Source organism: Macrotis lagotis, chromosome X (genome assembly GCF_037893015.1).
Source record: "Macrotis lagotis isolate mMagLag1 chromosome X, bilby.v1.9.chrom.fasta, whole genome shotgun sequence".
Lineage (NCBI taxonomy): Eukaryota > Metazoa > Chordata > Mammalia > Peramelemorphia > Peramelidae > Macrotis > Macrotis lagotis.
In genome coordinates this window covers 623209429-623281517 of record NC_133666.1, presented here as the reverse complement: position 1 = coordinate 623281517, position 72089 = coordinate 623209429, and positions in this window count along the sequence as shown.

Here is a 72089-nt window from a genome sequence, read left to right as displayed (position 1 = left end):
AAGATGCTCATTCTCCTTTTTCCTGGCTTCCTTTAAGTGTCAGTTCAAATTCTTGCTTTCTACAGGAAGTTTTCTTTATTCCATTAATTCTTGTTCCCTCCCTCTGTTGAATATTTAATTCCCATTAAATTTCCCATATAATTTGCGTGTATATAATTATTTATATGTTGTCTCCCCTTAAGACTGTCAAGTCCTTGAGAACAGAAAGTGTCTTTTACCTTTCCTTGGATCCCCAGTGCTTAGCACAATGTCTAATACATAATAGGTACTTCAGAAATGTTTATTGACTGATGGGGGATCCTAGAATCTTTCCTGCTTGTGCCTGAGACTTGAGGAGAGTCCACCTAGTAGATAATTTAGAAAGGACACTCGATTGTATAAGATTCTAACACACAAGGCGATGCACTAAGAAGGTGTCAGAAGGGAGTGAAGGAAGAAAGATGGGAAGCAAGGAAAAATTTGGAGGCATTTTTGGTAGTGAGAGAATGGATTGGGCAATAAGTGACTGTCTGGAGGATAGGACAATAGCTTGGTAGGACATGCCTCAGTCTTCAGGACCCACCTTTCAAGTCCTGGGCAATGAACAAGACCAAACAGTCTTACCTGAGGTCAATGTAGGCATCTCAAGGAGGAGGAAGAAAACTGAGAAGGATGAGAAAATGAAGCCCGGTGACCTGATGGTCTCCATCATGCCTGGAGAAAACAGAAGGGAGAGGAAAAAAAGAGATATGTAATGGGAATATACAGAGTTGCTATTTGTGATGGGAGAAGGAGTGTCATTTAATGTGATGGGAACATAGGTAGGTCAATGCCTATAACAGGGAAATGGAGGCTTAGTGTTTAGGATAGGGAAGAGGGTGGAAAATTAATGACTATTGTAAGGACATTGTGGAGTAAGTGATAGTCACAGGGAATCAGTGAGTATAAGAGGGACATGGGAAGGATTGTGTCTTGTGAAAAGAACACAAGAAGTCAATATTTGTGGGTATCAATTAATAGGGCACATCTATTGCTTAGAATTCTGGGGTCAAGTAGATGCCAGTAATGACCTGGAATAACTTTTCTTGGAGACAAAAGAAGGTATTGAGAAAGGGATGGATAGAGGGGACTCTCTCTTACATGCAAATAATTGTGACTTGGGTCTGGACCAAGATCAGCTACATCCTCTGGAGAATGATGTCTGAACAGGGATCCAGTCAAAGAGCAAAGGATAGAGGGAGAAATTCTGTGAGAATTTGATAAGGAGCACTGAGCCAGGGATAAAGGAGAGGTATGTTTGAGACCTAAAGAAAACATCTCTAAACCAATTTCAGTAGCATTAATGATTATGAGTCTAGGGAGAAGACATTTGGGGAAAGTAATAGGGATACCTTTTGGGCACAGTGTATTGATACAGCTGCCTTTAGTTCCACTATGCTCAGTTCCTCAGGGTTCAGAAATAGAATGTGAAAGGATAAGACCTTATGGGGGTGGGTCAGAGAGGAAAGGAGAGAGCTGTATACTGTGGTCTTTCTGCTTGTGTTAGAGTTGGGGTGATGTCCAAGGTTTCCTCTGAAGGAAAGATATCTGAATTCCTTTTTAAGGTTTACAATAAGGTTCAGATAGGTAAATGGGTAAATATATATTATATATGTATGAATATAAATAACATAATACAAATAATATTAAAAAGTTAATAATATAAATAATATAATATAATGCAACATAATACAATATAATTAATATGATATTATATAATAAATATATGATATGATGTAATTAATATGGTATAATATGATATATGATATGAAATGTAATGTAATAGAATATAATGTAATGTAATATAATGGTATGCTATGACATGATATGATATAATATAATATGATTAATATATTATAATTAATATAATAATCTTCCTTTTAGGAGGGGGTCCCTTAGTGGCAACCTCTTTTGTATATGTGTATAGTAGGGGACTGTATTCCTCTGAGGGGGGAATGTGTCTTATATGGGGTAGCTGGATCCTTTATTCTCTCCTTCTTAGGTAAAAAAGAGTGAACTCTTTTTCCTAGAGCTATCATGGGGCAGATCTTGTGCCCAGGCACAGAAGGAACCCTTTCCCCTTCAGGCTAGGCTCTTCATATTCTGGCCTCACCCTATGGATCATGGGCGGGGTTAGAAACCAGAAGAGAATTAAGCTCAAAGCTGAAAACTACCCCACCCCAGAAGAGGGGAGATGGAAGCCCAAGAAAGGATTCCATTGCTTATGCCCTGATTCCAGTGTTTGTGTGATTATCCCATTTGTCAATAGGAGTTCAGCTTTCACACTGACTGGTCTGGCAACTGTTAATTTGCTACTGACGCTGTTTATTCCCTATTCCTTCCCCTCACATTCTCCTTCTACAGTCTCATTATCTTTCCTTCCTTTTTCTAAACACATTTTCAGGGAATGGACTGCACCTTTATATCTCTGGGTGGCAATATTGCATCATTATTTCAATTTCTCATCCCCTGAGTCAACTTAATTCCTCTAGTTCTAAAGAGCTTTTAACTTTCAAATTCCTATAGTCTAGTTTTAGTCCAGAAGCCTTTGGTCATTCTGAAACCTAGTCAGCATTCCTATTTTGTAGCCATTTGGAGGAATCTAATATTGCGTGGCCTTGGGACTCCCAAAGAGAAGAGTTTAATAGCTGGTCATTTCTCTCTAATAATAATGGTGATAAACTTTTTGTATCACAATTTAAAAACTGCAAAGCATTTTACAGACATCATTTCTATCAAATCTCATTAGGATTCTTAGAAGTAGGAACTTCTAAGTACAGGTTTTACTATCCCCAGATGAAAGAAGAGGAAACAGTATCAAAGAGTTTAAGGGACTTTTCCATACAGTTTGTGTCATCAGTAGGAGCCCAGATTTACTTGATTCTAACTCTCCTCTATGACCGGCATTCCTCCCTCAAATTTACACACACTTCCACTCCCAGGCAGACCCCACAGAGGTCAGAGAAGTAAGTAGAGCTCTATATTGAGGTCTCTCTGCTTGAGTTAAAGTTGGGGTGATGGCCAACTGAAGGAAAATCGTCTGTATTCCCTTTTAAGGTTTACAATAAAATTCAGATACCTTCAAATGGGTATAACATAATCTCTTCTTTTTTAGGAGGGGGTCCCTTAGTGACAGCCTCTTTTGTATGTGTGTATGGGAGGGTGAATGTGTCCTATATGGGGTGATTGGATACTTTATTCTCTCCTTCTTAGGTGAAAAGAGTGAATTCTTCCCAGAGTTATCATACGGTAGATCTTGTGCCCCAGTACAGGAGAAGCCCCTCCCCTCAGGTTAGTCTCTTCAGGTCCCTGCTGCGCCCTCTAGCAATATTTGATCATGGGTGGAATTAGAAACCAGAAGAGAGAATTGAGCTCAAAGGTGAAAACTACCCCACCCCAGAAGAGGGGAGATGGAAGCCCAAGAAAGGGTCCCATTGTTAGTGGCCTGCCTCCAGTCTCTGTGTGATTGCCCCAATTTGTCAACAGGAGTTCAGCTTTCACAATGACTGGTCTGGCAACTGTTAATTTGCTACAGGCCCTGATTATTCCCTAATCTTAATTCATTCTTTTTTTTTTTTTAGGTTTTTGCAAGGCAAAAGGGGTTAAGTGGCTTGCCCAAGGCCACACAGCTAGGTAATTATTAAGTGTCTAAGACCAGATTTGAACCCAGGTACTCCTGACTCCAGGGCCCGTGGCCCGTGCTTTATCCACTATGCCACCTAGCCGCCCCTAATCCTAATTCATTCTTTCCCCTCTCAGACTCCTTCCACAGTCTCATCTTTCCTTCCTTTTTCTGAACACATTTTCAGGGACTGAACTGCACCTCATAACTCCAGGGGGCACTGTTGCATTATTATATTAGTCTCTCATCTCCTGAGTCATTTTAATCATCTTATTTCTGAAGTGTTTTTAACTTTCAATTTTGTATCCATTTGGAGGAATCTAATGTGCTGTGGCCCTGGGTCCCCCCAAAACAAGAGTTTAATAGCTGGTCATTTCTCTCTAATAATAATAATGATGATAAGCTTTATGTATCACAATTTTAAAACTGCAAAAGATTTTATAGACAACATTTCTAAAAAATCTCATTAGAATGCTTGTTAGTAGGAACTTTCTAAGTACAGGTTTTACTATCCTCATTTGAAAGAAGAGGAAACTGAATATCAAAGAGTTTAAGGGACTTTTCTGTAAACCCAGAGTCAGTGTCACCAGTGGCATAGGAGCCCAGATCTACTTGATTCTAACTCCACTTTGTCACCTGCTCCACTCACTGGCACGCCTCCCTCAGATTTACACACACACACACACACAAACACACACACTTCCACTCCCAGGCAGACCCCACAGAGTTCCCAGGAATTCCTGCCTCAAGTCTTCAAGTTCTCTGGTCCTTTTACTCTGATAGAGTGTTGGGGGGAGGGGGGTGTAAGAGAGTGGGAAATCACAGTATTGTGGAGATTCCCAAAGCAACATTTCTCCCCACCCTTCCACTACATCCTAATCCACATTCACCCAATCTACACATTTTCCACAGAAAAAGTCAAAAGACAGAAGGAGACTTACTGAAGGTCACAGAAGGCATTTGTGGCTCCGATTTTCCTGTGTCTTTCATGGAAGGTCACCCAGGGAGGAACATAGATTCCAGGTCCTGCCTAAAGTGAAACTGAAATATATAGAAAGACAAGGAAGTGGCTGTGAACTGGGGGGGAGGCTCATGGGGGAGGGTGATTCAGGGGGCCGGCTCAGAGGAGCCTGGAGAGAAAGGTGACTTCATAGGGGGCTGGAGGGTGACCAGCCCTGAGGTAGAAGAGCTGAAAGTGAGGCTGGAAAGAGCAGAGCAGACATGAGAAGCAGCATTAGCACAAGCAGGGACTGGCATTGCGTCTCTGCTGCCACGGGCCATGCTCCTGGAACACAAGTTCCCTCTGGCTGGTGCCTCTTTATAGTCTTTGAGAAAGTGGCCTCTATAGAGACCCAGTCACATGGCACATAGAGTCGGGGGGATCCTCTATGGGGAGATGATTGGCCCCTTCAGAGCTTTCAGCTCCAGGAAGACTCACGTGTAGGAAGGGATTTCTGTACAAAAGGCTTGTCCTGGGCTGTCTGGAGCAGAGAGGGAACCGCGGAGTCTGGCCCAGGGCCAAAGCTTCTGATCCACAACTTTTAAACATTCTCTGGTGCATTCTGTATGTGAGTTTTTCGCTTTCTCTACTGTTTTCTCTGTTACTTTTGGATCTGAGTCTCTTTCCTAACATTCAATTTCGATCTGTGCTCATCATGGATGCAAATGGACCATCTACATCAGAGACCTGTTGGGGGAGGGAGAACAATTGTAAAACTCAAAACCTTGCAGGAAGTGATTGGTAGAAGCTACCATTGAATGTAGTGGGAAAACAAATAAAATATTTCCAAAATACAAAAGGTTTTCTTCTAAGCTATGGGAGAGATAGGTAGCCAGCTAGCTAGGTAGGATGGATGGGTAGACAGTCCAGGTAAAACCCTGTAGCACACTGAGTGTGTTAAAAACACCTGGGAGAAGTCATGCAGTGAGATGAGAATTCGGGAGAAGGGCATTTCTTTTAATCCATGGAGCAGGGAGGCATCTTGAAAGCTGTGAGGACTGAGCTGGGTCTGAGGAAGATAAAGCAAGAAAAATGATCATTCTCAGACCACAATGTTGCAAACTATGCTTTTACAGAGTCTCATGAACTTTGGAGTCATCAGGGACATTGCAAAACTTAAAATTCTATATAAAAGCAAATTATGAGAGGGGGTGAGGTTGCATTGGAGAGATAAAGTACTGGATTTAGAATCAGGAAGACAGGAATTCAACTTAGAAATTTAGCAAAAAAAGATTGACTTACACCTTAAGCTCTAAGAAACTTGAAATAGATATTTGACTTAAATATCAAAGATTATATAATTAAAAATGAGGACTATGTATCGTTCACAGCTACAGATGAGAGAGGGGAGGAAAGACATCCAGAGGACAGAGATGGAGAGAGAGAATGGTGGATTACACTGATCTGCAGAGATAAAGATAGTGACTGTTACATGAATATGAAAAGATTTGTGAGAATAAAATGAATATCACCAGGATTAGAAAGGAAGTGGACAACTGGGGAAAATTTTGCATCAGATGTCTCTCTCTTTTTTTTTTTTAGGGTTTTTTTTTTTTTTTTTTTTTGCAAGGCAAATGGAGTTAAGTGGCTTGCCTAAGACCACAAGGCTAGGTAATTATTTAGTGTCTGAGACTGGACCGACTCCAGGGCTGGTACTTTATCCACTGCACCACCTAGCCGCCCCTGTCTCTTTTTTTAAAAAAAAAAAAAGATCATTATATCCAAAATATATAGAAACTGTATGAGGCATTGTCTAATGGGTAAGTGGTTAAAGAAAATGAGTAGAGGAGTGAAATTTGATTAACTACCACGTAAATTTTCTCTAAATAAAATTTGTTCCAGCGAATTATCAAAGATGACAAAACTTAGGAATATTTACTATTACAGCAGCTGGGGAAAGACAGGCATACTGCTGAGAGATCTGCAAATGAATCCAAGTATTCTGAAAAAATCTTGCTGTGAAAATGACTAACATATCTTTGCGTTTAATCTAGAAATTGCACTGTGAGCAAATGCAATAAGAAGGGTCAAGATAGAAAAGAAAGCACATAATATCCAGATATTTATAGAAGCATTCTGGAAGAGGAAAGAAAAGGAAACAAAATAGATGATAATTGATTATGGAATGGTTAAAAAAATTGCAACATATGAACCTAAAGGAATAAGACTAGAAATCATTGATATGAAAAATATAGAGAAGTTATAGAAGACATAGAATGATGCAAAGTGAATTAAAAACTAGAAAAAACAATATATACAACAATTATAGATATAAATTGACACAATAAATGCCACCATAAAACCTTGGACTTAGTGTAATGTTATTGAAGAAAATTGGTCTAAAAAAAAGACACAATAATAGTCTTCTTTCTGTTCTCTGCTGATTCATGGTGCAGAATTTTGCATTTACAGAGAGATTCAGGTTAATGTATGGGTTAGTTTTGCTGGTGATTTTTCTTTTTTTCTTCTTCTTTCCTGCTGGGCATGTCTTGCTAGGCCAGACAAAGACATAAAATGGGAAATTAAGGTATTGTAAAAGCAACAGGTAGCTATTTCAAAAATTAATGGTGCCATTTGGCCAATATATGGTTTAGATTTGGAAACCGGGGGGCTAGGTGGCACAGTGGATAAAGCACTGACCCTGGAGTCAGGAGTACCTGAGTTCAAATCTGGCCTCAGACATTTAATAATTACCTAGCTGTGTGGCCTTGGGCAAGCCACTTAACCCCATTGTCTTGCACAAACAAACAAAAAAAAACCTGAAAAAAATTTTTTTAAAAAGGATTTGGAAACCTTGTTTTTCTTCCCTTTCCTAAAGTGATTCATGGATCCTCTTGCTTTGTTGTCTGGATTTAAAAAAATTGGCTGTATTATTTACTCTATTATGGAATTCAAGTTTTTGCTTTCCCTTGCTTCCTTTTGGGGAAGCCTTATTCTTAAGATGTCTTTGCAAATTGGGTCCACTGGATGGTACCTGAAGGGAGTGTTAGAAGGAGATAGTAATATTTGATAGCAATGTTCAACTACTTGAAGGTTTGTCATTATGATAAAGGATTCAATTTCTTCAGTAGCTGGGATCAATAGTGTACATTATTTTAATAATATTTAGGACTGACATCAAGAAAAACTTCCTACTGAAGTACCATATTAATACTTGTGTAACCTCTGTGTGAAGGGGGTCCTTGACATTCTGGGCCCCAAGAAGCTTCTCAGTTTGGGTAACACTCCTAAGTCTGGGGAAATCCTAACAGGGCTAAAACAGCTGACCCTGAGAGTCACGAGATGTACCATAAATTTTATCTGGGACTCACCTAATGTTCTTGTTAACCTAATGCTTTTGCTGTTTCTGCAATATTCCTGCTCCCTCCTAAAACTGCCTCCCTCCCCCCACCCCCACCCCTCCCCCGCCCCCTGCCCCATGAAACTGGAGCTATGAGATAGTTAACTCCATACAACCTAAGTCTCACTGGTAAGTGACTGTCCTGTACCACAGGCAGACCCTGACCCTCTCTCTGGTACATGACTGTCCTGTTCCCCAGGAAGCATGTTAGTCCCTGACCTCCTTCTGTCTTTTGTTGGCCTCTTATCTATACTATGTCACATGTGTGAAATAGTCTGAAAAGGAAATATATCTAACTGCTATTTCTGCTTCTGTACCCTACTTACTCACGATACCCTTGCCGTTCAAAATAGTATAAAAACCTTGCTGATTCTATTCTTGGGGTTGTCAATTTTGGGCTTTTACCCCTAGCAAACCTTGGGTAAATAATCTCCACTTCCAAATTTCATAGCTTGGTCTTTTCGTACAACACTACCAGTTATTGCTGTCCCAGAAAAAGATGATGTTCTTGATCTTGGTGAAATTCATTGAAAACAACATCAGAAAATGAACAAATTAAAAATTCCCAATTAAATACCAAATTGGAAATTCTGAAAAATCAAAGGAGGAATTTAAAAACTTGAAAGAAAACTATTGAACTAATAAATAAAACTAAGTTGATTTTATGAAAAAACAATAAAAATAGATAAACCTTTTGTTAAACTGATTTAAAAAATTAAACAAAAATCATTAGTATCAAAAATGAAAATGGTGACTCATCACCAAAGAGCAGGAAACTAAAGAAATAATTCAGAGCTATTTTTCCAACTATATGACAATAAATTTGATAATCTAAGTGAAATGGATGAATATTTACAAAGATATAAACTGCCTATTTCAAAAGGAAAGGAAATTAAATGCTTTAAATAATCCCATCTCAGAAAAAGAAATTGAACAGGCCATTCACGGACTCCCTAGGAAAAAATCTACAGGACCAGAAGGATTCACAAGTGAATGCCACCAAATATTCAAGGAGCAATTGCTTCCAATTCTATAGAAACTACCTGGAAAATAAGTAGAGAAAGAATACTGCCAAATTCCTTGTATGACACCAATATGATGCTGATACCTAAATCAGGAAGAGTCAAAACAGAGAATGAAAATTATAGATAAATTTTCCTAATGAATATGGATGTAAAAATTTGAAATAAAAAATTAGTAAAGTGATTACAGCAGCTTATCACTACTATAATATATTATGATAGTGTAGGATTTATACCAAGAATGCAGCTCCTAAAGGAAAAGACTGAGAAGATCTGAGAGGAACTGGCAGTCTCTCTCATGTCCATATCCACATTTTCCCACACTAAGAACTTTGTGAAACTTACCTTTGAATGACATTCAGGACTCTCTCTTGACTGACTTATTTAGCTGTCAAAGGGAAAGTTTCTTCATTCTATATCTGTCTGATATATATTCCCATATGAATAATTTTTTTGTGTTTCTAATTTGAAACTGCTTTGGGTAAAAGAATTTTCTTTGATAATTACTATGTGTATTCATTGTGGAACTGAAATTTGGACTAAAGGGGTCAAGTCTCAGTTATTAGGCTTCTCTTTCCCCTGCCCCAAATTTAAATAATAATCAGGGACAGCTAGATGGCTCAGTGGATAGAGCACTGGCCCTGGAGTCAGGAGAACCTGGGTTCAAATCCTGCTTCAGACACTAAATCCATGCTGTGTGACTTTGGGCAAGTCACTTAAACCCACTGACTGAAATTAGAAAAATAAAAAAGAGATAAGAAGTTGACTCTAACCTGAATTCCAGATTAATAATGTTTAAGGGAATAAACAGATAACATTTAGGTATAGATAGCATAATTTTCCTTTCTCTGAAAGAGAACAAAGTGAGGTCTCTCTCTGCTTCTCCTCTCAGAAGAGAATAAAGTATCTCCTGAAGAAGGGTGAGAGAAACAAAGATAGAAATGTCTACTTTGCCTCCCTTTGAGCCACACAATGACATCTCCATATAACACACTGGGGTACTGCCATGGCAATATGTAGAAGGCCTCACTGAGCTTACTATAATAAGTTCTCTGCCCTTGGCATCTATTGGCATCATTTCTTTCACACCTAAAGTGCATCATGCCAATTCAGCAGAATCTGACCTGCATCTTCTGTCCTGGCACAGGAAAAGGCATACTTTCTTAGACTTTTGGAATCTCTTCCCTAAGTAGAAGGTCAGACATAGGGGTATCCTTCCTGAGGAGAGTGGCATCCCTAGCTTCATTCCAGGAGGAGGAGGGAGATCTGACTGAGTATGTGGAGAACAGGGCCCATGGCCATACACTCTAAGCTTCCCAACCACTAGCCTCAGCCTTGGGTCTCTCTTGTTGCTACTGCTCCCTCTTCCATTCCTTACCCATATTCTTCATCCACAAATGACTCCCCTCCTACCCTAAGTAGGACAGAGCATATCTATTGAGAATAAAGTCAGGCTATACAGAGGAGGCATCAAAGAGTATATTAATGTGAGAGGCCTGAAGAGCTGCTGCTTTGTGCATCCTGGGGAGGCAATGAATCAACAATTAAATATTTATGAATTGCCTACTCTGTGTCAGGTTTGTGCTAAGTGGCAAAGGACAGTTTCTGCTCTTAAGGAGTTCATAGTCTTATGGGGGAGACAACTTGCAAAGAGCTATGTGCAGATATGCTATATTGAGAATAAACAGGAAACAGTTCTTTCCTTCCTTCCTTCCTTCCTCCTCTTTCTTTTTTCTTTCCCTTTCTTCTTACTTCCCTATGCTTCTACCCTCTCTCAGTTCTTTCCTCATTGTACCTTTCTATTTTGTTCCTTCTTTTCCTCTCTCACTCCTGCTCTTTCCACCTCCCTTCCTAACTTCTTTTTCTCCCTCCCTTCCTTCCTTCCTCCCTCCTTCCTCCCTCCCTTTTTCCCACTTTTGCATCTTTACTTCATCTTTCCCACTTTCCCTTTCTCCTTTCCTTCCTACCTTCCTTCCTCCCTTTTTTAAATTCTCTCTCCCATTCTTCTTTGATCCTTTTTCACTCTCCCTTCCTTCTTTCATTATTTCCTTCCTTCTTCCACCCTCCTTTTTCTCACCCTGTATCCTTCCTTCCCTTCCTATCCCCTTTTCTTCTTAATTTATTACCCTTTCTCTCTCTCTCTCTCTGTCCTTCTCTGCTCTTCTACCTCCCTTCTTTCATTCTTCTGTTCTTTTCTATTGCCTCAGCCAAAGGGAGACATGTTAAAGACTTTGGCTAAAAAAGTTCATGGTTGAGTGCCTAGATGGCACAGTGGATAGAGCACCCGCCCTGGAATCAGGAGTACCTGAGTTCAAATCCGACCTCAGACACTTAATAATGACCTAGCTGTGTGGCCTTGGGCAAGCCACTCAAGCCCATTGCCTTGCAAAAACCTAAAAAATAAAATTTCATCGTCTCCTACTGCTTCCAAGGGCAATATCCAGTGGTTCTGATCCATAGCGCTCCACTGAATCCAGATGACTATGTAAAAGAAAGTGAGGCTGATGAGTCTCATTAAACCAGAATTTGCACAATTCTATCTCACTTACATCCAATTCATGAAATGGCATCATCTTGCTTATAAACATAGTGTTCTTCCCGAATGAAGGAGAAACAACAGCAACAACCTTCCTTTCCCTTCAGAGGGCAGTGTTTCTTAATTTTTATAGAACTGAATTTTTTCTCACTTGATACTCAGCAATAATTCTACATGGTATATCCTGCTGCTAATCCCATTTTACAGATGAGCAAATTAAGACTGAGAAGTTAAGGGACTAGCTCAGGGTCATACAGGTAGTAAGTGTCTGAGGAAGAAAGTAAATTCAGAACTTTCTGACTCCATCTCTAAGTGTCTACTTTACCACTCAGCTGCTTCTGAACTATACTGTGCTCACTCTCCCTTAACTGTGTTCTAAAGCACCTCATGAGAAAAAGTTCGAAGGAATAATGTTTATATCAGTGATCTTTTTTCTATTAAATAGGAAAAATTAGTCATCAAAAATCATGCAAGCTTCAAATAAATTCAGTATTTTCCCACAGCAGAATAATATTATTTCCCATATCAAGATAATCTATTTTGTTGACAAATTTGCTTTCAATTTCCCACTTTGTTTCTTTAATCTCATGTTATACTTCATGTCTAATACTGATTAGAATTATTGCTTTTAAAACATAATTGAAGGACCAAAGTAATTATGCCCAAAGAGCAATAAAACTGATTATACCCTTTGACCAGGAATAACAATACTAGTCCTATATCCAGAAGAAATTTTAAAAAATGTGAAAACTTCCACATGTTCTGAAAAGTTCATAATAGCTCTTTTTTGTAGTCATAAAGAATTGGAAATTGCAGGAATCATTTAGGGAATAGCTGAACAAGTTATGGTATAAGAATGTTATGTAGTACTATTATTGTATAAGAAATTATGAATAATCGAAGTCCAGAGAAGCTTGGAAAGAATTACAGAAACTGATGCCAAGCAAAGGGAGCAAAAGCAAGAGAACACTGAACATATGAACAACCACATTGTGAACTGATAAATTTTGATAAATGCAGTTCTTCTTATAGTTCAGACAACTAGGACAACCCTGGGAGACTTGTTATGGACAATAACATCACCTCCAGATGAAGAAAGCCAAAGAAAACAAAAACTGCAGAAATTGGAAGAGCACTATGTTCACTTTTTTTGTTTTTATTTTTTGCAAGGTAATGGGGTTAAGTGACTTGCCCAAGGTCACATACCTAGTGTCAGGTGTCTGAAGCCAGATTTGAGCTCAGGTCCTCCTGACTCCAGGGCTAATGTTCTATCCACTGTGCCACCTATCTGCCTCCTTGTTCACTTTTTAAAGATTTCTCTTATGTTTTTAAGTGTAAAATGTAATCTGCTTCTAGAATGTAAAGAGGAGGTAGCTGTCTCTCATTATGATTCCCCTACTTTCCTGAGTTCCTAAATGCAACCGTAGCCTTTAATCTTACTTCCATTATGGAAATAGATTGGGTGGTGTTTCAAAGGTCTCTGTGTCGAGGCACTTAGGGCTTTTCAGGATTGCTGTGTTGCTTACTATTTGATTATGATATACAGTGAAAGTGTGTTCATTGAAAGTGAACTGGTTTAGTTGACTGACCGAAGAGACTCTAAGAGCAGATTAAGGGCTCTATAGTTGTGATGTCCAACTTTGTATATTTTGATCAAGAAGCCATGACAGTGTGCCTAATGGTGGCCATTCCACCACATTTAGCCTTGGTCTCCTGCCTTGGGGAAAGGGAATAACATTATTCCTTCAACCCAAGAGCCCCTTTCCTAACTTATTTTAGAGGACTAGACCCTAAGGGAAGGCTATGTGAACACAGGCACCAAAGTGGTACAGTGGAGAGAGATCTGAAAGGGAAAGTCTTCCAAGAAGACACAAAAATTTCTGAGTTTCAGTCTAACATTATTAGATACATTTTAGCTATGTGAACCTCTGAAAGTCACTTAGCCTCCATCAGTCTCAGTTCCTTCCACTGTAAAATGGAATTACTGATAGCATGTACTTCTAGAGTTTTTGTGAGGACCAAATGAACCATCTGCAAAGGGCTTAGCGATGTGAAGGCTGATAGTAGATCCTTAATAAATACGTATTTCTCCCCTTCCTATGGAAAATAAAAATCAACATTAACTCATTGCTCCATAGTTAAGAAACTGTCCTCTGGTCACAACTTTTCCTCATCCCAATGAATCTAAACTCCTGGTCATCATTCAGACCCCTTTCTCTCTGGCCTGACTGCCTGATCCCATATTCCCATTTCCCTCAGCCCCACCCAGGGTCCCATTCTACATTTAGTCATGCCTTCCTTTGTGCTTTCTGATATACCTACTCCAGAAATAACACACTTGCATTCTTCTTCAAATCTTTCCTTTTCCATCCCTCTTATCTTTGGACTCTCACTGAGACCTGGCTATCTCTAGATAAGAGAATCTCCCTGGGCATTTTCCAACATGGGCTGCACTTTCAGGTATTTCTCCAACTCATTGGACAGTATGGGAGAATTGCATAATTTCCCATTGCTCTCTACAGATTTTCTCTCTACTATTATCACTCAGCAACCTTTTCTCCTTTAATGTTCACTCACTTGTCTAATCTGATATTCTTTAGTTTAGAATTAAATACTTTTGATCTATATTTCAGATCAAAAATTGCTCTATCAGTCTCTAATTGAGGTCTGTAAGTTTGAAATGTTTTTGTCTGCCCCTCTGTGTCCCTAGTTATAAATCTGAAGGCAGGATCTTTCTGTGTTAAACAGTCTAATGCCCCTCTAATTGCACCTGCAAGTTTGTCAAAGCTGTGTAATCAATTAAGGACCATCCTGAAAAGGTAGGAATCTGCTCTGGTTATCTAAATGAGAACCTGAATAAATAGTACTTATGAGAATTTGGGAACAAAGAAACTCCGATGTTTTATATGTCTATATCATAGCTAATAACAACATAAAATATCATGTCAGAAGACTAGACAGTATTTCTGGGCTAATTGTATCATTGTCCATTCCAACATGGAACAAACCTTATGGATGGGTTAGAGAATGATGAAGAAATCAATGACACCTTTATATACAAATGTGTAACTTGATTGGTTGCCCACCAAAATTTATGTTCCTTTGTTAAAATTCTATAAATATTGATTATTCAGTTAGTTCTGGTATTGGCATCTGCAAGGATGCCATCTACTCATAGGTTTTCTCAATGAGAATGCGCTGGGGAGGGAGGGATGGAGAAAATTTGGAACTCAGAATTTCAAAAATAAATGTTATATGTATAAAATGCTAAATATAATAAATTAAAACACAATTAGAAGAATGAATATTATGCTAATATGACCTTGATTAGGTCACTCTTACTCCCAGACAACCCCCAGTCCTGGGTCATCTAGACAAAAGATCTGTACTTTACCCCCTCCATCCAACTCCATTCTTAATAAAAAGACAATGAAAAAATATAGAATGTTAAATTCAATCTTATTACGATGCCTATTCTCCTAATCATCAAATCTGATTAGACCTAGTTGAGAATGAGAAAATAGGAAGGAAGAAAATTCTATATATCCCCAAAGGTAGCTGGATATTAATGAGAGCCAAAATCATTTCTTGCATTTGTTTCATGAAATTACAGAATTAAATGCAGCCTTGTAAGTCTTCTAGGTCATAAAGACCTCAAAAGACAATCTTCTCCAATTGTCTGAAGACTTAGAAGCATTAAAACACTGATTTCAAATGGGTAAATCAAGAAATAGAAAGAGAAAGAAGAGACAAAGGAAGGAAATCAAGAGTAGTAACTGAGAAAGTTGTTAAATAATAAGAAATTGAATAACTTGAAAGATTATGGGGAAGAAAACTAATAGTCTCTCAGGTTTCTCTATCAACTTTCACTGATTCTTCAACTCAATTTTTAATTGTTGTTGCTGTTTGTTCTTTATTCTTGAAGGACACCATGACATCAGGAAGGTGATGTCATGCCGTGCAAGTGATTTGGAATTAAGTGAGGGGTGTACTGTGCTAAGTTAGCGGCTTCATTTTCTCCTCCAGAGCCAACTGCTCCAGTGGTCAGACGTGAATCATGATGACTAGAAATGATCCTTAGATGTGAGGCAATAGGAGTAAGTGATTTGCCCAAGGTCACAAAACTAGTAAGTATTCCAGACTGAATTTGAACTCAAGATCTTCCTGACTTCAGGGCTGTTGTTCTACCCACTATGCCAAATCAGATTAAAAAAAAGCAAGAAAAGTCTTTTTTTTATACATAGTCCAGAAAAAGAAATCAGTCTAGGGTGAAAAGATCCTCAGACCCAAACAAAAACAATTAGTATTTACATTCACTCTGAACTAATCAGCAACTGCAGTAAATGACTACAGCAATCTATTATTTGACAAACCCAAAGACATAAGCCTGGGGGTATAAGGACTCTCTATTTGACAAAAATTGTTGGGAAAACTGGATAATAGTATGGCAAAAACTAAGCATATTTTTTTTTTTTTTTATCAATTTTGGAGCAAGGAAGACCTTCTAGAAACATTGATAGAAAAACCTTCCAATGGAAGGAGTTACAGCAATTTTGGTAATTACCTATTATCATGATGATTATATGGCCTATTTAAGAAGGCCCCTTGGAAGTAAGAATGAACAGTATTATCCATTTGTTGGAAACTGGGAAACTATAATCCTGGAAGACCAACTAGTTCTAAAGAGACATTATTAGATCTATGGGACTACTGCCTACACGCATTTATTCAATGGGTTGGTCACAGAATTGTTACCTAGACTTTAGGACCTGGGCACAGGAAGGGACTTGGGGCTACGGAACCAACCCCAATTTATACCCTGATTAGATTCTAAGCTGTAGTGAAAACAATTACCAATTAGACAGCTAGAGCTCTCAACTTCCTGACTGGCTAGACAATGCAAACAAATCTGTTGATTGGAGAAGGAGTTTGTGTTAAATTGAATCAAGTTGCTGTCTAAAGGTAGATGACAATAAGCCAAAACTAAAAGGCAGCAGAAAGTTGATATGTGCTCCTGCACAAACCTGGAAAATAGGATGGGTCCGTGTCTCTGATAATGAGGAAGCAAAAATCTTGATAGAAGAAAAAGTCAATAGTTATGTCAGTAACAAGGGTTGTGATTTAAGAAAGAAATCACTACTTAGGTATGGAACAAAAATTCTTATTATAAAAGAAAAGGGGGAAATTATGAGGAATATCTGGCTGTTTGGGTTCCACAAGAATGTGAAGGGAAGATTGTTAGTTTACATTACAAAGACTGGGTTCTGCCTGTATTGTTGCCTTATGGGCAGGTCGTTAATCACTCTGATTAAAAATTTAAGATTAGGTGGGTGTGTACATTTCTAAGGTGGGTCTTGGCCTTCTTTGCACCTGCTGAATGAGATCTAGCTGTTCTTCCTCATTATAATGATGTGAGGGGGGAGCATATAGAAATCAATATATCAATTAGATTTGTAACCCCAGCCTATGATTGGCACGAGGGGCTAGGAACAAAACCTTTCAAACTGCATGAAAGAGCTTATATTTTGGGATTTCCCCGCCCTTCTCTCCCACGATGAGACAGATGTGCCATTTTGTTAAGATATCTTAATAAAGAACAATTTTAAACAAGATAAAAAAACCCAAAAAACTGGGCATAAATCCATATCTCCCACCCTATACCAAAATAAGGTCAAAATGGCTACAGGATTTTGACATAAAGAGCAATACCATAGATAAATTAGTTGATGAAAAAATATTCTATTTATCTGATCTATGGAAAAGGGATAAATTTATGAGATAAATTTAGAGCACATTGTAAACTGCAAAATAAATGATTTTGACCATATTAAATTTAAAAGGATTTGCACAAATAAAATCAGTACTGACAAAATTAGAAGAAAAGTAGAAAGCTAGGAAACAATCTTCACACCCAGGAGTCTGATGACTCATTTCTAAAATATATGGAAAATTGCATCAAATTAATAAGATCACAAGTCATCCCCCAACTGATAATTGGTCAAAGGACATGAATAGACAGTTTTCAAATCAAGAAATTAATACTAAATATAAGCATAAGAAAAAATGCTCCAAATCACTATTGATTAGAGAAATGCATATTAAAACAACAATGAGGTGTCATCTCATACCTATTAGATTAGCCAAGATGAAAACAAAAGGGAAGAAGATCAATAATGGACAGGATGTAGAAGGATTGGGACACTGATGCATTGCTGGTGGTGTTGTGAATGGATCCATCCTTTCTGGAGAGAAATATGAAACTATGCCCTAAGAATAACAAAACTGTTCACACCCTTTGACCCAGCAATTCCAATTCTCAGACTATATCCAGAAGAAATGGTAAAAAATGGAAAAAGTCCTACATGTTCCAAAATATTCATAGCAGCTCTTTGTGTAGTAGCAAAGAATTGGAAATTGGAGAGATGCCCATCAATTGAGGAATGGCTAAAGAAGCACATGAATCCTCTGGAATATTATTGTTCTATAAGAAATAATAAATGGTTGTACTCTAGAGAAGCATGAAATGACTTAAGGGACCTGATGCTGAGTGAAGGGAGTAGAGTCAAGAGAAAAATTTGCACATCAAAATGGATTATTCCCAATAAAACAATTTCAGGCTTAATATTCCTAGTGAACCCCTCTCAGGGTTAAGAAATATTAAAGAAAAAAGACACTATTATTCTTAAATTATTTCTAGAAGAAAGCCCCTTGTATTCCAAACAGGTGGCTCACTCTCCTCATTTTTGATATGACCACTTTTACTGACTACTAGAAGGATAGTAGACTTTTTCTCATGAGAAAAACCTTGCCTTCCAAAGAAGCTCATAAGACTTCTTTTGTTTGATGATAAGTAGACTGTTCTTAGACCTTGTGTTCCAAGACAAATTACATTACTTCAATAAGATAGTTATAATCCTGAAGGTTATTCTCACTACCTGGATGGTGAGGTAATATTTTATGAAAAACTTTCTTTCTTTTCTTTGTTGCTGGGGTAGATATTCAAAAGTAGAATTTAACTCCGAAGACTAACCCATGAGTAGACAGAGAGGAATGATAGGGAGGAGGAGGGGATTGCATTAGGCCACATAGTCTTGCTTGACTGTCAATTCAGGGAAACTACTTGATCTGCACTACCTTTTTGAGACTTGGACTGTGCCCTTTTCTCTAGAAAAGTCAAAATGAACTTTTTTTTTTTTGCTCACAGGAGTCTCTATATTTTTAAGTGGACTTTTTCCCACACAACATCAAAATTATAAGATGAAAAACCTTGATGGAAGCAACCCCTCTCAGCAGTTCAGAGAATTAGGACAACTATATTTGACAGATTATGGATTATATTATCCCCAACCAGAGGAAGAAAACAAAACAAAGCACAGAAGCAAACACCCCTACCGACTCTGATGAACACTTTATAAAAATGATCTCCTATGTATCTCTTTCCCTTAATCCTAAATCCTCATGCCAAAAATTACTAATTTGTAAATAGGTTTAACAAAATGTGTATGTAAAATGCTTACCTGGTGGGAAAGGAGGGTGGAAGGAAACTTTGTAACTTGGAAATATGCATGCACAAATGGATGAAAACAAATAAATTATTTAAAAAAAGAAAACTTACTTTTGGCAGAGCACCAGCAAATTTGGGAGGAAACAGTGAAAGAAAGGGAGGGGAGACAGAAAGAGAGAGAGAGAGAGAGAGAGAGAGAGAGAGAGAGAGAGAGAGAGAGAGAGAATAATCAAAGTAAGAAAGGGAAAGAAAAGAAATAAAAAGAGAGGAATAGTATAGTCTAATTATTGAGTTGGGGGCAAATCCTATGACTCACAGAGGGTGTTTTAGTTCTTCATTCTTGAAGACTACCATGATATCAGGGAGGTGGTGTCATGACATGCAAAAAAACAAACAAACAAAAAAAAAAGTAAAACTTTATCTAATCACATTCTAGGTTAGAGGTCAATGTTGGAGATCTCATGGTGGAAATAATTTAACACTTTCCTAAGAATTCTGGGGTTTGGAATTTTGCTCATTTTCCTGCCAAGGGAAATAATGGAAATAAAAAGAGGAGAATGATGCATGTGCAAAACATATCTTGAATAAGTCTTTCAGGAGTTTAAATAGGAGACAGAGAGGCAGATACTGATTCTGGCAGAGGTGGTGAAGGTGGTATTGAGTCTGACACCAGAGCAGCAAGGACTTCATATATTCCAAGAAGATGAACCCAATCATTAACATGATTTCTTCCTCACTCTAAGCTTAGAATCCAGGTGATTGAAGAAGTGACTTTTTTCCTCTTCCCACTGACTCTTCCTCTCCTCCCTTCCATCATTTTAGGCATTTAGAGTTAAATCCAAAGTTTCCAGGTTCATTTAAACTGTTCTTGAATGTTTGAATTGTTTTGTTAAGCCTGGTTTCTCTTATTAAAAGAAATTATCCTCTATTGTACCCTTGAATTTTGTATGTCCCTTTGGCCATGGGACCAATTCATCAAGCTGCTTTCATCATTTGATTGAAATTTTAGGGACTTCTGACCAAGATGTCAGAGGAAAGTCAGGAACTTTCTTAAGCTCCCCTGGGTTTTGCTGAGAAATGCCATTAATCAAGTCTCTAAACAGATTTTGGAATGACAGAACCCATAAACAGAGTACAACATCTTCCTGCAAGGTCTGATACAGAGATCATGAGTGTTCCTGGAGCAGAGAACAGAAACCCATTCCAGTGACAAGGCTGGGACCAACCTGGGAATCCTCAGTTGTAGAAAAGAGTTCCAGCAAAGGCTCTTGCAGTTTGGACTACATGGGTGAGGTTAGAAGCAGGCAGACTGGGAGAGCTACAGGATGGATATCCTGGACTCCCATTCAACCAATGTAGCTGGAATGGATGGCCCAATCCATTTGGCAAGCCCCTGGTGTTCACAGTTTGGTTGGCTAGCCCAGTAATTGGACTACCGCTGTTTCTATGGACAGCCCAGAGACAGCCCCAGTGGCCCAGGGAATGGGCAGTTGACATCCCCATCAATTGGGGAAATACTGAACAAATTGTGGTACAGGAATGTGATAGAACACTTTTATTCTATAAGAAATTATGAAGGACAGGACTTCAGAAGAACCTGAAAAGACTTGCATGAATTGATGCTGAATGAACAGTCAGGAGAACATTATACATACTAACAGCTACACTGGGTGATGATCAACTATGATGGACTTCATTTCAGCAGTACAATAATTAAAGAAAATTCTAAAGGACTTGTGATAGAAAATACAATCCATTTCCAGAAATGAGGATATGGAATTTAAATGTAGAACAAAGCTTACAATCCCCGATTTTGAAAGTTGTCTTATGTATTATATTTTTTTCTCTCTAACTTTTTTCCATTTTGGTGATTCTTTTACAGCATGGTTATGAATTTATGTTTAACATAGCTAAAAATTTATAACCTATCTTAGTTTTATTTCTATCTGAATTCAAGATCTTGCAAAAAATAATTGTTGAAAACTATCTATGTGTTTGAAAAATAAAATTTAAAAATATTAAAAAAAACACTTTAGGATTAGAACTGTGAGAGTGGAGCTTAAGTCAAGGGTTCTTTCTTCTGTTGATCAAGGCCAGGGGAAAATGAACTGGGACCAGTGCTCCCAGGAACCTGAAACATATGGAGCCCAAAATTGGACTGACTGGGACTGGTGACTATTAAACATTCCATTAGTTCCTAAAATGAAAGCGGTTGTAGCTCTCTCCCACTGTGATTCCCCAGACTTTAACCTTATTTGCTAACTAGAAATGTGGAAATAGATTGAGAGGAGCTGTGAAAAGCACTTAATTCTTTTCATTTTTGCTATGTGTAGTTAACTATAGGTCCACAGTATGTTGAGTCCTTTGAATATGAGAAACCAGTTCAATTGACTGATAGAAGATATTCTAAGAGCAGTATAGGCACTCCAGTGTTGCCATTTCCAACCTTGTATATTTGGATTAAAAAGTCGTTTCTGTGTGCTCATTAGATCCACCAGATATCCAGCCTGGTCTGTTGCCTTGAAGCAGAGTAATAAAATTAATCTTTCAGTTTAAAGCAATCTTTTGCTAACCTCTTTTAGAGGATTCCAGCCTAAGGGACTGCAAATCCCTCTGTGAATAAAGTGGTGCAGTGGAGAGATCACTGGATCTGAAGTCTTCCAAGAAAATACAGGCCTTTCAGAGTTCTAATTTGACTTTAGGTCATTAAGGCCTTTGTTTTAGTTCCTTCAACTGTAAAATGGGATAAATGACTTGACTTTCTCTGGTTGTTGGGAGGACTAACTTGAAGAAGTAACTTTTTTCTCTTTCCACTGACTCAAATGAAACAATTGCAAAATGTTTAGCAGATGGTCTGGCACAAAGGAGGTACTTAATAAATGTTTTCTTCCTCTGAAATTCTACCTAAACTCATTCCTACATAAATATCAAACTTCCTTCTGACCTTAATTCTCCAAACCAATGATTAGAAAGACCTGGTAATCATTCAACTCCATTCTCTATCCTTTATTGACTTATGATTCCTTATTCCCTTTTCCCTCCACCCTACCCAATGTCCCCTCTGCAGTTATCCATGATTTCTAGTGTGCTCTCTAACATTCCTACTCCAGAGACGACAAACTTGCTTCCATCTTCAAACATTTCTCATTCCTTCCATCTTTTGGTTCTCATTGAGCTCTTTATTGATAACAGAATCTCCATGGTCACCCTTTCCAACTTAGGATACCCTTTCACTTATTTTTCCAACTCACTTGTTGAGGTGGGAGAATTGCAATACTCTTTACTCCCCATTCAGACTTTCTCTCTGCTACTATCACTCAGTATTCTCTCCTTCAAGGTTCACTCAGTCCATATCTACCACCCAATAATTTCTGGATGTTGTGGATTACACATGTCCACACTCCTGTTCTCTACTTTATGAATTTAGTGGAGTTGGTTCACCAGTCACTCTTCAACTCCTGTCTTCACATTGGGGGACTTTATCATATATTGATAGTTCCTGATCACCAGAAAACTCCCAGTTCCTCAACTTATTCTCTCTGGATGAACAGTTACTTTTCTTCTCTAGAAAAATGATCACATACATAAGCAATTCTTTTACAATTCCCATATTAACTCACAGTGCTTCTTCCAAACCTTTTTATCCTTCTTCAAACTTTCCACGGTTACCCTTCTGTACCTGCCCAACTGACAACATTGATTCACATTTTCTGGTAAAAAAAAAAAAAAGCTGAGGTTCATCATGAATGGCTTTCATTTTATCCCTCCTATTGTCACATCACGTACATGCCTTCTACCATCTCTGCCCTTTTCCTTGCAAAGGTAAACCTCTTTATATGCACAAATGATCCCATTCTAGGTCAACAGATTGCTCCTTTCTATTTTATTCCCTCTCTCTCATTTATCTTCAAACTCTGTCTTCTGGTTTCTTCCTTGCTGCCTACAAACACTTATCTTCAAGTGAGCAACATGAAACTTAAACCAAGGCCTTTTGACTCATTTCAATGTCCTAAGCTTCTTGAGTCACCACATGGCCAGAGAATTACAAAGGGGACAAAAAAGAGGTGGGAAAGGTCTAATTAGAAAATATATTTAAGAACTTAAATATTACCTAGTCTGTGTATATTTCTTTTAGGTGCAATTTAAATAACCTATTATATTATGTATGATTTCTTATATTCTTCACTCAGAAAAATATCACTCATATCATCTGGAATGTGGAGAAAAGTAGGAGTAGATGCCAGATTCTGCCATTCATTCGGGAGCTTTCATGGCAATGGTAGAAGAAGAGGAAAGAAGAATGGAGAAGGATCAATCTTTGAATCCAGGGAGCCAAGAAAGCTCAGGGTCCAGGAAGGTACAAAATGACTATGGACTTTAAGGTGGAATTCAGGGATTACGGAAAATCAAGATGAAGGTTCACTAGAAATGTTATAAGAAGGAGCTCAGCTATCTGCCATACATTCCATTTTTCTACAGATTGTCCACACAGAATCATGGTGCACTCATGAAAATGTTGAGATGAAGTCTAGGTTTGCTATATGTAGGATCATATTGCCCAAATAGCAATGGATAAGCTGCATATAGGCCAGTACCCTAGGGAGGTGTAAGGAAGCAAAGAAGAAAGAAAGCAGTGGGAGGACAGAGAAGAACTTAGATTCAGGATTTTGTAATAAGAGAATGGATTGGACAAAAAGTTGTGAATAGGGAAAATTATCAGTTGGATCATACCTCAGTCTCCAGAACTGATTTTTCCAATTTTTGGAATAAGAGCAATTTTTGAATAAGAGCAAACTGTCTTACCTGAGGTTATTGTGGTCACCTCAACGAGGAGAAACAAAATTGATAAAGGCAAGAAAATGTAGCTTGATACCCTGATGGTCTCCTTCACACCGTGAAACAAATGGGAGGGAAAAGGAGATATGTGATAGGAATATACAAAGTCAGCTTTTTTGTTGGTAGAAGAGGTGTCATTGACTGTTATAGGAACATGGTAGGCCAAAATCTGCAACAGAAGATAAAGGTTTAGTGTTTATGATAGGAAGGCAGAATATTAGTGACTTACGGGGATCATGAAATTTTTCTAAGCGATAGACTTCACAGGAGGTTCAATAAATAATTAGAAGAGGGACATAGTGGCAGTGTCTTGTGAAAAGATCACAAGGTTACAGGGAATACTGAGAAAGCCAGACAAGCAAAGCTCTCTCTCACATTCAAAAGACTCCACTTAAGTCTACATTGGTGTAAGCTATGTACTGTAGAGAAATAGGCCTTCATCAAGTAAAGGGCAAGGAAAAAAAGGGAGGAAATCTGTGAGAGGCAAGTCCAGGAGCGCTAACCCCAGGGATAAAAGGAGAGCTGATATACGGAAGGTGAGGGACAAAAGAAAGCATCACATAACCAATCTTAGAAGCAATGACCAACTTGAGCCCAGGGAAAAGACATTCATTGGGGAGAACAACTGACATAATTTTTCTTTGGGGGATAGGGTGTTTTTAATTACTCTTTTTTGAAAGGCCAAGGTCACACAGCAAGGTAATTATTCAGTGTGAGGATGGATATGAACTCAGATCTTCCTGACATCAGGGCTGGTGCTCCATCCACTGCACCACCTAGCTGCCCCAATAGTAACTCTTTATTCTTACTCTTCCTTTAATTCCCCAAGCTCAGACATGTAAACTGGGAAAGTGAGTTTTAGGATAAGACTTTAGTGGATTGGGAGGCAGATAAGCAAGTATAATTCTGCTAAGGAGTCTCTCTGTTTGTGTTCAGGAGTGATGGCCAGGTTTTCCTCTAATAGAGAGAAGTCACTCTTTTCTTTAAAAGCCATTCAATTAGGTTCAGATACCTCTCAATGGGCATAATAAAATTCCATCCTTGCTAGGAGAAGGTCCCTAGTGGCAGGTTCTTTTGCATATGTATATGGGAAAGGAGATTATTTACTTCTCTGAGAGGAATGTGCCCAATCTGGGGGAGGTGGAACTCTATCTCCTCCCTCTTAGATAGAAAGAAGTATCCTTTATTCACAGAGCTATCATGTAGTCAGTCCTCTGCCTGGGCATGGGCCATCCCTTCCTCCTTCAGGCTAGCCTTTTGAAACCCCTGCCTTTCCTTATTTGGATCTTTGATTATGGGAGAGTCAGAAATCAGAAAAGAGATTTGAGCTCAAAGGTTGAAACTACCCCTCCTCAGAAGAGGGGAGAATGAAGTTCAAGAAAGAGTCCCATGTTTGTGGTCTGATTCCAGTTCCTGATTCTAGGCCTGGAAATTGCTAACTTGCTCCTCAACTAAGTATCATATACTCTTAGTTAATTCCTTTCCCTCTTGATCTCCTTCCATTGTCTCATCTTTCCCTCTAAATACATTTTCCAAGACTGAATTGTACCCCTCTCCCTCCATTATTTCATCCCCTGAATTCACTGAATCCCCTTGGTCCTGAAGTATATTCAACTCCAAAATTCCTTAATCTTTGTTTTGGTCCAGAATTCACTTGTCCATTCAGAAGTCTGAAGAATGACAGGTTCAAATAGGGACCTGATCATTTTGTATCCATGTGGAGGTCTCAGGGAGAGAAGACTTCAATAGTTGGTCATTTCTCTTCAATAATAGTGATAAACTTTTTTGTATCACAATTCAAAATTTGTAAATACAGTCAGTATTATAAATCAATGTCCAATGGATTCTAAGAAGTAAGTTCTACAGGTTTTTCCTCTTCCCATTTGAAAAATGAGGAAATTGAGTATCAAAGACTTTAAAGGATTTTCACATAATCACAGAGTTGGTGTCACCAGTGGGATATGAGCCTAAATCTACTTGGTTCCCATCTTCTGTCCACTACCTAATGTCTAATTCACTCAGTGATATCTCCCCCATCCCACAAAAATTCACATAGGCTACACTCTCTTCCAGCAGACCCCATGGAACTCCCAGGAAGTCTTATCCGAAGCCATCAAATTCTCTAATCCTTTTCCTATGATAAAAAAGTAGGAGTGGGAAATTTAAGGAAGTGGGAAATCATAGTATTGTGAAGTCGTAAGCATGGATGTAACCTGGGGGATTATCAAGTTCAAGATTTCCCCCCACTTCACCAAAACTTCACACTTCAAATACACCCAATCTACCTACTTAGCATTGAAAAGAAAAAAGGAAACTTATAGAAAGTCACCCATGGTATCTGACATATTGCCTACCTTGGTGGCTAGGAGAGGTCTTCTAGATTGTAGCTAGAGTCCATGTTCTACCTAAATAATATAATGTATTAAAAAGTCAGTGTAGGAATTTTGAAATTTCAGGACCCCATTTGGTAAGGGTGGGTCAGGTGACATGCCTTGGTGACAGTGTCCATGAAGGTGGAGCCCTAGAACTGTATCTGGCCCAACATCTTGAGATGGTGGCTGGAATGTTAGCAACCTGTGAAGGGAAAAGTGAGGTTGCTCAATATAGTATTAGGGACAGTCTTTGAAGGGGTATTGGAGGGGTGGTATTTGGTGCCATGGGTTATTTGTCTCATTGATAAATTTCCTGTGACTTCCTGTTTCCTGTTTATGTTCTTTGATAAAGTGGCTTGCACTGTGTGACTGGCCATGATTAACTGGGGTTGAGAGAAGAGGCATGGAGACTAAGTTTTGTGACCACCATGCCTGGCAGGAATCATCAGTTACAAGATTAGCTGTTCATCCAGTTTTCCCCCTAAAAGAAAAAAAACAAGTATTAATTGATTTCTATAGGAATAGCTTTTTTCTCAGCAAAGGGAAAGATGGATTAGGCCTACATGATAGAGAGATGGAGAGATAGATAGATAAATTGATAGATATTAGGTAGACAGGTAGGCAGAAAGGTAGGTAGGTAGGTACATAGATAAAGAAGAGTACTACAGTAAAAGTTAGAATATGATATGTACAAAGGAAAGGTCAAGCAGTGAGATGAGAGATTCTGGAGAGGGGGTTGTCTTCTAATCCAAACAGTTAATGAAAGCTTCTTGAAGCTATGATGGGTGATTTGTGTCTTGGGAAGATAAGGAATGAAAAATATTTTTTTCTCTAACTACAATAAATAAACAATAAATTTCCTGAGTCTTATCAAATGATGCAGTAATCAAACATTTTGCAAACCTAAAATGTGGTCTATAAATGCTAACTATTTGAGGAGATGAAGTGTTGCAATGGATACTAAAGTGATGGACCTGGAGGCAGTAAGTAATGAGTTTAAATTGAAAAACAATTGGGAAAAAAATTGGCTTGGGCTAATCACACCATATATTTTAATGAGCTTAAAATGCAGATGTGACTTGCATAAAGATCATGACATTAAAGAATGAGAACCAATTAGCTTTTTCAGCTATTCCTGAAAGAGAAGAGAGAAAGAGAGAGATTGATTGAACTGGTCACCAAAGAAAAAATAATCGCTGTTAAATGAAATGGAAAATATTTTGCGTGAATAAAATGAAGTAACCAACTGGGAAATGCTTCCATGAAATATCTTTTTTAACAGTATGATATCCAAATATATATGGGGAACAAACAGAAATATATTATATTAAAAGCCATACTGTAATGGGTAAGTGATCAAAGAGCATGAACAAAGGAATGGTAAATAACTACACACCATGTAAAATATGCTTAAAATCAAATGTGTTCCAGTTTATTAACTGGACAAAAGATGACAAAAATTGCTATTGCTTGTTTTTTTTTTTTTTGCAGATTCTTGGTGCAGAACATTGCATCTCCTGTGAGAATTGGTTAATGTATTGGTTAGTTTTCTTGTGCTGATTTTTTTTGTTTTATCTTATATTTAGTTTTCAATGATGTCTTGCAAAATAGGAAAAAGAGATGAACTGGGAAATTAAGGTTATATAGAATCAAAAGATAGTCATTGAAAAATTAATTTGAACAGTATAAGGCATCTTTGAAGCATCCTTTTCTCTTTTGTAAAGTGTTTCCACAAGTCCTATTGCATTGTAGTCTCCTTAAAAAATTCTAAGTGATATTATTTTGAGCATTATAGAACTAATTAATTAATTAATTATTCCAATTATGGCATTAAGTATATTTTCTTCTTAATTTATTTCATTTTATTTATTAACTTATTTAATATACAAATGAATTAAATTGAAAAGAACAGCATCAATATTTCTGAATTCTAAATTTTTCTCTTCTTCCTTTCCCCTCTCTATTCACCTTTACAGCAAGTAATCTGATACAGGTATAATGATGTTAAGCATATTTTGATGCTGATGTTTGTCTATTTTTGAAGTAATCCATGCCATCAGCAAGGTAATACCATGACATGCACAGAAGTTAGATTTGAGTGTGGTGGCCTGAGATAAGTCACCAATGTCACTCTCTCCTCTGAATGCCACGCAATCAGGGTTAACTGACTAACCCAAGGCCACACAGCTAGTAAGTGTCTTATGTCCTAGGCTACAGTAGAACTAAGCTCCTCCAGACTGTTGGACTGGTACTGCACCACCTAGCTGCCCATGTTAGTTATGTTGTGGAAAAAAATCAGAACAAAAGGGGAAAAATCATAAGAAACATAAACAAATTTTAATCAAATTTTAATCAAACTCCATAGTCCTTACTCTGGATGTGAATAGTCTTTTGGAAATGTCTTTGATCCCTGTATTGTTGAAAAGATCTAAGCCTGGCCTAATACAATATTGGTGTTACTGTCTAAAATAATCTCCGGGTTCTGCTCACTTTACCATGTACATATAAGGCTTTCCAGATTTTTCTCAAATCTTTCTGTTCATGATTTCATACAGTTTATTAGCATGAAGTTCAGATTCTAGATTCCCCTTCGGTCCTTTTGGAGAAAAATGATTCTTAATATTGTTTTATACATCGAGGCCAATAGATGGTGCAGTGGATGAAGAGCTAGAACTGGATCCTGGAATTCATAGTAGCAATGTTCAACTGCTTGAATATCTGCTATGTTGAAGAAAGATTAGATTTCTTCAGTAGATGAGTTCCATAGTGGACATTATTTAGAATCTTTTAGGGGTGATGTCAAGAAAAGCTTCCTTCAATGAGAACTGAGCCACCAGTGGAATGGACTGTTTCAAGGGGTGGTGGACTTCCCTCACTGAAGCCTTCATGTAGAGGTTAAGATGTCTGTCAGCCACACTGTAGGTAGTATTTATTTTTCAATTAGAGACTATTCTACATCATAGAATTAGAAAATGTTAGACTGAAAAGGAAACTGAGAGAACATCTGCTTAAAAAACCAAACCTAAGTATAGTGTACCCAAAACACTTTTGGTAAATGACCTCTTGCAATAGTGAACTCACCATGCACTGAGGTAGCTCATTCCACTTTTGAACAGATTTAACTTTAATTAAAGTTAAAACTTTGGTTGGTTTTCCCTGGTATCAAGCTTCAATTTGCCTCTCTGTATCACTACCCTTTGAACAAATCCACTCCATTTTTCCTAGTTTTTAACCCATGGAGTCAGATGGATTAAGTCTCATCTCACTGAGGTATTTTCTTACTCTTGACATTCTGTGATTCAACAACAGTAACAACTGATTGAGAGCAATATTTTATGTTATTTTAAAATTTATAAATAAATTTTCTATTTTAATATATTAAATACTCATCATATTCTGACTAATGGAAGAAAAGCTTTAAAAAAAATTAAAGATAATGGCCCATCTCAAGTCAGATTGCATTGTTAGTATGAGGTCCTCCCATTCTATTATTGCATTATACTGCTACTTGAAATAAGCCATCATAACACCCTTCTGTCATCCCTTTTGTGCCACCCTGGTCTCAGATCTGAGCTCTCCCAGAGTTCCTTCTTTCGCTTAGCATCTGATCAACCCTTAAGTGCACTTAGAATTGGGATTAAGGAATTTATTTAAATCCTGAATAAAGGTTCTTTTCCTGAGGTCTTTCCAGGTGCAGCCAGTGTTGCTGCATAGATATATTTGAATCATTTTTAAAATACTTCAGTTGTTTGGCTTCTCCCCCTGTCCACTTCCAGTTAAGTCTGCAGTTTTTAGGTTGAAATTTTAAAAATTGTCCCCTTAAATCCATTTATTTGCAACAAGTAACTAAAAACAGTTGTGCTTTGAAATAGCCACCAACAACAACAGAAAATTGCTTTTGAAATATACATTCTGGTTTTATGTTGGAGGCCTAAGGATGTTGCATGTGGATAAATTCAGTAGTTAGTCAAATGGTTCAATTTATTCTGGTCCTTGATTCTTAACAGTTGTTCCCATATTTGAGACAATTAACTGTATTTAATGAATTTCTTGTCAGCTTTAGTGTCTTTAGCTGCTTCTCCATTTAACCAAGCTACTACAGGCCTTTGTTACTAGTCGGCTCAGTTCATATCCAGCACCAGGGTCAAATTTCTTTGTTCTTCTTTATTTAAATGCATGTTTCAATTGAGCAAGATATTGAGCAGTAGCTGAGATTTCAGTGAAATCCCAAACAGGAGCTCAGGATATAAAGCAAATTGTTCAGTGGCAGACACCCAATTCTCTGTAAATTTTTACAAGCCAGGTTGTGTGTATATACATACATGCATATTGTGTATATGTGTATGCACAGTTACAAAACTGGCTTTTAATTTTCAAAACTTTGGAATCTGTAGCATTAAATGTAGTTTAACCACTATTAAGAACTGAAATTAATACAGAGAAAAAATAAGGGATTTCAGTCCCACTTGATGTAACTGAGAGGTCATTTTAATTAAAGAAAAACCCATTAAAGAGCACTTGGGGGTGTGGGGATGGTAAGACAATCAGATTTGTGGATTGATTAAATATTCCTAACCCTGTAATTTTGTGCATAGAGAACCTTGTGCCGTGAAATTATTGTCCTTAGATTTTCATTGTAACTGGACTGTTCAGGTTGCCCAGAGGGAAAGAACATTCCTGATTCTAATAAAAATGAACTTTTATTTTGTCAAAAAAATAAAGATATCTGAACCATGAGGGTTTCCCAGAAAATGAATATATGTGGCAACACTTTTATTCCATTACAAATTCAGTCATTCACTTATTTAATAGTTGGAAGAAATTTGGTAAACCATTTAGTCTAAGGGATTCAGTTAGACTCCCTTGAATTCATTCTCTCTTCACTGCGTGAAATAAATAAAAGTCATGAAGAGTTCTAGTTTGTGATTCAGAAAATTCTCATAAAATGCAAGAATGCAAGAGATCAATCAGGATAGACTCCAGGTGGCACTTGGTATTCCAGATAAGCAATAGTCTCTGCATACCATGATTATAGGAAAACAAGACCTGTTTGGAGGAAAACATAGCATGAAGGATTCCTCAGTAAATATTCCAAGATATTCCCAGACTCCAGACTTTGGCAAAAATACTGGTGGAATATTTCGAGTGAAGGGAGGAGAGGAAAGTGATCAAGGAAAACTGAGCCCTAACAGGGATATATAACTCCAAATTCACTAAGGGTAGAATGGGTGGGAAAATGAAGTGTCTGTTGCTTGGAGATCAAGTCTAGAATATAGCCACTCCTTTACATTGCTGATATAGATTAGAGACAGAAATATGAATCCTGAGGCTAAGCAGTTTCTCTTTCCCTTTGAGGGAAGCAGTGTGACTATCTTGAAGCATTTGGGATTATAGGGATGGTGAGGTAGTGAACCAGCTGTCACTGGAAGGCAGAAAAATCAGAAAGTGGGAAACTGCCTCTCTCCTCCTAAGGAAGGATATAGGGCTTAGGAGTATTGTCCTTGAAATTGTGTGCTAGTTCCACATTTAAACTGAAAGAAGGAAAGAATGAGCAAAAATTAAAGAAACAGAACAGAGAGGGAGAGGAAAAAAGGAAGGGGAAAAGGAATGGAGAAGAGTAAAGGACATAATTGTGTTTTTTGTCAGAGTCCACACATTCTTCCTTAGGATCCTTCAGGACAAGTCCTAAGTCTCATACCATTTCCCTGGGCCATTCCTTCTCACTGACTTCATCATTGTTAGTCTCCCCATTAGGATCTCTCCTCCTTTCCTTCCTAAACTGAATATCTGGGTTAACTCTGGATCATCATTAACTCCTTCCCCAGGCAATCTGGCCATATTGCATATGTCAACCAGTCTACTAGACAAGCCCTAATTACCTGAATCACTGAACAAGGGCTAAAAGTATTTTTCCTACAGACAGCACAAGGTTAATGTTCTCAAAATAGGTGATGATCATTGAAAACAACAGTATCATAAGAACAAAGAAAGATACACATAGAGTTTTCAGAAGTATTAATCCAAGAGTGTGATAAAGATCAAAATGAACCTCCTCTCGAGTCAGTTCATCCTTGAGAAAAAATCAGCAGAACAAGAACAAGTCTTGTGACCTCTTATAAACTGGTCCAAGGTAGATTATCTCATTTTCCTTCCTAGTGCTCTCCTCTAGAATGACTGAAATCACTTGGTTCTTCTCAAAAGCCCAGTAACGTCCACAGCTTGCTTTCTCCACCACACCTGGATTACCTGGTAAAGTGAATTATACTTAAATTGTTCCCATCTTGTGGAGCTTTTTAGTCTTCCTACCCTGAAATTCCGCAAGAGATCTAGGGACCATTATATATGTGGAGAAGAGTAATCCACAAGTTCCTGTTAGAATCCAAGGTGAGTCACATCTTTGTTTGAAAGGAAAAAAAGAAATACTTGTTGCCAGAGTTTTCCAGACATTGGAGTAAGAACAGAATGAGGACTTAGAATTGACATGAAGACTGTCTTTCAATATTATTTACTAATTCTTTGGACATCTCTACCCTTGGCAATTGTGCATTGTCCAGAAATAACAAATATTAACACCTCCTTCCAATGAAAAAGTCTCTGCCAGGATCCTAAAAGTTCAAAAGATGAACTCTAGGTAAAACTAATGGCACTATAAATGGAAGTGAATGCAGATCTGTTTATTAAAGGAACGAATAGTAAGCTATGTCCAAGCAGACTCCAGCTGTTGGTAGTGGTCAGAGCAAATCTTTTTATAGGAAGATAGAGTAACATGATTTCTATAGGGACTGGGAGCCATTGGGGTCTCCATAGAGGATGTGTTTTGTTTGGGGATTCACCATGGTGAGAATTGTGCTTTGATTGGTGTTTCTCTGGAGGTTAAGATTCATGTTCTTAGGAAAGGATAATCAATAAGGCTCTCCTGGGTAACAATGAAACTCAGGCCTGGATGCAAGACTCCAGCCTTTTGTTTAAATTTTACTAAATTGTGGTCAGAATTTGATTCTTCTGGAGATACTTCTAGCTGAATGTGGGAGATGCTGTTGTCAGGTACAACAAAGAGAAAAGGATGGAAGTGTTGGCATCCTTAGACTGGTGTAGCTTCATGGATTTGGCCATCTGGGATGTTGCATTTTTCTGTTTTGTGGAGGATGTAAGCATATGAAACAAGGGAAGACCTAAGAAGAGTTCCAGAAAGACCATGATTAGTGGGGTTTATATGGGAAGGATCCAAGGGAGTATGTGGGAAGACTGAAATCAACTGGGCTAAGTGTCAGCTCATTTTTCCCTAATACATGAATCACCGTCAACTATTGTACAGTGGATATAACACTTGCTCTGAAATCAGGAGAATTTGAGGTCAAATCTGGACTCAGATACCTAGAATTTATTAGCCTTGTTACCTTGGGAAAGTCACTTTATTCACTGAAAAAAAACCTAAAAAAAGGAAAAATAAAAGGTGGACACAGAAATAAAAAGAATTGCATAAGCCCTAGCAGTGGCTATGTTGAAAGACTACAGATCTTGAAATATGACATATCAAATAGCAAAAGAACTAGGGTTGTGGCCAGCAAAGTTAAGCACAGTCCTGCATGAAAAAAAAATGGACAACCAATGACTTGCCAGACTTTCAGATAAGAATTTAACAGAAAATTTAATATATAAAACTAAGAGAATTATAAGGTAAATATCAAGGACTAATTACAAGGGACTCAATAAGGACAAAACATTTATTATATAAATAGAAAAATAAACTATTTCCAAGATTGATATTAGTAATTTCATAGCTTGATAAAATACTTGAGGGAGAGCTATGTAGAATAGGACTCTTAAAAGTAAACTGAAAATATGAATTACCATCTCACATAAATGAGGTGTGAGAGGAAGAACTGATACAGAGGAATTAGATGGGAAAGAAGAGCTGGTAGTTCTGGAACCCTACTCTCATCAGGAATGTGAACAATATCCGTGTGTGTGTGTGTGTGTGCATGTGTGTGTGTATGTGTGTATAAAACATACATACATGAATTTCACACAGCCATACACACATATGGGTTTAAAAATATTTTACATTCAAAAAAGAATTAAGAGGAGAAGATAGGGAGAGTATTGAGTTAGAGTGTGAAAAATTAGAATAAGAGGGTGTAGAGGAGGGTATGTAGATCAGTGGGGAAGGGGTTATGGAGTGTAAGGAAGGATTCTTGGAAGGGCATCCAAGTTAAGGAATAGGAGTGCAAGTCCTTGAGTAGAAGTAAAGTAGAAGAACAAGGAAGGGTTGATGCTCTCAGGAAATGTTATTAAAAAATGAGAGATGCACACAAACCAAACATAAATATCTATGAGTATGTATGTGCATATGATTCTATGTACCTGTGTATGCCTAAGGGTATTTGTGTATGTGTATATATACCTATATATGTCTTTATATGTATGTGTCTATGAATATGTCTATATGCATGTGGGTATATAGATATGTATGCATATATCCATTCTTAATTATGACTATTAACTTCATTATAACTGTCTTGGGATGGGGAGTGAAAAAATTACCAGAAGAAAAGAAAACCTACAAGGAAGTGAAGGAAAGATGGACAATTTTGAACACAATGTGTAGTATTTATTACATAGGCTTTCTTGAAATGGGAATTCATCACTTTATATTATGAAGCTTATTTTAATGTCTTGCTGTAGTTATGACAATTTTTTTCTTTTATATTTAAATTTTTAAATTTTTCAAAAGAGTAAATAAAGAGAACTATGAAAGTATTCAGCCCTTCTCTCTAGGATCATGTCCCTGTCACTAATCAATATGGCTGCATCAGCTCCAAATAAATGAGTGGCATCATAGGTCTTTAGCCCAAAAATAGCTTTCAGAAAATCATAAACCCATTTTGGATCACGATTATCTGCAAAAAATCTGAATTTCAAATGCCTTCTTAGTGAACCAAGAATCCTACATCTTTCTAAGCTTCCCTTGTACTTTCCTTTTGATGAAATTAAATGATTACTTCTTAAAATTGAATGAGCCATTGAGCTGGTAAATCCTGTGGAGTTCTCATTTTTCATTTATCAGCTTCTGAATTTCTCCATCATTTTCATCAAACCAGTCTTGATATTTTCAAGTGTTCTGACCCAGATGAGCAAATGCAGTACTATACACCAAATCTCCTTAAGGTTGCCTACTTCTTTTCTGCACCACGGTTGTCAATTGTGTGTGGTCTAAATTTTCTCTCCAAGTTAGCATCAAACTGTTCCCTCTCAGGGAATCACTCTAATCTCTTGACATTAATATTTTAGTAGTCATTTTGCCTTTGGACCAGTGTCTCAGTTGAATGTGACTATTTAGCTTGGAGAGGATAAATCTTTGATCAGTCCAGCTCTCTGTACCCCACATTGCCTTTACTGTCACATCTTCCTGCAACTACATAGTCTTTTAGTTCCTGCTGTTTACTATGAGAATATAACCAGGACGTTTTATTGCATTTAGGTGAAAAGAAGATAGGGTTTGTGATGAGGAGATGCAAAAGTCTTCACTATTAAGTGGCCATTGCTGTTGTTGTTTCCAATTCCATTCCTCCAAGGACTCCCTGTCATGTCTGGTAGTATGAGACTACTCTAGCATTAAAGGCACTTAGAAGTATAAATCTGTGCTCTTTTGTTACATTGATGACTAAGGTCTCCAGGTCTTCATAAAATTTTTCTTTGACCCCATCAGGGTTCATCATGATGGGGGCATAGATGCTGATTATTGTGGTATGACATTTTCCTGCAAGTAGCTATGGCATTGTCATAAGCCTGTCATTCATTTATTTTGATAGTCATGCAAGCTTGTAAGCTAGATTAATTTTATTTTTTATTTTTTTTTGCAAGGCAATGGGGTTAAGTGGCTTACCCAAGACCACACAGCTAGGTAATTATTGAATGTCTGAGGTCAGATTTGAACTCAGGTACTCCTTGACTCCAGGGCCGGTGCTCTATTCACTGTGCCACCTAGTCACCCTAGATTAGTTTTGATTGCAACATCTACCCCAGCTTAACAGTCCTCCCCCTCACTACAGCCTCTTCGGAAAAATGTGCATTCAGCTCCAACTTTAATAAGTTAACCTTCATTTGATAGCCTTCTTTCACTCAGGACTGCTCTTTGGAGGCAATATACCTGCTGAATTCTATCATAACAAAAGCTGTTATGTTTTTCATGTCTATTGGATCTTATGTTATCTTTGAGTTTGTGCACATTCTATGTACTGATAGTGAGTGGAATCATCTTTGAAGAAGGCTTTGTGTAGTATTTTGTGTGTGTTTTGACCACAGTTTTGGATTCCACTTCCTGTGGTAATTAGAACAGTAATGGGTAAGCAGACAACATTTAGGATACCTTTTCTAGACCTTTTCTCCAAGCAGCAGGAGTGGGTAGTTAAAAAAAACAGGAGGGCAAAGCAGTGAGTCAAAGTTAAACAAGAGAGAGGAAGGATAGGAATAGAGTGATACAGTGAGGAAAAATATGAAGGAAGAAAATATATAACAAATAATTATAGTTTCAAAAGTGAATGAGATGAATGCACCCATTATGTTAGAAACTGACAGATTATAAATTTGAATTCAACCATATGCTGTTTTCAGGAAATGCAATAAAAATGAGGAATACACGCAGACATAAAAGACAGGAGTAGAATTTATTATATAAAAAACAGGGGTAGTAGTAATCATGATCTCCAGGAAAAGTTAAATCTAAACTAGATATAATCAAAAAGAAAAATAAGGAAACTATACTGTATCAGTCATAGTATTTTAATCTAGACAACATAAAATAAGCAATTGTTTACCTATCAAAAGAGATATAAGATGGAGAGTTAGGTAGGGTAGTGAATAGATCACTGACCCTGGAATCAGTAGGAATTGAATTCAAATTTGTACTCAGATATCGAATATTCTCTTAACTGGGTGACGTAGGGCAAGTCACTTAATTCTATTGCCTTGAAAAAACAAAAAAAAACTACCAAAAAAAACCAGATAGAGTAATCACAAGTACTTGAATATAAAATACTTTCATATAAATAAAGATGTAAAGAAATGAAGTATTATTTACTGTTTATGAGAAAAGTCAATGTAAAAAATTAATGACTTTTTAACTTATTCTGGTTGATTATGAAAAGCCTGAAAAACTTGAATTTATGAAGCACACTATCCATTTTAAGAGAAACAGATGAGAGGTAGGAATAAGTATGACATGGGCTTATATGTGTGTATGAGTGTGAATGTGTAGATGATTATAAATAGCTATGTATACATATGTACATATGCAGTTATATGTGTTCATGTGTGCATATATGAGGGGCAACCAGGGGGTGCTAGAGTATCAGGACAGTTTTTCTTGTTTTTGGGGGTTTTTTGCAAGGCAGTGGGGTTAATTGACCTCTCCAGGGTCAAATAGCTAGGCAATTATTAAGTGTTTGAGGTCAAATTTGAACTCAGGTTCTCCTGACTTCAGTACCAGTACTCTATGCACTAGGTCACCTAGCTGCCCCTCCTTGATGAGTTTTGAAAAATGCTGTCCAGGTCTGAATATAGACCAAAATTTATTGCTTTCAATTTTTAAAATTTGTTTTCTGTTTTATGGTTGTTCCTCTTTCTCGTGTCTTTTTTCTTTTTTTTAAATTCTTATTTCACAGCAAGATTAATGTGGAAATTTGTTTAACATGTTTGTATATTTCTAGTTTATATTAGATTGCTCTCTGTTAAGAGAAGGGGGAATGAAGGAAGGGTGGGAGAAACTGTGAAACTTAAAATCTTTAAAAACCTTGAAACCTATATCTTTGCATGTAGATCAAAAAATAAATTAATTTTTCTTTTTTTTATTTTTGAAAGACAAACGGGGTTAAGTGGCTTGCCCAAGGCCACACAGCTAGGCAATTATCAAGTGTCTGAGACTGGATTTGAACCCAGGTACTCCTGACTCCAGGGCCGGTGCTTTATCCACTACGCCACCTAGCCGCTCCTATAAATTAATTTTTCAAAAAAGATGTTGTCCAGGCTTTTTTTGATTATGTCTTTCAGGTAGTCCAATAATTTTTAAATTATCCATCTAGATCTATTTTCTATGTCAGTTGTTTTTCCAATGAAACCTTTTATATTTTCTTCTTTTTTTCATTTTTAAAAAATTTTGTTTGATTGATTCTAGAAGTCTCATAAAATCATTAGCTTCCACTTAGCTAATTTTAACTTTTATGGAATTATTTTCTTCAGTAAGTTTTTATATCTCCTTTTTCATTTGACCAATTTTATTTTTTTAAACAATTTTGTTTTTTAATTTGCCCATTTGTATTTTTAAAAGAGTTACTTTATTTAGTCATTATTTGTGCTTCCTTTGCCAAGTTATTGAATTTCTCTTTCATTTCTGTTTTCAATTTTTAATTTGATTTTTAATATCTTCTTTGAGCTCTTGCAAGAGGTTTTTTTGGGTTGGAGAGCAATTCATATTCCCCTCTAGGTCTTCACATGTGTTCCCTTTTCTACCATTATCTTCTGAGATAATGTTTTAATCTTTCTTATTGCCATAATAGTTTTCTATCATTGTGGTTTTCTCTGACTCCTCTTACTCATTTTGAATCATACTCCTGAGCCATAGGGCGGGGGTGGGGTGGGGGTCTTGTCTCAAAATGCTTGTATTGAGAAATGAGTATACTCACAAATATTCTACACTGGGACCTTTCAAGTTAGAGGCTTGCTTGCTGTGATAGGGTTGCCTGGCCTAGTGCTGATTGCACAATGGTTCTGGGATTCTCAATTTTACCATCTTTACTGATGTTGGAGTCTTCACAACTTGTCTGCTGTGCCACCTGTCTACTGATCAAGGACCTAGTGGTGCAGATTTTTGCTGTGGTTGAGATTCTTTTGCTGGTTTCCGCTGTACCCTACTTGCATTGGACATTGCTCCCTGGGTGAGACTTTTTTCCTTTTCCTAGACAATGTTTCTCATCAATGAGAGTGAGTGTGAATTGCTTCCTAGATATCTTAAACTGTTAATAAGCTCCTCTCCACAATTTTGTGGGTCCTGTCTCTCCAGAATCCATTTAGAGACTTGATCAATGTTGTTTCTGACGGAAGTTGGAGAGAGCTTAGGGAAGTTACTGAACTCTCTGCCATCTTGGCTCTATCTCTGGTTTTAGAATTTAAAAATTTTTTAGTAGTATATATTTTTCTAAATATATGTAAAAATATTTTTTTTAGGTTTTTTCAAAGCAATGGGGTTAAGTGCCTTGTCCAAGGCCATATAGCTAGGTAATTATTAAGTGTCTGAGCCTGGATTTTAGCTCAGGTACTCCTGACTCCAGGGCCAGTGTTCTACCCACTGTACCACCTAGCCACCCTGTAAAAATAATTTTGACATTCATTTTTACAATATTTTGAATTCCAAATTTTTCTTCCTTCTCTCCCCTCATTCTCAAATGGTAAGTAATTTGATATAGGTTATAGATGTACAATAATATAAAACATAGTTTCATATTGTAAATCTGTACTTTCTTGGAAAGGACACTGCTGAGTGTCCACAGTAATCAAAACTTTTCCATTTGCTGTAATTGAAGACTTCACATATGTGGTGCTGGCTGAGGGAGCACATGTGTTTTCTTGGTGTTAATTTTTAGAGAATCAATCCACAATTAGTTGTATCTCAATTTCAGAACGTACATTGAATACACAATCATCTGCAAAGAACATGATGGTGTTTGTCTTTCATTCTCAAAGAAGACCATGACATCAGAGAAGTGATGCCATGACAAAAAAAGAAATTGGATTTGAGTGAGGGCAGTCCTGTGCTATGTCACCAGCCTTACTTTTTCCTTCAGCGCAACCTGAATGCCCAGATTTCAATCAGGAGGACTAGAGATGACCCTGGATATGAGGCAATCAAATTTAAGTGACTTGCCAAGGTCACACACATAGTTGGAGTCAAGTGTCTGAGACTGGATTAAAAGCCCTATTCCTTCTGACTCCCAGGTCAATGCTATGCCACATTTGGTACCACCTGGGCATCCTGTCAATTTCCATTCTTTGCCTCAATAAAAAGAGCTACTAGGAATATTTTTTTACTCATAGGTCATTTCCACATTTTTATGTTCTCTTTGAAACAGAGATCTAATAGTGGCACTGATGGATCAAAGGGTATACACAATTGGATTGCCCTTTGGCTACAGCTCCATGTTGCTCTCCTGAAGGGTTAGATTGGTTCACAATTCTGACAGTGCATTAGCATCCCAATTTTCCCACAAAATCTCCAACCTTCATCATTTCTCTTTTCTATCATATTTAAACTATTTGATAGATGTAAGGTTGTTTTAATTTGCATTTCTGTAATTACAAGGGAATTACTTCATATGAATATTGGTAGTGTTGTTTTGGCCTGAAAACTGCCTGTTCCTATCTTTTCATTCCCATCTTACCATTAATCAACTGAGGAAGAGGTTGTAGTTTTATACATCCATCTCAATTCTCTATAAATTTGAGAAATACAATCTTTATCAGAGGTCTTTGCTTGCTATAAATAGTGTTTCCCAGCTTTTTGCTTTCCCTCTAATCTTTGTTGCATTGGTTTAATTTGTCCCCAACCTTTTTATGTTTAATATAAACAAAATTATAAACTTTATATTTTGTAATATTCTCTATCTCTTGTTAGACCATGAATCCCTCCCTTCTCCATACATTTGATGCTTAAAGTATTCCATGCTCTTCTGATTCACTTATAGTATCATCCTTAATGCTTAAATCATTTATCCATTTTGACCTTATTTTGGTATACAGCAAATGCCTAATTTCTGCCATGCTGTTTTGTAGTTTTCCCAGGAGTTTTGTTTTGTCAAATAGGGAGTTATTATTCTAGAAAATGGAAATTTCATGTATGTCAAACACTAGGTTATTAGGGTCATTTCTTACTGTGTTTTCTGTACTTATTTTATTCCACTGATTCTGCACTCTAACTCTTAGTCAATACCATATAGTTTTGTTGACTGCTGCTTAATAATATAGTTTGACATCTAATGCTGCTATGCCTCTTTGCGTTTTTTCATTAATTCCCTTGATATTCCTGACTTTTTGTGTTCCAGATGAATTTTGTTGATACTTTTTCAAGTTTAAGTAAATAATTTTTTTTAAAACTCAAATTAACTAATGGCATGCCTATTTTATTAGTTCTCCACATACACACACACAGACACCAAATGAGAACTTCATTACATTTATTCTTCAATAGTTTTCTTACTTTCAGTTTTATTAATCTCACCTTTGGTTATCAGAATTTTCTATTTCGTATTCAATTGGGGATATTTAATTTGTTATTTTTCTCAGTATTTTTCAGTTGTATGCCCAATTCATCGATCTGCTTTTTCTCTATTTTTATTGATGTAGGAACAAAGAGAAATATTTTTTCTTTAAGTACTGCTTTCATTACATCTTATAAATTCTGTTATGTAGTCTCATTGTTGTCATTCTCTTTAATGAAATTATGTTCTATGATTTGTTTTTTGACCCAGGTATTCTTTAGGTATTCTTTAGTTAGAATCAAAATAATTTTTAGTCTATCTTTTCCAATACTTTTTATTGAAAAGGACCTAAAAAGGATGTGTTTAATATTTTATCCTTTTTATAAATGATTTTAAAGATTTTATGCCTTAATACTTGGTTAATTTTTGTGCAGGTACCATGAATTGCTGAGAAAAAATGTTTTTTCCTATTTCCTTTCAATTTTCTCCAATAGATTGTCACTTCAAACTTTTCTAAAATTCTATTCACCGCTTTATCTTCTTTCCTGTTTTTATTTTGGTTGGATTTATTGAGTTCTGAGTTAGGAAAATTAAGATCTGTCACTAGCATAGCTTATTTCCTCTTGCAATTAATTTAGTTTCTCCTTCAAGATTTTAGACTATTACTATTGGGTATATATATATGCTTAGTACTAATAATGTTTCATTGTATATGGCATCCTCTTTTTAATTGAATTATAAGAGATAGAATTCTTAAAAATGACAAATATTTATCTTCCCCTGTGGGGATGTAAACAGTTTAGTCTTATTGGTTCTCTTTTTAGATATTTATGTTTCTTATGTTATTTGATCTTGAGAATCAACATTTTTGTTCAGATTCTTTTTTCCTTAGGAAAGCTTGAAAGTCTTCTATTTCACAGAATGATCATGTTTTCCCTTGAAGGATTATGTTTTATTTTAGAGTAAAGATACTTTTTAATTGTTATCCTAGTTCTTTTTCTTCAAAATGATCATATTTCATGATCTTGTATCCTTTAATGTTGTAGCTAGTAATTTCTGTATAATTCTGACTTTCTGATAATTGAATTGCTTCTTTCTGACCACTTAACAACATTTTTCCTTGACCTGGGAATTCTAGAATTTGGATATAATGCTTCTGGAAGTTTTCATTTTGGAATCTCTTTCTAGAGGAGACTAATGGATTCTTTCAATGTCTATTTAAACTGGGTGTCTCATACATCAGTGCTTTTTTCTTTGTTAATTTCTTTCAGTATGATGTACAGGTCCTCCTTTGTAGTAAGACATTCAGGTAGACCAGCAATTCTTATATTATGTCTGTTAGATCTACTTTCATGTTCAGGTGCTTTTCTATTAAATTTTATTTTTTTTTGTCCTTATAATTTTATTTTTTTAGGTTTACTTATTTTATATTTTTATAATAATGTTGATATAAGAGTAAACAGAAACCTCCCTCACCCCCCAAGAAGACGAAAAACCACAAGAATAGTGAGAGAGAAAAAATTTACTTCAGTCTGTGTACAGATTCCTATGGTTCTGTCTCTGAGGTGATTTGCCTTCTTTATCATAAGTCCACCAGAGAAGCTGCTTCAATATTTTTCCCACACTAGCTGTATTTCCCTCTACTCTATTCCTCCCCACTCTCATTTATTCTATTCTCTCTCTCCTTTCATGCTATCCTTGTCCAAAAGTAGGTTGTATCTGAGTGCCCTCTGCCACAATCTTCCCTCTCTTCTATCAGCTAATCCCTCTCCTCCCCATTCCCCCTTATCCCATCCCTTTCTTCTCAGTTTTTCTCTAGGGTAAGATTGCTTTCTATACCCTAATAAGTGTGTATGTTGTTTCCTCTCTGAGCCATTTCTGATGAGAATGAAGGTTCACTCATTCCTCTTGCCTTCCCCATTCCACTCTATTGAAAAAACTTTGTCTTGACTCTTATGTGAAATATCTTAACCCCTTTTTCGTCTTCTTTCTCTTCTTTCCAATACTTTTCTTTATGACCCATTGACTTCATCTTATATTGCATTATACCATTATATTCTGCTCCTTCCTGTGCCTTGTCTATGATCCTTCTATCAGCTCTCATAAATGAGAACATTCATATGAGTTATCAGTGTCTTCTTCCCATGTAGAAATACAAATTGTTCAACATAACAAGTTCCTCATAGTTAATCCTTCTTGTCCACCCCATCTATGGTTCAGCAGGGTTAAGTACTTGAAGATTAAAATTTATTGATTCAATAGGAAAGTTTGAAAGTCCCTTGTTCCATTGAAAGTCCATCTTTCCCCTTGAAAGAGGATGTTCAGTTTTGCTGGGTAGTTGATTCTCAGTTGTAAACCAATATCTTTTGCTTTCTAGGATATCCTATTCCAATCCCTATGAGCCCTCACTGTAGATGATGCCAGATTCTGTGTAATCCTGACTAGAGCCACAGTAGTTGATTTTTTTTTGTTTTTGGCAGATTTTAGTACTTTTTCTCTTTGACTTGGGAGTTTTGGAATTTGGCTATAATATTCCTGGAAGTTTTTTCTTTGGGATTGCTTTCAGGACTGGAGGTTCCATTTACCTGTTACCATATATTGGGATCCCAAGAACAAACTGATAAACACTGACTTCTTGGTAGTTAATTTAAATTTTAAAAAAGATTTTGTCCTTTTCTTTTCAATTTTTGAACTTAGATATGGTTCTTTCCAAGAATGACCTTCCCCCACTCCCACCCCCAACTGAAATGACTGATTTATTGTTTTACTGTGAGGGAGGAAGGACATATCACTGATTTTTAGAGGATTTGAAGGATCAGTAAATTTTGGTGGAAATGGCTTGGCATATAAAAAAGTAGGGGGTGGGACAAGATTCTTTTTTGCATGGGACACAATCAAAAGGTAACTGAGTTTGATATTGAATTCGGCATTTAAATATCATATAGGTTTAAATTAAGCAATGATCAATGTAAATGTAACTTTGGAATTGAGGTATATTTACTTTGAAAACTGGAACTCCTATTCATTTTTTCCTATTTTTTTCCTGTCTGGCTAATTACCATACAATTAAAAATATGAAAATGCCTTGTTGTTATTTTTGTAAGTTTTGTTTTTGTAAGCTGTTAAAAATTTTTGTAAAAGGTCAAAAAAATCATTAAAAGATTTTTGATGAGTCTATCTTTAAGGAATATTTGCATTGTGATAAATTAAGTGGATGAATTGTGGTGTGATCAGTAAAACCACATATTAACAATATAATTAAGTGTGAAAATTACTACATAGTCAGAAAAGTAAAGTTTTAAAAAGTCATTGGATTTGTTGAACAACAACCTATTTGCTAATGGGCCTAATTTGTAAACTATGGATTCTTCTGGGATTGTGGAATTCAAATTTTTCTAAATTAAGATGTGTTCTTAAATGTGATTAGGGTAAAATAGGGTAAAAAATTAGGGTAAAACTTAACATCAATATGTCACATCTGCCTGGAAATAACTCCTTAATAAGAAATATCTATACCTGGTATTTATATATACATATATAATAATAATAATATTTGTCCTTAATTTTCAGAGAAGTCCATAGCATCAAGGAAGTGATGCCATGACAAGCATGTGAATTGAATTTGAGTGAGGGGCTGCTGTGCTAATTCACCAGCCCCATGTTCTCCTCCAGAGCCATCTGGTTCTGGTGGCCATATATGAATCAGGATAACTGGAGAAGGCCCTGGATGTGAGACAATCAGGGTTAAGTGACTTGCCCAAGGTTACATAGCTTATAAGAATCAAGTGTCTGAACTCCCATCCTCCTGACTCCAAGGCCAGTGCTCTATTCATTGCACCATATTCTTCTATGTGCATATATATATATATGTATATATATATATATATATACATATATATGTGTGTGTGTGTGTGTGTGTGTGTGTGTGTGTATAGATAAAATATAGATATAGATAGACAGATAGACATATAAGTAAACTATTTATATAATCAGTCTGGACTCTTGGTTCATTTCTTTATTAAACATATATTAAACTGAATTCTTCCCCCCCCCCCCCCGTTGTTTGTTATTGTTACTGTTGTTGGTAATATTTTATTTATTTTTTAATTATATGCAACTGTTGTTTTCAACAATCTTTTTTGCAAGGTTTTGAGTTTTACCTTTTTATTCCTCTCTCCTTTCCCACTCCACTTCCCCTGATAACAAACAATCTAATAAAGGTTAGATAAATATAACAATGCTAAACAAAGAGCCATATTAACATGTTGTGAAAGAAGACTCAAACCAAAATGGAAAAAAATTAGAGGGAAAAACATAATACATGACAACTTTTAGAAATTGAAGAACTCTGCATTTAAACTTCACATTTCCTTCTCTGAATTTGGATGTATTTTGCATCACAAGTGATTTAGAATTGTCTTTGATTATTGCAATGTCGATATAAACATTTCCATCATGGTTGATTATCATCCACTGTTGCTGTCAGTATACATAATATCCTTCTAGTTTTGCTCACTTCACTCAGTATCAGCTCATGCAAATCTTTCCAGGATATTCTGAAATCTCATCCCTCGTGATTTCTTACAGAACAATAGTGTTCCATCACATTCATATACTACAATCTCTTCAGCCAATTCTCAACTGATGGGCATCCCTCTCAATTTCAAATTCTTTGACACTATGAAAAGAGCTGCTATAAATATTTTTGTACCATTTTTTGTGATCTCTTTATGATACTGACCCAGCTATGGTATTGCTGAATCAAAGAGTGTGATAGTTTTAGTGAACTTTGGGTATAATTCCAAATTGCTCTCCAGAAAGGTTTGTTCAGTTTACAAAACCAACAGCAAGGTCTTAGTGTCTCATAAACTGAATTCCTTATGTGAAAAAACCTTAAATTTCCCTTCATGGGGGGATTTTGAGGCACATCACTTACATTTTTTTATTCCCCTGGGAAAAAATATCCCAGGTATGGATTAAGCTAAATAGCACAATTACAGAATTTTAGAGTTAAAAATTACCTCAATAATCATTTAGTCCCCTGGGTATGGATTGAGCTAAATAGCACAATTACATTTGAATTAAAAATTACCTCAATAGTCATTTAATTCAATCCATACCTGAAACTGCATAACAGCAAAACAAATTAGTCTTTGAGGTAGCTAGGTCGTGCAAGGAATAGAGCATTGGGTTCAGAGGCAGGAAGATCTGATTTAAAATCCAGCTTCAGAAACTCCCTAGCTCTGTAACTTTAAGCAAGACAATTAATCTTTCTATGGAGTGTTGATCCAATGAAGAAGGAAACAGCAAATCATTCCAATGTCTGGGACAAATGATTAATAATATGGAATGATTTAGGGAGATCCAGAGTTCTCCCCCTTTCTAAAGTCCTGATTTTTAAAAGTTTAGTTTCTGAAGGTTCAGCTAACCTTCTCTATCTTGGCTCCACTCCACTTGACTATGGAGCAGCATAGAAAGAAAAGAGTTAGAGGGAGGGAATAAAGTTGGGGGAAAATAAAGTTTGTTGCTTAGCTTTTTGTCACAGCCCACTTTGCTAAAGTCTTAGAGGTCAAGTCCTAAGTTTCCTGGCCTACTTTCTTCCTTGGATCATCCCTTTCCCTTGGCTTCATCTTTATTGGCTTTCCCCTTGTGACTATTCCCCAATTCAATCCCAAACCTGAGAGACCCTTTAGATTAAGCACTAGATTATTAACTCTCTCCCAAGGGCAGTCTGGTCATTTGCTGTATTCCACTCAATCCACCTGTTAGCTGTATCATTTTGTGAAGATAGGTTAAAAGCATCCTTAGAAGACCTCAAGGGAAAAAATATTGACTAACCTGAAAGTGGTCAGTGAAGACCCTAAATATATCAATTAAAGAAGAAAATGGACAGAACCTCCCTCCCATGCAAAAATATCCTTAGACTATGAATCAGTTAACTATTCTAAACCCTAGAGTGATCCAAGATGATCCCAAAGGATTAATGAGGAAGCATACCATGTGCCTTAAGAAAAAGGACAGATTTTAATTGAATACAGACTGAAGCATGTTACTTTTCACTTCCATTTCTTCTTTTATTGTCTTCCTATACAAAACAGCTAATATCAAATTATTTTACATAATTTTGTAACCTATTGATGTGTATGTAACCTATTGATTATAGTCTCAGGGAGGGAGAAGGGGAAGGAGGGAGGAAGAGATAGAACTAAAAACTTTAATTAAAACTGAATAAAATAATATAATAAATATCCTTACTATAGGCAGAAGAAAAACAATGCCCTCAACAATGCTGAAATTAACTGGAAGCATTACAAAGAAACAAAAGTGTAAAATATAAATGGCCAGTTAATATAAGAATTATTGTTAAGAAAATGAAGAAGAACCAAATGAGGCTCCAAGTAAACCAGTTCATCCAATCCCCCTTGATAATAAACCCTGTAGAACAGATCAAGGTTTGCAACATCTTAGAAACTGATCCAAGGTAGAATATTAAATTTTTCTTCCCAGTACCCTCCCCTGGGATGGCCGTGTGTGGGACAAATGTAACCACTTAAATAAATTTCAGATATTTCTCAAGGTACGAAGAGAAGAAGCTTTATTCGATTCTCAAGAATAGAACCCCATTCAGCCTTAAAGACAAAGAATGAGGTAAGGGACAAAGACCCTAAGTTCTCATATATCTTAATGTGATCCCCCTTCCCCCCCAAGACCCCTCACTCCAGTGAGGAATGTGGTCTTCACAATCTAAACACATAAACTAACCTTTTTTTTTAACACATAAGATAATCTAAATAAAAAAATGCATATAATTCAAACAGAGACAGGATTATCCCAAGGAATGTATGGATATCTGGACTTCAACAGATAAAACAGGGTCAGTTGACTTTACATTTCAGTCATGATACCCGGGAAGTTCCTTGTCAGGGGAAGAGGGGCAGAAAAGATATAACACCATTCAACTATTTATAATCTATAATATTCTACTGAAGAAATCTCAGGCCTTATCCTACTCAGCTGGAACTATTTGTCTCTTCACCCACCCCCATACCCAGCACAAAGCTGACTTTCTCTACCACCTCTGGATTACTAGACACACTGAATTATACACAACAGGTACCATGATAAGGAATGCTCCTTGTTTCCCACCCCAAGAGACCTCAGGGTCACTGAATTTATGGAAAAGATAAATCCCATGTTGCTGTGGATTAGTCATACCTCCCTCTGAAATATTTTGTCCTCATTATTGTACAGAGATTGAAGAATAGAATGAGGATAGGAAACTGATAGTGAGTATTTCATGAGAACTGCCCTTATTGAGAGTGAGTGAACTGGAAAAAGAAAACAATGAGAGTAAAGGGAGAGAAAGAAAAAAATGGAGGGAGGAAGTAGTGATGGGGGACAAAAGGGATTGTAGTTTTGCTTTTTGTCATCACCCTTACCTTCCTTAGGTGTTTCCAGATCAAGTCCTAAGCTTCCTGGCCTACCTTCTTCATTGGGCCATCCTGTTCCCTTGGCTTCCTCTTTGATGCTTTCCCCCTTGTGACTATTCCCTCATTCCCTCCCAAATTGAGACTCAGAGATGCTCTGGGTTAACCATAGATTATCATTAACTCTCTCCCAAGGATAGTCTGGTCATTTTCTATTTGCCAGTCAGTCCTTTTGAATCACTGTTTTGTAGGGATAGACTCAACACAGATTAAAAGTAGCTTAGAGGGGCAGCTAAGTGGCGCAGTGGATAGAGCACCAGCCCTGGAGTCAGGAGTTCCTGAGTTCAAATATGGCCTCAGACACTTAATAATTACCTAGCTGTGTGGCCTTGGGCAAGTCACTTAACCCCATTGCCTTGAAAAACAAAACAAAAGAAAAAATGTACCTTAGAAGAACAAAAGGGAAAAAAATATTGACTAACTTCAAAATGGACAGCAAAAAGAAGACTCTAAATGTATCAATTAAAGAAAAAATATAAAGAATCTCCCTCCCCCACAAAAATATCCTTAGACTATGAATGACTTAGCTATTCTAAGCAGTACAAGAATCTAAAACAATCTAATCAGTACAAGAATCTAAGACAATCTAAGCAGTACAAGAATCTAAGACAATCTAAGACAATCCCAAAGGATTAATGAAGAAGCATACTATGTGCCTCCACAGAAAAAGAACAGAATTTAATTGAATACAGACAAATGCATGCCATTTTTTTCACTTCTATTTTTTCTTTTATTGTCTTCTTATACAAAATAGCTAATATGAAAATATTTGACATAATTACTCATGTGTAATCTATTGCTCATAGTCTTATGGAGGAAGAAAAATAAGGGAGGGAGGAAAAGAAAATTTGGAATGCAAAATTTGAAACTGAATTAAAGAATGTAATAAATAAATATCTTTACTAAAGGCAGCAGAAAAATGAAGCCCTCAAGATTGCCAAAATTAGCTGAAAACATAAAAAGGAAAGCATAACTATAACATTTATTTAATATAAATATTATCATTAAGAAAATGAAGAAGATCAAAATGATGCTCCAAGAAAGCCTGATCATCCAAGCCTCCTGGAGAATAAACCCTGTAGAAGAGATTAAGTTTTGCAACATCTTAAAAACTGGTCCAAGGTAGACTATCTAGTTTCCCTTGTCAGTGCCCTCCCCTAGGATGACTGGAATGTTTGTCTTTTCACCCACCCCCAGTTCCAGCCCACAGATGACTTTCTCTACCATCTCTGGATAATTTGACACACTGGTTTATTCACAACTTGTTCCATGACAGGGAATGTTCCCAGTCCCCCATCCTAGGAGATCTCAGGGCCTCTGAATATAAGGAAAAGAGAAATCCCACACTGCTGTGGGAACCTCAGATAAGTCACACCTGCCTTTGAAAGGTTTCGGCCTCATCCTTGTCCAGAGATTGGAGAACAGAATGAAGATAGAGAACTGATAGTGACTATTTCATGAGGACTGCCCTTTAATATTTCCCACTTACCCTCCTTCCATCCCCTTCCATTACCTGGACAACTGTGACTTGTCCACAAATAACAAATGTAAAGACCCATTTCCAATGAAGAAATCACTGCCAGGATCCCATTCAGTGGCCAGAAAATTCCACATATCTGAAAACGTTCTGAAATAGGACACAAGGATCAAGGGCATGGCCACACAGACTCTCCCATACCCTCAGAACTACCAGGAACTCCCAACAAACTGGATGTAAGTGATTCTTCCAAATAAATCTGTCTCCTAGAAGATGATCACTGGATCAATTCTCTCACTGAAGAGAAAAGGACTGAAGTGGAGAGATGTGAATCTCTTGTGATCCTGTGATTCCCAGAGACAAATCATTATCACTTCTTTACATACATGTTTTCTGATACAGGAAACATTCCAGAAGAGGATCAAGGCAATCAACCTCAGGGATAGAAGGTAGCAGTGGGAGGATACAGGGATTCAGAAACTATTCCTTAGGTCTAGTCAGAACTTTCAGGAAAGAGGAATTTTGAAATTGTTCTATGTTTGGTACTCCTATAGCTTTTCTGTCCGTGTTTGTTTATGAGCAAAGCAGCTCAGAAAACCCCAAAGGGTGTTTATTATAGTTACTGGTGCCTTTGTTAGGTTACATATGTTAAAGAAAGAGTGGAGGCTGTTAAGTGATCATATCTCTGTACCTTCCTTGCTGAGAGTGGCCCATGGGACTCAAGGGCAATTCCCTGCCCTGACTTTTCATCATACTTACCCCTGGCAAAGGACATGAGATATAAAAAAAACATATTTGTCATTGTCCACCAGCCAATGGTGTTCCTCGTCATACTTCCCACCATGGGATCCATTGGCATCGTCTCTTCCTCACCTGAAACACATCATGCCAACTCAGGACCTACATGCTCTGTCCTGGCACAGGAAAAGACATTCCATCTTTTGGGAATCTCCTCCATTCTTCCTGAGGAGAAAGGCATCCTTGGCCCTGCCTAGGGAGGAGGGTGGAGATCTGACTGAGCATGGGGAGAACAGGGCCCATGACTGTACACTTCAGGCTTTCCAACTACCAGTATTTTCCTCCAACCCTCCACCCAGAGTCTCATTGACTGCTGCTGCTTCCTTGTCCATTCCTGTCACCCATTCTTCACCCATAGCTGCCTCTCCTCCAATCCCAAAGATTTATTGAGAATAAAGTTATACTATACAAATGGGGCTATAAGGATTGTATTAGTGTGATAGGAGTGAAAGACTGTTGTATGTTCTAGGGAGGCAGCTAATTAATCAATAAGTGTTTAAGTGTATTCTATGGGCCGAGCATCATAGAAAGTAAAAAAAAAAAAGAAAAGGCAAAAGACTACCTCCATCTCAAGGAGGTCACAGTCTAATGAGCGAGACAACTTGTAAAAGGTATGTGCAAATATGCTAGATTGAAGATAAATAAGAAATAATTCTTCCTTTCTCTCTTTTCCCCCCTTCCTTCCTTCCCTCCCCTTCTTTTTCCCCCTCTGTTCTTCCTCAGCCCTTTTTATTTCCTTTGTTCCTTCCTTCTTCCTGTAGCATAGAGAAGGGGCATTTAATAAATGTTTAATGAATTGATTTGGTCTCAGGTGATCCTCAGCATTAATTCTTTGTGATTATGTCATTATTAACAGCATTTTACAAATGTGCAAAGTTAGGCTGAGAGGTTAAGGGACTAGTCCAGGATCACACAGTTAGAAGTAATGAACTAGAAAATAAACTCAGATCTTTCAGATTTCAACTTTAAGTAGGCACCGCATCACCCAGCTTCTTTTGGGTTCAGGGTCTCGCTTCTGTAACTCTGTTCTATGGCACTTCATAAGGAAGGGTTCAAAAGGATAATGCTTATACCAGTGATATTTTTCTTATTAATTAGTCATTAAAATCATATATATGACAAATAAATACAGTAGTTTCCCCTCATCAGAATAACATCAAAGTAGCTTGTTTTATTACCAAATTTACTCGTAATCTCTATTGTGCTTCCTTAATCCCACTCCAAAATTATATGGATTCTTACATAAATTCAAAAGTCCAAAGTATTCCTTGGTCAAATAAAAATAAGGAATTCTTTATCTTTAGCACCTCTCTGTGCTACCAATATGTAGTAGCTGTGTGTGTGTGTGTGTGTGTGTGTATGTGTGTTTGTGAATGTGTGTATATGTGTGTGTTGGGTCACTAGGACTCAGGCAAAATGATGCTTCTTCTATCCCTCCTTTACTATTTTCTTCTTTTGTCAAGTGGTGAAGTGGATAGAGCACTGGCCCTGGGGTCAGGAGGATCTGAAGTCAAATACAACCTCAGACACTTAGCCTAGCTGTGTGTCCTTGGTCAAGTCACTTAACCCCATTGCCTTAAATAAATAAAATTAATTTAAAAAGAACATATTATTCATGGCATATTCTCCCAGACCTACATGACTTCACTCTGGAGCTATAAGTTCCTGTCCCTGATCAAACCTTTGGATTTGGATCTAAACTTTGGAACTATGGTGCAGCACACTGTTATTTTCTCTCACAGTGAAAGCACACTTTTATTCTCCCCTGTGGTGACAGAAGGGCCAAATCACAAGCAACCCCATGCTACCTAGATGCAAGATATAAAATCTTGCCTCATTAGAAATCTGAATAAATCTTTTTTCCATTCTCATGTAATATATAAAATGTTAACAAAACATAATTACTGGGCAATTAATCATTTTATTAATTGTGGCTAGCAAATAATTAATAAAAAGATAGTCATTTGACTGTCTCTGACACTTGTATATCTTTGGAAGAGTGGGTAGTCTAACAGATGACAATCAGGTCTGACTGGTTAACAATTAATGGAAAGAATGAATACTATAATGAGAGGTAGACCTATTTTAATGAGGGACTAAGGAATGTGATTTTGATTATATTACTATTACTTGCAGACCACCTCCAACTTTAGACTATCTAGACAAGGGAACAAATTGGGGTGGGTGGGGATACAGGGTTCCATGTAGAAGCATTTAATGCTTTTCCTTTCATTTTTGCTATGTGTAGTTAATAATAGAATACAGAGTCACTGTGTCTATTGAATATGAGAAGCAGATTTCATTGACTGACAGAAGAGATTCTAAGAGTAGGGTAGAGGTTCAAGAGTGGTTATGTCCAACTTTGGATATTTTGATCAAGAAGCCTTATCTGTGTGTTTGCTGGTGACCATTCACCACTTCTCCAGCCAGGTCTCCTGCCTTGGGGAAGGTAATAACATTATTCCTTCAGCTCTAAGGACTCTTTTTTTAAACTTTTTTTAGAAGACTCCACCTTAAGGGGCTCCAAACAGAGGTACCAAAGAAATGCAATGGTGAGATTACTGGACCTGAAGCCTTCCAAGAAGAAAAAAGGCCTTCCTGAGACAGATATTAGCTATGTGAATTGGGGCAACTCAACCTTTGTTTGTCTCAGTTCCCTCAACTATAGATTGTAGTTAATGACATCAGTCATTTCCCAGGGTTGTTGCGAGGACTTGCAAATTTCTTAGAAAAGGGTCTGCTACCCAGTAGGTTTACTTAATAAATACTTGCTTCCTTCCTTCCTTCCTATGGAAAATGAAAATCTACCTAAATTCATTCTTACATCATTAATAAACTCTCCTCTGGTCATAACTCTCCCACATCCCAATGATTCTAAAGCCTTGAACATCATTCAAACCCCAATCTCTAACCCCCCACCCCCATTGTCTGATACCTTTTCACTCAACCCCACCCAGTGTCCCATTCTGCAGTTATCCTGCATTCACTCTAGGGGACTACAACATCTATATCTAGATATTTCCTCAGATACACAAAATTCCTAGTTCCTAACCTTGTTCATGTCCCAAGTCACCCACAGAAATGATCATGCCCTTGATCTTGTCACATGAATGTATCTCTTCCATGTTCATGAACTTTGAAATTCTCTTATCTGATCATAGACTATTATTATTTCATCTCTCCTGTTTTATAACCCTAATCCCTATTCTTCATCCATATCATGACTTCCACTTTCTCAACCCCTCAGTTTTCTCCCATCCAATCACCCCTTCTACTAATTACACCCTCCTTCTCACAACTTGACTTATTGATGAACTGATTTAAGACTATACTGTCCTGTTCTTCTGAGTCCGTCATACCTTAATTCTCTTGTAAATCTTGTCCTCAGCCTTGGAACACTCACACTCTTGGTTTCTTTGTCTACTAATACATTTCTGTTGGATGAAGTTGGAGAAAGTTATGAAACTGAGTTTACTAGTTCACTACAAATTTATTCTATAAAATATCAACAGGGCCTCAAACAAGGAAATCCTTTTTACAACTCCTTTATCAATTCCTTTTCCCACTCTCCACAATGACTCTTTCAAATCTTTTTATCCCTCTTCAAATCTCCCATGGCTCTCCCCTCACCCACAACCCTAACTGAGAACCTTGACAATTATTTTACTAAAAATATTTAAAATGATTCATGGATAGCTCCCTTTTCACTCCTCTTCATCTCACATTATTCAGATGCCTTCTGCTAATATCTCTATCCTTGTCCAAGCAAAGGTAAATTTCTTTTTTTGTGCAAGTGATCCCATTTAAGTTTAGGTGATTGCTCCTTTCTATTATCCACACTCTCTCATTTATCTTCAAGCTTTCTCTGTCTACTGACTCCTTCCTTATTGCCTACAGATACACATCCTCAAAAACCTCTCACTTGACACATAAAACTTAGCTATCTCCTTTCTTTTGTGCTTAAAATCCTTGAGAAGACAGGGGCCCCCTCTAGTTTTTCTGACCTACAATCTTGTCAGTGGACTATGTTAACTATGGAGGAGAGAGTGAGATAAATGACTTTGCACAGTCCGACCTCACTTAGCTCTAATTCACTTGCAAGTCAAGACATCACCCTCTTGATGCCATTGATCCTCTTCAAGAACAAAGGATGCACAACAATCTGGGAGTAGTAATAGTTGCCCCCTTGGGGACCCAATTGAGTAGTTCCAGTTGGGTACTGCTGCTGATTTCCTTTATCTTCTTTTACTTCTCTTTTTTCCTTCTCTCCCCCTTTCTCTGTTTTTTTGCCTTCCTCTTTCCACAAAGGGAGTCATAGCCTAAGATGTAGTTTTAATGGCTTATACTTCACAAGCTATCTTGGAGTTTGGTGCTAAACTTTTTTTCCCCTTCTCTCCTATTTATTTACTTATTGAATCTTTGCTTTTTTAACTGGAATAATTAACTTTTTTCTCTCAGGTAATTTCATTCCTGCTTTCTTGAAATATAGCTCTAGTAAACAAGACTTTGATAAAGTCCATTGAGATTCAAATAGAATTACTTAACTATGCCTTTAAACTCAAAGCACTCTGGCTCTCACTGATCAGCCAATAATAGGTTCCAGCTCAAGCCTCATTTGCTCATTGTTAGGGTTTTGATGGCTCAGAGAGTGTGTAAATAGCATTTTTTCCTGTTTTGACCCCAAACACTGAGGGTTTTACTCCCCAAATCTATTATTTGAGGAATTCTCTCTCTCTCTCTCTTTCTCTCTCTCTCTCTCTCTCTCTCTCACACACACACACACACACACATATAAATATAGATTCTGCAATCCAGTGACATAGGTCTCCTTGCTATTCCTCAAACAAGACATTGTGTCCCCTGAGATCAGGATTGTTTCTAACTGTCTGAGTGTCTAAGATGCTCATTCTCCTACATCCTAGCTTTCCTGGCTTCCTTTATGTGTTAGTTACAATTCTTTCATTAGACTTTCTATCCCTTTAATTCTTGTGCCTTAACTCTATTAAATATATATTTCCCAATTATTATGTATATAATATGCTATCTCCTCATTAGACTGTCAAGTTCTTGAGAGCATTAAGTGTCTTTTACTTTTCCTTGGTCTCCCAGTGCTTAGCACAATGTCTAACACATAGTGGGTACTTAGGAAATGTTTATTGACTGACAGAGGGGATCTTGGAATCTTTCCTGATTGTGTGTGAGGCTCTAAAGAGACCCTGGGCTTGAATAGAGTCCACCTAGTAGATAACTAGAAAGGACATTCCCTCACTGTGTAAGATCACCAGACAGAGCAATGCACTAAGAAGGTGCCAGAAGGAAGAGAAGGAAGAAAGATGGGAAACAGGGAAAAAATTGGAGGCATTTGGGGTAGTAGGAGAATGGATTGGGCAGTAAGGACTGTGTGGAGGATAGGACAATATCTTAGTAAGATCATGCCTTAGTCTGTGAAATGAACATGAGCGAGCAGTCTTACCTGAGGTCAATGTGGACATCCCAAGGAGGAGATAGGAAACTGAGAAAGATGAGAAAATGAAGCCTGGTTGCCTGATGGTCTCCATCATACCTGGGAAAATGGAAAGGAGATGAAAAAAGAGATATGTGATAGAAATACACAGAGTTGCTATGTGTGATGGGAGAAGGAGTGTCATTGAATGTAATGGGAACATAGGTAGGTCAATGTCTATAACAGGGATACAGAGATTCAGTGTTTAGAATGGGGAGGAGGGTGGAAAGTTAATGACTATTATAGGGACATTGTAGAGTAAGTGATAGTCATGGGGGATCATTAAGTGTAAGAGGGACATAGGAATGTCTGTGTCTTGTGAAAAGAACATAAGAAGTTAATATTTGTGGTAATCAATAATAGGCAGGTCTATTGCTTAGAATTCTGGGGTCAAGCAGATGCCAGTAATGATCTGGAATAACTTTTCTTGGAGACATAAGAAGATATTGAGAAAGGGACAGATAGATTGGCCTCTCTCTTATATGCAAATAACTCTGACTTGAGTCTGGACCAAGATCAGCTACATCCTCTGGAGAAGGATGCATCAAAATGGTTCTGTCAAACAGCAAGGGATCAAGGGAGGAATTTTGTGAGAGGCGAGTCAGGTGCACTGGCCCAGGGATAAAGGAGATGTATGTTTGAGACCTGAGGGAAAGAAGAAAGCATCTCTAAACCAATGTCAGTAGCATCAATGAGTCTAGGGAGAAGAAGACATTCTTTGAGGAAAGTTGTAACAGAGATACCTTTTGGGCACAGGGTATTGATACAGCTACCTTTAGTTCTCTGCCCTCAATTCCTCAGGGTTCAGAAATGTGTACTGAAATAGAGTGTGAAAGGATAAGATTTTATTGGGGGGGGTCAGAGAGGTAAGTAGAGCTCTATACTGTGGTCTCTGCTTGTATTAGAGTGGGGGTGATGACCAAAGTTTCCCATGAAGAAAAGATGTCTCTATTCCCTTTTAAAAATAAACAGTAAGATTCAGATACCTTCAAATGAGTATAATATGATCTCTGCCTTTTTATGAAAGGATCCCTTTGTGTATGGGAGTGGAATGTATTCTTCTTTGGGGGGGAATGTGTTCTATATGGGGTAGGTTAGATCCTTTATTCTGTCCTTCTTAGGTAAAAAAGAGTGAACTCTTTTCCCAGAGCTATCATGTGGTAGATCTTGTGCTGGGGCACAGAAGGAACCCTTCCCCCTTCAGACTAGGCTCTTCATGTCCCTACCTTACCCTCTTGCAATATTTGATCATGGAATTGAGCTCAAAGCTGAAAACTCTCCCACCCCAGAAGAAGGGAGATGGAAGCCCAAGAAAATCCCATTGCTTGTGGCCTGCTTCCAGTGTCTGTATGATGGCCCCATTTGTCAATAGTTCAGCTTTCACACTGACTGGTCTGGCAACTGTTAATTTGCTACTGGCCTCGATTATTCCCTAGTCTTAATTCCTTTCTTCCCTTCTCAGACTTCTTCCAGTCTCGTGATCTTTCCTTCCTTTTTCTGAACACATTTTCAGGGACTGGGCTGCACCTCATAAGTCCAGGTAGCACTATGGCATTATTATTTCAGTCTATCATCCCCTGAGTCACCTTAATCCTCTTGGTTCTGAAGTGCTTTTAACTTTCAAATCCCTTTAGTCTTATTTTAGTCCAGAAGCCTTTGGCCAATCTGAAACCTGAATGGGGACCTAGTCAGCATTCCTATTTTGTACCCATTTGGAGGACTGTGTCTCTGCTGCCATGGGACATTCCCCTTGTATATAAGTTCCTCAGTGAGAGATCCTCAGTGAAGAGATGAGAGGCTCATTCTAAGCTTTCAGCTTCAGGAAGAGGCACATATATTAAGTGATTTCTATATAAAATGGCTTTGTTCTGTGCTGTCTGTATTCAGAGAGGGAACTGTGGAGTTTGGAAGAGAACCAAAGATTATTATCTTCTATTTTTAAAATTTCTCTTATGTATTATGTAATTTTGTTATCTCTAATGTTTTCTTTCTTCCTTTTGTATCTGATTCTTCGTTCTCCACAAGTTCAATTTCAGTCTATGTTTATCATGGATACAAATGTAAAATCTATATCAGCTACCTTCTGTTGAAGAGGGCAAAGGGAAGGGAGAGAGGCAGAAAAAAATTATAAAACTCAAACCCTTGCAAAAAAGGTGTTTGGTAGAAACTACCACTGTGTGTAATTGGAAAACAAACAATATTTATAACATAAAAAGGCTTTTTTCTAGACTATGGGTGAGATAGGTCAGGAGCTAGCTAGATAAGATGGATGGGTATACAGCCCAGATAAAACACTGTAGTACAGTGAGAATGTGATAAAGACATGGGAGAGGCCACACAGTGGGATGAGATTCTGAAGAAGGGCATTTCTTTTAATCCATGGAGCAAGGAGGTGTCTTGGAAGCTGTGAGGACTGAGCTGGGTCTGAGGAAGATAAAGCATGAAAAATGATCATTCTCAGAACAGAAATAATGCAAACTATGTTTTTATATAGTCTCATCAATGATGGAGTAATCAAGGACATTGCAAAACTTAAAGTGATATATATATACATATATATATATATATATATATATGTATGTATATATTGCATTTGATAAAGTGCTGGACCTAGAATCAGGAAGGAGTTCAACTGAGAAAAGAATTTAGCAAACAAAAAAATTGACTTTGATTAATCATACCTTAAACTCTAATAAAATTGAAATTGATATATGACTTAAATATTAAAGATAATATAATTAAAAATGAGAACTGGGTATCATTCACAGCTATAGCTGAGACAGGGGAAGAGACACAGAGAGAAGACAGTAAGACAGAGAGAAAGAATTCGGGATTACAACGATCTGCAAAGATAAAATAGATAGTACTTATTACATGAAAATTAAAAGATTTGTGAGAACAACATGAACATCACCAGTATTAGAAAGGAAGTGGCCAACTGGGAAAAATTTGCATCAAATATCTCTTTTTTTAAATAGCATTATATTCAAACATATAGGGAACTATATGAGTCATTGTTTAAGAGATAAGTGGCTAAAGAATACAAGCAGAGGGGTGATGAATGATTAAATACCATGTAAATTTCCTCCAAATAAAATTTGCTACAGTGATATTTAATATTACAGCAGCTGGGTAAAAATAGGGCATATGGCTGAGAGATCTGCAAATTGGTCCAAGTATTCTGGAAAACAATTTGGAACAATTTTTCCAGCAGTGACCAAGAGAGAGTAACTTCTATGATTGTCACAGGATAATCTGTTCCCTTTACTTTTATAGAGCTGGATAATCGAGGCATCCTTGAACTTCTGGGGAATAATCTCATGCCACAGAATCTGGAAAATCTCAGACATCTTTTGTAAGAACAATGGACCTTCTACCTTCTAAATCTCAGCTGGAATAAGATCAGTACCAGATGTTTTACTTAATGGCATTCAAAACCTCTTCTTCATTTCCCTAATGAATATGGATGCAACCACTTTAAATAAAAAATTAGCAAAGTGATTACAGAATTTTATCACAAGGATAATGCACTGTAATCATGTAGGAGTTATACCAAGAATGAAGTTACTAAAGAAAAAGAATAAGAAGATCTGAAGGAACTGGCAATCTCTATCATGTCTATATCCACATTTTGCCACACTAAGAATTTTGCAGAATTTACCTTTGAATGAGATTCAGGACTCTCTCTTGACTGACTTATCTAGCTGTCAAAGGGAAAATTCCTCCATTTTATACTGTCTGACATATGTTCCCATATGAATTTTTTTTATGATTTCTATTCTGAAACTGCTTTGGATAACTGTGTTTTCTTTGATAATTACTCTGTATATTCATTATGGAACTAAAATTTGGATGAAGGGAATCAAGTCTCAGTTATTAGTGTTCTCTTTCCCCCACCCAATATTGAAAGATGATCAAGGGTAGCTGGGTTGCTCAGTGGATAGAGCACTGGCCCTGGAGTCAGGAGGACCTGAGTTCAAATCCTGCCTCAGACACTTAATAATTGCCTCCCTTTCCTTCTTTCCCTCTTTCCCTTTCTTCTTCCTTTTCTTCTCTGCTTCCTTCCTCCCATTTTAAATTTTCTCTCCCTTCCTTCTTTGATCCTTTCTTCACTCTCTCCCTTCCTTCTTTCATTATTTCCTTCCTTCTTTCTCCTTCCTTCTGTTCCTCCCTGTATTCTTCACTTCCTATCCCTTTTTCCTCTTACTTCATTAACCTTTCTCCCTCCCTCCTCTCCCCTTCTACCTTCCTTCTTTCATTCTTTTGTTCTTTCCTATTGCCTCAGCCAAAGGGACATGTGTTAAAGACCTTAGCTTAAAAAGGTCATGGTCTCCCACTACTTCCAAGGGCAATATCCAGTGGTTCTAATCCATACCTGCCCACTGAATCCAGATGGCTATGGAAGAGAAAGTGAGGTTGGTGACTCTAGGCAAAATAGAGTTTGCACAGCTCTATTTCACTTAAATCCAATTCACCTGCATGTAATGGCATCACCTTGCTGATATCATGGTCTTTTTCCAAAATTGAGGAGAAACAACAGCAACAACCTTCCTTTCCTAGTACTTTACAGAGTGCTGGAAACTTAGAGGGGAATGTGACTTAATTTTTATTGAACTGAATTTTTCTCACAATACTTAACAATAATTCTATGTGGTATATCCAGTTGTGAATCCCATTTTGCATATGAGCAAATTAAGAATGAGAAGTTAAGGGACTGCTCAGGGACACACAGGTAGTAAGTGTCTGAGGAAGAAAGTAAATTCAGATCTTTCTAACTCCATCTCTAAGTGCCCACTTTACCATTCAGCTGCTTCTGAACTATGTCATCTTAGTTTCCCTTCCTTAACTGTGTTCTAAGGCACTTCATTAGGAAAACACTCAAAGGGATAATGTTTGTACCAATGATCTTTTTCCTATTAAACAGGAAAAATTAGTCATCAAATTCATGTAAGTTTCAAACAAATTCAGTAATTTCCCACATCAGGATAATATTAGTTATTTCCCATATCAAGATAATTTATTTTGTTGACAAATTTACTTTCAATTTCTCATTTGTTTCTTTATTCTCATGATATACTTCATATCTAGTACTGTTTAGAATTATTGGTTCTGAAACATAACTGAAAAAAACCAAAGTAACTATACCCAAAGAGCCATAATACTGATCATTACTTTGACCAGTAACAAAAATACTAGTCCTATATTTAGAAGAAATTTTAAAAAATGTGAAAAGTCACACATGTTTCAAAATATTCAGATGCTCCTTTTATGGTGGCAAAGAATTGGAAATTGAAGGTATTACCATCAATTAGAGAATGTCTGAACAAGTTATGGTATAAGAATATTTTGGAGTACTATTGTTCTAAAAGCCTGGAAAGAAATACAGGTACTGATGCTGAGCAAAGGGAGCAGAAACAAGAGAACACTGAATGTATTAACAACAATGTTGTGAGTTCATAAAGTTTGATAGTTGCAGTTCCTTTCATAGTTTAGAGAGCTAGGACAACCCTGGGAGATTTGTTATGGATAACAACATCACATCCAGATGGAGAAAACAAAACAAAACAGGAAAAAAAAACTTCAGAAATTGAATGAACACAATGCTAATCTTCTTTTGTTTTCAATTTTTTGTAAAGCAATGGTATTAAGTGACTTGTCCAAGGTCACACAGCTAGTGTTAAGTGTCTGAAGCCGGATTTGAACTCAGTTACTCCTGACTCCATGGCTAGTGTTCTATCTACTGTGCTACCTAACTGCCTCCTATTTCACTTTTTTAAAAATTTCTTATGTTTTTCCTTCCTATCCCATGATTTCCTTTTTTTTAACCCTTAGTCCTAATTCCTTATACAGAAAATGACTAATATTCAAATGTGATAAACACAAATGTTCGAGTACAATGTTCACTGCTGAGGGGAGGAGCGTGGGAAGGGAAGGTGGAAGAAAATTGTATAGAACATAAATATCATGTGGGTGAATACTGAAAACACTTTCATAACATGTAATTGGAAAAATAAAAAAAAATATCTAAAGAAAAAGAAAGGAAAGCCCTAAGTATTCTTTGGTCAAATGAGTTTGGGAACTTCTGTAAGTGTCTTTGTGTTTGCGTGTGTGTGTGTGTGTGTGTGTGTGTGTGTGTGTATGCGTGTATGTGTCTGTGTGTGTATGCTGGGTTGCTAGAAAATGGGCAAAATGATGCTTCTACTTCTAATTTACTCTCTCTCCCATCCTTCTTCATTTCTTCCTTTCTTCTTCTTCCCTCCTGTCCCTGTTGTATTCTTCCTTCACTTTCTATCCCTTTTTCCTCTTACTTCATTAACCCAGGGTAAAACAGTTAGAAGTAGCTGAGGTTGAAAATGAACTGCTTTCAGATTTCAACTCTGAGGAGGCACTGTACCACCCAGCTCCTTCTGTGCTCAGGGTCTCACTTCTTTAAAATTGTTCTATGGTAATATATAAGGAAGGGTTCAAAATGATGATGCTGATATCAGTGATATTTTCTTATTAATGTATTAGTCATTAAAATCATGTATGTAACAAGTTCAATAGTGTGAGGAATGAAGGGTCTCCACAGGGTGTGGAGGGGGGGCCCTTTGAAATACGTTACAAAGGGGAAATGGCCCCAGACAATCACAAAATTGGAAGAGTTCTCCAAATCTCAATCCAAAGAAGACAAACTAAATCAGAAGAAACTAGTCCTTAACCGGTCAAGAAAGAGTAACCTAGTCTTGACCTTTTCCTTTGTACAAGTTCAAAGAGATCTTTCTGTTCTTACTCATTAGTATGCAGGGTGGGGAAACATAGGAACCAATGTATCAATTAGATTTGTGACCCCAGCCTATGACTGGCATGAATGGGACAAGAACAAAGTCTTTCAAAGTGCATAAAAGAGTTTGTATGTTGGCATTTCCCTGCCCCTCTCTCCCACCATGAGAGAGGTGTGCCATTTTTAAGATATCTTAATAAAAACCATTTTAATTACTCTGGAATAAATATTCTCGAGCCATTTATAACAATTTGGGGACTCAACTGGGATACTAATGTAAATCTCATTTCCTAGCATTTTCCAGAAAGAACACAAGAAAAATCATGTACACAAATAGCTTGATTTCAAGCCCACTTTCTTGGTGTTCTTTGCTGGGGAAATACCTCAGAGATTCCTGAGAAGATTGGCCCAGATTTGGAGCCAGAGTGATTAAAATGTCTTGGAGTAGAACCACGGTAAAGGGGCAATTTCCAGGATGGCATAGATGACCAGAACCACCCTGAAATGGCTGAGAAGTCCTCTATGTGGGAGAGTTATTCCAAAGGAGAGGCTTTGGGTGCTTTGGGTTCCCTCTCCAGGAATTTCCACAAAATCTTAAAGGGGGAAGTTTGCCTCCAGGTTTGGGGGACAAGGGAGCCACATGGCTGTTAGCTGGAAGCCAAGGAAACCAGGAGGAAGGAAGCCAATTGGATTCAGTGCTGTGTGAGTGAGTCTGAATGTTCCCATGGGAGTGTTTGTGTGTGTGTGTGTGTGTGTTTGTTCTATGTCCTCTCTTGTGTAAGTGTCGGTTTTAGGCATTTCTGGGTCTGAGGACTCAGTTTAAGTTTTAAAAGAAGGGTAGCTGGGAGTTGGACCTGGGAGTTTCAGAAGGTGGGGGAGAAGGAAATAGTGTGCAGTGGCATCCACGTGGAAATCACTCCTTCCCTCATTGAGCCAGTGGTAGCTATGCAATGTGTGTAGAGTTAAGGGAAGGGGGGGATTCTTAAAGTGAAAGAACTGTAGTTTGGGGCGAGTTTAGAAGAATTTAAGAGAAGAAAGAACCTTTAAGGGAAAGCTTGAGAAGTTCTAGGAGGGAAGATTTTTTTTTTATCCTTACGAGTGTCTGGGAAAGATCCCATGCTTTTTCCCTGCGTTGGGGGAAGGGGTGATAGGTTGGACACGTGGTGGTCTTGATCCCATCTACCATCTTGTTAAGACTTGAACACCAGACTGAGTTTTCCTAATGAGAGGTAGGGGATAGACAGGAGACTTCAAGTGCTTAAGCCTTAAAGGGAAAGAGACTCCTCCACAGGTGGGATATGTGATTAGGAAAAAATATATATATGTTTGTGTGTGTGTGTGTGTGTGTGTGTGAGAGAGAGAGAGAGAGAGAGAGAGAGAGATACAGGGGTTAAGAGACTTATTTATTGAAAGGAAATCATATTTAATGAATACCTGCTCTGGCCATGTGGCCTGAGTGATGACTCTCATTGTTTTTAAGGTTTCTGAACTAGAGTTTTGGGAAGCACACTGAGGGTTTTTAGTGTTGTAACATTCTGATGAAATTTGTACAGTATGGGAGGAATTAGATAACCTAGATTGTTAAATTAGCTGGGGATTAAACTATTTTAACATTATTGTAACTTTTGCAAGGAGTTAAGTGGTTTGGGATTTTAAAACTTTACTGCAACACTTTTGGGTTAAAGAAAAGAGGCATTGTGTTACTAAGAAGAGAAATACCTATGTCATCAGGGATGTTTACTGATTTCTTTTGAGGGAAAAATCTTTAACTCCTTTTAATGTTAAGGCTAATCATGCTAACAATAGTATTTTTATTTTGGATAGAGCTTTTGGAATATGAGTGCTGGATTCTCTGTATAAGGTGCTCTAAAGCTTTTATCAAAATAACTGTTGGGAAGATCAGCTGTAATTGCATTTAAATGTATCATATGTAAGAGATTGGATTCTGAGAATTTGGGTAAAGAGACAAAAGTGTAAAGAAAATGGGATATTCATTTTGCTCTTGTTCTAAGGGAAATGAGATGTTTAAATAAGAATCTGATGATTAATGTATATTAACAATGTAAGCTTAATTTTAAAGAAGTCAAGAAAGTAGACTTCTTGGTAACTGCAGACAGCTGATAGGGGTGCTCTGACGGATGCTGTAAGGTAATGTTTTGGTGAATCAGATATATTTATCATTAACTGCAAAGAGATTATATTTGCAATATTTAGTTATCTCTTTTTAATATTATTTAGGAACTATATTGTTAAAGCCTGGGATTAATATATGATTGCTTTGATGGACAATAAGGGAAATATCAAAGTATGACCCTTTCTGGGATAGATCTGTGGGTTCATGAATAATGTAATAATGGAAGGATTGCTTTGTACAATCTAGTAATTTGTGTGTTAATCCTATTACTGCTCTGTTATTTTTAAATTAATAACACGTGCTAGAAATTTGAATCCACCTATGATATTCTAATGGTTTTACAGAAGTCTGAAAAGTAATTCATATGTTAGAGGGCAGCTAGGTGGTACAGAGGATAGAGCACCAGTCCCTGGAATCAGGAAACCTGAGTTTAGATCAGGCCTCATACACTTAGTGATTGCCTAGCTGTGTGACCCTTGGACAAGTCACTTCACCCCAATTGCCTTGCCAAAACAAAAATAACCATTAGTATGTTGAAGATGGCTAGTAGGTAAACAAGTGCATGTATAGAAGTTTCTAGCTATATATGTGAATTGGAAATATTTTGGATATTATATATATGTATATATGTGTGTGTGTGTGTGTGTGTGTGTGTGTGTGTGTGTGCATGTATATATATTCCATATGGTTGTTTTCTTTGAAGTAAAAGCACTATCTAATATGAGAAAGATAAACACAAGATAATTTGAAATTTCTCTGTGCAATCTCCTGGACAAAGAAGGCATTTATTTGTTGTAAGATACAACAAGCTAGAATGAGGTTTCTCTAGCCAAGGGGAATCTGAATTGCCATTTTTATATAGAGATGGAGTAGATATGATTTCAGACAAAGGGATATCTTAGTAAGAAGTAGGAGATGAGGCCTGTATGGCCAATCATGGTTAGAATACCTGGTTTTGGGCAAAGACCCAGGAAGGAGATACTCAGAGCTTTAGGTAGGGGTTTCATTAGTTGGGACTCCATGAAGATTATAATTAGAATTTAGTGAATTGTATTCACTAGAAGTTCTAACTAGGTAAAATAACTATTTTAGATCACAGGACTTTTAATCAATTTTCTCTTATGTCAGATACCAGGATGGTCAACAAAAGGAAATGCTAAAGGATAAATGTCATATTCTTGGAGCCAAGAAAGCCAATGGGCTAAAGATGCTAGGTAACAGGGATGTGCAGACAAAGGGGCAGCTTCTCAGTATGGTTTAGGTTGTACCCCTTTGACTTGATTTCCCCAAAATGACATTTGGATAATGTCTCACCTAGATGAATAAATCTGGTCTAAAACATTTGACTTATCCACATGACCTGCCTGGACACTGACATTCTATAAAGGAATTTTCCTTTAATATCTTGTTTCTTTTTAGATAGTTACTAAGCAAACCAGAAAAAGAAGTTTTAGGTTAATTGGATCTAATAGCCAGAGATGGGTTAGGTGTCTGACTCTGACACCTGCTATCAGCTATATGCTAAGATAGGAATTAAGCTTCCTTAGTTTTTGTGTTAGAGGGGAGGGGATATTTAGGTTAGAAGAAGAATGAGAAATTCTTAGGATAATTACAGTTTCAAGTTCTAGTTTAGGGAAAGGAGTGTGAGCTAGATAAGTACATCCAGAAAAAGGAAAATATGGGAATATTTGGGAAAAAATTAATTTTAGTTAAGTATATTTGAGTCATTATTGTAATGAGAACAAAGGTTAAAATTGTTTTATTTTAAACCAGATGCTGGCTGCTCTTAGAACTAAGATGACTGTTGAATGTATATGTTACAAGCTTGAGTCAATGTGATCATTTGCATTGGGACTTTGTTCATGTAGTAAAACACTAATGGAAGTTTTTGTTAAAAGTGAAGTATGCGTGTCAATATGGCAATAAGGCAAAATGTAAATTGTAATAAGCTCCAGAATCTCATTGCTTTGTGATGGAAACATGTGTTTTGATCTGAATAAGATGTTAAGCAGTTTCTTTACTAGAAGACAAAGTTGCAACTAGCTACCAGATCTGGAGAGGACTTTTTGGAACATATTCAGAAGATGCTGAAGGATATTGGATGCCTCCAAGGGAGAAGAGAAGGAGAAGAGAGGAGAGATACTGGACCAGTTCATCTCCACCATCTCTTGCCTATGTGTACATTGTTTATCTGTTACTTCACCTTGACTCTGTGAGTGTGACACCCCTACTTATGCCCTTATGCCCTTCTTCTTATGGAAAGGAGGAGGGGAGGCAGGGTGAAAATGTTCCCCATTGAGAGAGAAAGAAGGAGATTACTGGGTGGCATGAATCTGTATATCTTATCTAGGGAGTAGGTCCTATCTCTGATTTAGACAACAGGGTGTTAGTAAAGGTGGGAGGAAAGTCTAGCTGGTAGAAGTCAATGCCCAGTCTTTTGGTATGGCTAACTGTTGGATTTGCCATAGTTGGGTGATGGTACCCCTGAGTCTAGCCTAGATTCTCAGTCCCTGGTCAGAGGTGCACTGTGGCACAGGAATCTGTGCACTGGTGTCATATGACTTGAGTCAGTTCAAGGTGACTATTGTTTATAACTGACTGGCCAGGATATTTGCCTGAGGAGTAGCAAATATCTGGACATATCCAGAAGCAGGGTGCATATATTCAGGACTGTACAACTTGAAGAGATAGGTGACCTCAGACTCATGTGAGATTAATGATGGTACCTGGATCCCTTGTAAAGATGTGCAAACTGGGGCATTTGTTAAGGGACACTGATTATGAGTTAGTATGAACTTGCAAGGCAAATGCTGAAATGGCCATTTGCAAGAACGATAATTTAAGGAACATCACTAGGCATATTAGCTATTCTTGAGGTTGATCCAATGGCACAAAATCAGGAATTTAGTTTGATTAATTTTGGAGCCAGGAAGACCTTTCTAAAAACATTTAGTATAAAAACTTGCTAATGGGAGGAGGTAAAGCATCTTTGGAAATGTACCTATTATCATGATAAATATATGGCCTATTTAGGGCACCCACTGGGAAGTAGGGACAAATAATATTACCTATTTGTTGGAATCCAGGAGATAATATTCCTGGAAGACCAACCAGCACTAAAGGGACACAATTGGGTTTGTGGCACCACTGCCTACACCCACTTGTCCAGAGGTTGGTCAGGGAGCTGCTATATAGGGTTAGTGAGGCCAAAATTCTTCTTTCTACCTGGAGAAGGAGACTAGTTAGGGATTATATGATGATTTATATGATGATTTAAGTGGAGAGAAAAGGAGTGTGGATACTTCATTAACTAAGACCAGGGATACCAATGGGTGGGGAGATATATGGCCCCCAGAAAGAATTATCCAGACTTATGGACCTGCTACCTGGGCACAAGATGGGAGTTGGGGCTATAGAACCCCAATTTATATCCTGAATAGGCTAATAAGACTCCAAATTATAGTTGAAATAATTACCAATCAAACAGTTAGGGCCTTAGACTTGCTGGCTGACCAAGCCATGCAAACAAGAGAGGCAATTATTCAACATAGATTGGTACTAGACTATCTGTTGGCCAAGGAAGGAGGAGTCTGTGGTAAACTGAACTTGTCAAGCTGGTGTCTAAAGATAGATGACAATGGGCAGATGGTAAAGAAGATAGCCAGGGATATTAGAAAGTTGGCACATGTTCCAGTTCAAACCTGGACAAGCTCATTTAGTACCTCTTGGATGAATTGGTTTACTAATTCATGGTGGAAACAGTTGCTAGGAATCTTACTATTGGCCCTAAGTGGGATAATCCTCTTAACTGTGTATCTCCCATGTATGATCCAGTTAATAACCCAAACAGTACAAAATTCTATCAATAAATTAGGATGGGTTTATGTCTCTAATGAAGAGGTAAAAATATTAATTAAGAAAGTTAGTACTCTTATCAAGGAAGAAAACTGTGAATTAATGTTAAAACAATTCGAGGAACATAACTGCTGGTAAAGTGTTAAAACCAAGTTGTTATTTAAAAGAAAAGGGGGAAGTTGTGAGGAATGTAGGGCATTGTTGATCTTCACAGGGTGTAGGGGAGCCCATAGGGAAGATGAAGGGTCACTAGAAGTGTTATGAGAAGGAACTCAGCTATCTGTCATTCATTCCATTTCTCTACAGATTGTCCACACAGAATCATGGTGTACTCATTAAAATGTTGGGATGAAATCCAGGTTTGTTATATGTAAGATCATATTGCCCAAAAAGCAAATGACAAGTTATAGATAAGACAGTGCGCTCGGCCAGTGTAAGGAAGCAAAGAAGAAAGAAAGCAGTGGGAGGATAGAGGAAAAACTTGGAGTCAGTATTTGGTAATAAGAAAATGGATTGGGCAATAAGTTGTGAACATGTGAGAATAGGGCAAAACCTCAATCAGATCATGCCTCAGACCCCAGAACTTATTTTTTCAATTTTGGGGAAATAAATAAGAGCAAACAGTCTTACCTGAGGTCATTGTGGTCATTTCAAGGAAGAGGAACAATACTGAGAAAGGGAAGGAAATATAGCTTGATGCTCTGATGGTCTCCTTCACACCTAGAAGAAATAAAAGGGAGGGTAAAAAGAGATATGTGATAGGAATATACAAAGTCAGCATTTCTGTTGTAGAAGAGGTGTCACTGACTGTTATGGGAACATCGTAGGGTCAAAATATGCAACAGGAAGATGGTGGTTTAGTGTTTATGATAGAGAGGAGGCAGAAAGCTTAGTGACCCAACAAAGGGACCAGAAAAGAAAGCAATAGACATCACAGGAGGATTAAAAAGTATAAGAGGGCCATAGGAAGGTCAGTGTCTTGTGAAAAGATCACAAGATGTCAATGTTGGATCACAACATATCACTTAAGAGTTCTTGGATAAGGTAGCTGCAAGCAATGACCTGGGGTAACTTTCCTTGGAGATAGAGGGAGGATTGAGAAAGAGGTAGACAATCAAAGTTCTCTAACACATGTAAAAGACTCCACTTAAGTCTACACCAAGATAAGCTACCTACTGAAGAGAAATGTGCCTTCATCCAGTAAAGAGCAAGGAATAAAGGGAATAAATCTGTGAGAGGCAAGTCCAGGAGCTCTAACCCCAGGGATAAAAGGGAGTTGATATATGGAATGTGGGGGACAAAAGAAAGCATCATATAACCAATCTTATAAGTATTGACCTACTTAAGCCTCCTTCAGGAGAGCAACAAAGATAATTTTTCTTTGGGGACAGAATGCTTATAGTTAATCTTTTTTTTTTTGAAAGGCTATGGAGTACAAGTTACTTGTACAAATTCACACAAGCTACGTAATTATTAAATGTCTGAGGATGGATTTGAATTATCAAGTCCAAAATTTTCCCGATTCCACTAATACCTCATATTTCAAATACACCCAATCTATATATTTACTGCAAAAAAGAAAAATCACTGAAAAGGCAAAAGGAAACTTATAGAAAGTCACCCATGATATCTGAGATATTGCCTACCTTGGTAGCTAGGTCTTCTAGAGGGGGGATAAATTCTGTGTTCTACCTAAAGTGATAATGTAACATATTAAAAAAGTCAATTTGGGGATTTTTAAATAACAGGACCCCATTGGGTAGAGGTGGGTCAGGTGACAGTCCTTGGTGATAGTCTCCATGTAGGTGGAGCCCTAGAACTGTATCTGACCCACCATCTTGAGATGGTGGTTGGACTGTTAGCAGCCCTTTGTAAAAGAGCCAAAGGCTGTTGTGAAGGCAAAAGTGAGGTTGCACAAGACAGTATTAGGGACAGTCTTTGAAGGGGTATTGGATGGGTGGTATTTGGGGTCATGGGTTATTTGTGTCATTGATAAATTCCCTGTGGCTGTTTCCTGCTTATGTTCTTTGAAAAATTGGCCTCCACTATGTGACTGGCCATGATTAGCTGGGGCTGAGGGAAGAGGAAAGGAGACTAGGTTACTTGACCACCATGACTGGCAGGAAATCATCAGTGACAAGGTGAAGTGTTCATACAGTTTTCCACTTGAAGAAAAGAAGCATGTATTAAGTGATAAAGTGATAAAGGAATAGCTTTTTTCTCAGCAAAAGGAGAGATGGAATAGACAGATAGATGATAGAAAGATAGGTAGATAGATAGACAAATTGATAGATATTAGGTAGACAGGTAGGTAGAAGTTAGGTAGGTAGGTACATAGACAGATACTTAGATAAGAGTACTAAAATACAGGTTAGAATATGATATGTCAAAAGGAGAGGGCAATCAGTGAGATAAAAGATTCTGGAGAGGGGGTTCTCTTCTAATCCATACAATTAATGAAGGCTTTTTAGAAGCTGTGATTTGGGTATTGGGAAGATAAAGAATGAAAATATTTTTCTTAGACTACAATAATCAAACAAAGGGTTTCCTGAGTCTTATCAAATGATGCAGTAA